This window comes from Rutidosis leptorrhynchoides, chromosome 3, assembly GCF_046630445.1.
Source record: "Rutidosis leptorrhynchoides isolate AG116_Rl617_1_P2 chromosome 3, CSIRO_AGI_Rlap_v1, whole genome shotgun sequence".
Classification (NCBI taxonomy): Eukaryota; Viridiplantae; Streptophyta; class Magnoliopsida; order Asterales; family Asteraceae; genus Rutidosis; species Rutidosis leptorrhynchoides.
The window spans coordinates 532052399-532124487 of NC_092335.1; the positions used below are offsets into that span (position 1 = coordinate 532052399).

General features: G+C 33.0%; 4 protein-coding genes across 4 annotated transcripts; 1 reads left to right on the forward strand and 3 right to left on the reverse strand.

Moving 5' to 3' along the window:
* Positions 1 to 10774: 10774 nt before the first annotated feature.
* Positions 10775 to 16540, reverse strand: LOC139901947 (glucan endo-1,3-beta-glucosidase 5-like). Its single transcript, XM_071884609.1, has 4 exons — positions 16490 to 16540; positions 16350 to 16370; positions 12131 to 12411; positions 10775 to 11924 (listed from the first exon to the last, which is right to left on the reverse strand). The coding sequence occupies exons 1-4, from the start codon at positions 16538 to 16540 to the stop codon at positions 10775 to 10777; spliced, it is 1503 nt and encodes a 500-aa protein (XP_071740710.1).
* LOC139898385 (EIN3-binding F-box protein 2-like) lies at positions 12922 to 16076 on the reverse strand. Its single transcript, XM_071881112.1, has 2 exons — positions 15775 to 16076; positions 12922 to 15119 (listed from the first exon to the last, which is right to left on the reverse strand). The coding sequence occupies exons 1-2, from the start codon at positions 15797 to 15799 to the stop codon at positions 13261 to 13263; spliced, it is 1884 nt and encodes a 627-aa protein (XP_071737213.1). The 5' UTR covers positions 15800 to 16076; the 3' UTR covers positions 12922 to 13260.
* Positions 16541 to 20281: 3741 nt separating the features above from the next.
* On the reverse strand, positions 20282 to 21750 carry LOC139901948 (serine/threonine-protein phosphatase 7 long form homolog). The gene is made up of 2 exons (XM_071884610.1): positions 21423 to 21750; positions 20282 to 20817 (listed from the first exon to the last, which is right to left on the reverse strand). The coding sequence occupies exons 1-2, from the start codon at positions 21748 to 21750 to the stop codon at positions 20282 to 20284; spliced, it is 864 nt and encodes a 287-aa protein (XP_071740711.1).
* Positions 21751 to 30208: 8458 nt separating this feature from the next.
* LOC139898386 (uncharacterized) lies at positions 30209 to 35168 on the forward strand. Its single transcript, XM_071881113.1, has 15 exons — positions 30209 to 30472; positions 30908 to 30992; positions 31084 to 31154; positions 31384 to 31498; positions 31628 to 31707; positions 31844 to 31928; positions 32016 to 32096; positions 32447 to 32541; positions 32751 to 32801; positions 32972 to 33052; positions 33516 to 33588; positions 33696 to 33773; positions 34388 to 34446; positions 34627 to 34702; positions 34809 to 35168. Exons 1-13 carry the CDS (start codon positions 30348 to 30350, stop codon positions 34424 to 34426), a joined length of 1059 nt encoding a protein of 352 aa, XP_071737214.1. The 5' UTR covers positions 30209 to 30347; the 3' UTR covers positions 34427 to 34446; positions 34627 to 34702; positions 34809 to 35168.
* Positions 35169 to 72089: the final 36921 nt, after the last annotated feature.

Consider the following 72089-nt stretch of genomic DNA (forward strand, 5'->3'; position numbering starts at 1 on the left):
TTCATTATTTATTTTTATTGATATTCCTCGGTGAAGGATGCTGGTGCTCGTGGAATTTTTGTGAACCTTACAAAGCACAGATGATGTTTTCTGGAAAGTTTCGAGTACATCGAAAATGAAAATGTAAAATCAATTATGTAATAGAATAATACACTTGGTTTATTAGGAAATGGAATTCATTGAGTTGAAACAGAGATTGTAGTTAACGATGGTTAAGTTGTTAATGAATGATGTACATCATAGCATTTTAGTAGTATGAATTAACCGAGTAGTACCTACCAGTTAAAGATTCACACGTAATAGCTTAGTACGGAAAGATATATTATGGTTTCAAAATTTATATTTACATATAAATTCTTCGAAAAGAATGAGTTATTATTTCACAACTCATTATTACAATATTCCCGTTGGTGATTGTGGTTTCAATATCGCCGGTGGTTATGGAGCTCGCGGTGCTGCAGGTGTTGCTGGTGATGTTAATGGTAACTACTGGTGGTGCTTGTATAACAAGTCTAGCTTGTAAATCACGCATCATTCCTGTTAGAGTTTCTATTCTCTCCTCTACCATCTCTACTCTATCTAATTTACGGTTAGAACTGGGATAAATAATCTCTAAGATTTTAGAGATTACATAATCGCCGTAGAATATTTCTTTGATGAAGTTATGAATCCATACTTCATCGTTTGTTGTTGCTGGTACTCCTTGGTACCTATGGTGCGTATGATGTTGATGCTCGTGAGAAAGATCGTGATGTTGAGGCGTGTGATGTGGATGCGGTTGTTGGTGGTGGTAATGGTACTGTTGGTGTTGTTGTCGGTGGTACTGTTGCCGCTGATGCTGGTGGTGCCTGTGATGCCTGCAAGTTGCGGATCATGTTCTCTAAAGTCAATACTCGAGCGCGAAGCTCGTTGACTTCTTCAATTACACCGGTATGATTGGCGGTTCGGACAAGGGGATGAATAAGATTCAGAATATTAGATATTATGTAATCGTTGCGAGCTATTCTGGAAATGAGGGTGAAAATGGTGTTTTGAACGGATTCGCCGGTAAGTGCTTCAGGTTCTTCGCCAAGTGGGAAATTTGGTGGATGGAAGGTATCACCTTCTTCTTGTCTCCAATGATTAAGTAGATTACGAACTCATCCCCAATTCATCAAGAATAGGTGATGGCTAATTGGTTGATCCATTCCGGTTACGCTGCTTTCGGAGCTCAGGTCGAATTCCATATCGGAATAGCTGTCGGAATCTGAGGAATTCGAACTAGATGCGGAATTCATCTTACACGGTTAGATAAAGGATTTTTGATATGAAATGATTTTTGGATATCTGATGATATTCTAATTACATAGAATACCTATATATAGTACAAGGGATCCCGCAAATTACGGAGGAACTTTCGAAAGCGGTCAGGCACAGTTTACAGCAACAGATATGCTAAGATATGAATTTTGTCTATACGCTATTCAAGCAATCAATGGAGTAGAATGTGTCTAGACTAAGAATGATAAGCAGGTAATTTCTGACAAGAAATGATAAGCAAAACTTTTGACATGCAGACACGGTCGAAGTCCAGACTTACTAATGCATCCTAACAACTATCAGTTAGAAACACTAATGCAAGACCTGGTTCGCTAGGACCAACGCTCTGATACCAACTGTGACGATCGCTCCAAATCCATATGGACGAATACGTCATTCATCGATTTCATTGCGAGGTATTTGACCTCTATGTGATACGTTTTGTAAACATTGTATTCTTTTGAAAAGGCACACCATAAATGAATATTTAAATCCAAGGTTTTTGACATCTGATAATTTCTACATATAGACAATCACCGTAAATAATAGTTTACAATAATACTTCCGTTGACAATGCAGTCAAAATAGATACATGGTGATGATTTTATGAATGCAACGTTTTCTCGAATAAATCAAGTATGACTTCATGTACATAGCTTGTATAACAGATAAGCAAACAGCGGAAGACTTCTAGGAACCTGAGAATAAACATGCTTGAAAGTGTCAACACAAAGGCTGGTGAGTTCATAGTTTTAATGTTTCGTATAATCTGTATATAAAGGTGGATCATAAGATTTCAGTTGTTTCATCCGAAACGTTTATCAAAAGATTCTACAAGATTGAGCACCCTGGTAACTAGACTTTAACGTTATAATAATTACCCCTGTTTTAACATACATGCAACCAACATGTACAATACACGCAATCCAATGTGTACTAACCTCAAATAGCATACGTCTTTTTTATAGTTCATGCTAGGGGTTTCTATACCTGGAACAGACGGGGATGTCCCTATGGATCCATATACAACTACTCGCGCCTACCGGTTCTTATAATCGGCAGTTACTAGTTACCAAAGCTAAGGGATTTTCGGTTTAAACTCAGTGTAGAATTTAGTATGTACTTGTATCCATTGCGTTTAAAGTAAAGTGCATGTATTCTCAGCCCAAAAATATAGATTGCAAAAGCAATTAAAAAGGGATCTATAAATTCACATTAGCAGCACATAAAGTCGTTCATCGAAATGTGACCGAAACTCGGAATACCAAATAACCTTAGATCTCAACCTATAGAACATATGTTGGTCAATAAATGTCTACCAAGCTAGGTCAAGTCATAGTGTATCACAATCCTAATGCTCGAGATCGACATACAAAAGTTATCAAAAGTCATTTCAAAAAGTCAATCTGACTCAATACTATAGTTGAATGATCATGGCAATCGAAACATTTTAACATTTCACATAGTTTCCCAATTCTTGTAAAATTAGACTATAGTTTTTATAAGGCTTTAAAATATGATAAAACAGTCAATTTTGACAATTGTTCAACAAAACGAGACGTGCCTTATATAAGGATTCATTTACTCGGCTGGTAATATTTAAAAATCCACTTTATCAATCTCTTAAACAAGTTGTTTAAATCTTAATTGCAGATTCAAAAACAATTTCAATTAACGTCAATCATAATTCAGTTGATTATATCTTTTAATTCGTTCATCGAAATTACGCGATTTCTAAATGAAAAGTTATTGATTTTTCGCCAGCTTTCCAATAACATGCATATCATATACCTTATATCAGTTGGATATGAATTAAATTCGTGATTCGTCATAAACTATCGGATGACGAAATTTAGCATACAAGCATGCATAAACATATATACTCGAGCACTAGACATGTATACACTATTAAAATATAAAAGATAAGATATGAATGCTCACATATCAATATTGTAATTCAATATTGCAGGAAAGTACGTAGACACAACAGAGATGATAAACACTAGGTTTGACTTGCAAACAATACCCACGAACATTACCCATAACCTCCATAGCTATAACCCATAATTTCCTTAGCTCTATCCCGTTTGAAAACCCATTTTGAAAGTGACACGCTCATGACCTCGTCGTAGTATTTTATGTATAATACTAATTAATAATACTACTAATATTAATAATAATAATCTTTAATAATAACAATAATAATAAAAATAATAATAATAATAATAATATAAATACGAAGGAAGTAATATATATGTGGATGTGTGTGATCAGAAAACTGAACTCGGTCGAATTTATAGATGTTTGCTGATTCTGATCCCCATGCGATCGCATGGGCTCCCAGTTCAAATGCCATGCGATCGCATGGCTTGTCTGGACAGCTCATTTTCTTTTGTTTTCTAGTTTATCGACATATTATTATATAATATATATAGTATATTTAATTTATATAATTATTTATATATTATATTAAATTCTCGTGCATAGTTAACCTGTAATTTTTGTTCCGATAAGTCGTACGTCGTCACTCGACTTATGTCCCGGTTCCGGTTTTTCGAACGTCCTTTCGTACACTGAGAAAACTTGTACTTTATGTTTCGTGGCTCGTACCTTTGTCAAAATATAGATTTAAATTATCCATAAACTATATCACTCGAAATATAACTTATACATTTGAGTGTTTTGGTCATTTACTTCTATAAATCATCTTCTCGTTATTTACAACAATAATATTATTATCAAACGTTATATAACCAAGTTAATATATATTCGATAAACACGTTTTAAATACACGTCGCAAGTTATTCATACAATTAATATTCCAACCTATCATAAATATTCAAATAGATATTTAAACCAATAAATTTAATGCACAGTATCATACAATTAATACATTATTACGCTTTCAAGTTATAGTATATATATATATATATATATATATATATATATATATATATATACATACATATAATTGTTAGCGAATCGTTGAGAACAATCGAAGGGTATTTGAATAGTTCAAGAATTTTGAGATTCAACTTTATAGACTTTGCTTATCGTGTCGGAAACATTAATCATACAAAGATTAAGTTTAAATTTGGTCAGAAATTTCCGGGTCATCACAACATGTATTCTCAGTCTAAAAATATAGATTGCAAAAACAATTAAAACGGGAGCAAATGAAACTCACCTTAGCAGCACATAAGGTCATTCACCGAAATGTGACCGAAACTCGGAATGCAAAATAACCGTAGATCTCAACCTAGAGAACATAAGTTGGTCAATACATGTCTAACAAGCTAGGTCTGGTCATAGTGTATAACAATCCTAATGCTCGAGACCGTCATACAAAAGTTAACAAAAGTCATCTCAAAAAGTCAACCTGACCTAATATGATCTTTAAATCTATACATGTTTATTATATTAACATAGTATAAGTCTTGATAGTTGAACGAATTATAGTTTATCAAATTCAAAACATTATTTATTTCAGGAGTTATATTATATTTGAATGATCATGGCAATTGAATATATTTTTACATTTCATATAGTTTTCCAATACTTGTAAAATCAAATTATAGTGTTTATAAAACTTTAAAACATGATAAGACAGTCAACTTTGACAATTGATCAACAAAACAAAACGTGCTTTATATAGAAATTCATTTACTCGATTAGTAATATCTAAAAATCTAATTTATCAATTTCATAGACAAGTTGTTTAAATATTAATTTACAGTTTCAAACACAATTTCAATTAACGTTAACTATAATTCAGTTGACCATATCTTTTAATCCGTTTATCGAAATCACGCGATTTCTAAATGAAAAGTTATTAATTTTTCAATAGCTTTCCAACGACATGCATATCATATACTTTATATCAGTAGCATATGCATTAAATTCGTGATTCATCATAAACAATCTATCGACAAAATTAAAGCATACTAGCATGCATAAACATATATACTCGAGCACTAGACAGGGATACACTATTAATATATAAAAGATAAGATATGAATGCTCACTTATCAATATTGTGATTCAATATTGCAGAAAAGTACGTAGACGCAACGGAGATGATAAACACTAGGTTTGACTTGCGAACAATACCCATGAACATTACTCATAACCTCCATAGCTATAATCCATAGTTTCCTTAGCTCTATCCTGCTTGAAAAGCTCGTTTGAAAATAATTCGCTCATGACCTCGTCGTAGTATTTTATGTATAATAATACTATTAATAATACTCCTAACTATAAGATTAATAATAATATTAATCTTAATAATAATAATAATAATAATAATATAAATAATAAATATAAAATATAATACAGAGTAATATAGATATTGATATGTGTGTGAGAACCAAACAGAATTCGATGGCGTTTTATAGACATTTCCTGAATCTGATGCCCATGTGATCACATGGGCTTTCAGTGCAAATGTCATGCGATCGCATGGCCTACCTGGACAGCTCACTTTCATTTATTTTCTTGCTTGTCGACATATTATTATATAATATATATATATATATATATATATATATATATATATATATATATATATATATATATATATATATATATATATATAATTTATATTAATTATATATATATTATATTATATTCATGTGCATAGTTGACTTGTAATTTTTGGTCCGATAACTTGTACGTTGACGCTCGACTTATGTCCCGGTTTCGGTTTTTTCGAACGTCCTTTCGTATGCTAAGAACACTTGTACTTTACGTCTCGCGACACGTACCTTTATTAATAATTAAACTTATTCGCCAATAATTTATATTACAAGGAATGTAACTTATACATTTGAGTGTTTTGAACATTTGCTTCATTAAATCATTGTCTCGTTATTAATACGTATATATTCAATATTCATAGACACATTTTAAATACACGTTGCGAGTTATTTATATATTTAATTATAATAATTAATATCATTTTGTATATATTCAAATTATGTTATTTAAATAAAACATTTTAATAATCAAATTCTATTGAATCGAAAAACGTTTCCGCACGTTTGAAACTAAACCGATTGAATATTATGAATATTCAATTCTCCACTAACTTTTGTCTAACCTTCGTTAGTTGACGCATTTGTTCTTACTTGTAAATCACTTTACCAATTTTTTCGAATATCGTTAAAAAGAATAGATTTCTTAAATCATAGTGGACCTCACAACAGAGACCCGAAATCATATCACAATGACTTTGATAGTTCAATCATTTGATATTATCTTATACTTCCGTCGATAAGTATTAAGCATATATTGAAACAAATATGTTCAAGTAAAGTATTATACATCTAATACTTTTGTTAATGTTTTCAATTAATATTTATATATATATATATATATATATATATATATATATATATATATATATTGTTCGTGAATCATCGAGCACAGTCAAAGGGTGATCGATTACATGAATGTAGTTCCAAAATTTTGAGGTTCAACCTTACAGACTTTGCTTATCGTGTCGGAAACATTTAAAGATTAAGTTTAAATTTGGTCGGAAATTTCCGGGTTGTCACACCCTACTTCATCCCTATATATGGTAAACCCTAGGTTACGAATTCTACACCTTTTCCATCAGTTTGAGAGCCAAAAACACACCAAAACACATCACAAATCATCATCAATCAAGGATTCAAGCTAGGATTCAAGTGGTGTTCATCATGCAACTTCAAGAAACAACCATGATCATCATCACCAACATGCTTGGCTAGTCTTCTTATCTTTATCTTTTCCATGAACAATTAAACATGTATTATTTCATTCAAGTTTATGTAGTTTATGATGTTTTAATACTTATGTCTTTTAGATTATGATATTGTAAAACCAATCAATTATTGATCAATGCAAGTTCAATGATTTTGTTATTGCAAGTTGAATTATTGTGATTTAACATTGTGTTCTTGATCCAACTTAGTGTTAATTAGATTAAGGATAAAGACATATTGTCTAGGTTTCATAGTTCAATCCCAAGATAGTAGAATTGATGAACTTAAGAAATCCTGTCTATGAGATTTGATCAATACTTGGTAAACATAATACTTGTTTGAATGAATGCATGCTAGATTGGGATTGTGAAAGGATAAAGACTTTTAATCTCATTGTTTACATTTCAATATTTTCAATTGCACTTCAGTTTAAGTTTTAAGCTTTAATTTAGTTGATTAATCTTGGTAGCTCTTAGTTAAACAAACAAACCAATCCTGAAATTGCTTGTCATTAACCACTATTTCCCGTGGAACGAATCCTGCTTACCCTATCTAAAGTAGAGTAATTAGGCTATTTTTGATCGGCCCTTCGACACCGATCATTGTCCCGGGAACATATGACAAGCCGTAGCATTGTCCCAGTGTTGGGTCTTGATTGCATGCTCAAACTGTTGCATGAAATCTTTTGGGTCGCTACTCTCGTCATACATGCCCAACGTGAGGGGCGTCGTGAGGACAGCGGGCAACGAATGCGTTGAAATTTCCCTGGTGAATTTCTCCGACGTCGCGGAAGGCTCAAGTGGTTTCTTCACCTTGTCACCGCCCATCATAGAATACCAATTGTCTAACATTCTGTCCGCCACGCCAGGCTGCTCGATTTGTGCAGTCATGGATGGCGGAGCGCCTAAGATGAGGGTTTGAATCAAATCTTGACGCGCCTCGTCTCTTGTCTTGACGGGCTGTTTTCCATTGATTGTTTTCAAACTGGAACTAACGATTTCAGGGCTGGTTGGGCCAAAACGTTGGGTCCAGTGTTGGTGTTATCTTTGAAGTCGAGCCTAGTTCGACGAATGTTCTCGTTCGGGGGTCACATAATCACTTTCGACATTGGGTCTCAAAGGATCATATTGTTCCCCAGTGCTTGAAAATGGTGGTAACTCCGAACCTCCTGACATTTTGTAAAGATTGATGTTCTTGTGGGTCCTACGGATGGCTCCTAATGATCAAACCAAAATTGTCAGGTTTGAATGCAGGTAAGTAAAAGAATGGGTTAAAGCCAAAAATAGGCTACAAACTTACACAAATGTACCGATGTCGCCCACAAACCATTTTCGTCCTACTGTCGCCTACAAACTTTCAAAAAATGTACCAATGTAAACAAAAACTTTTAAAAAGTGTACCAATGTAAACAAAAATGACTTGCTACTGGCTAAACTGGTTAAAATCAACACGTGTCGTTCGTGGATTGGATCTTAATTCTTAAATAAAAAAAATTTATCAGGTCAAAATTAGTATGTAACAGGTCAAAACTATAAAATGTTGATATTAGCACATTTTTTGAAAGTTTGTAGGCGACAGTAGGACGAAAATGGGTTTGTGGGCGACATCGGTACATTTGTGTAAGTTTGTAGCCTATTGTTGGCTTTAACCCTAAAATAATGGACTAACCTCCGGATGTGGTTCCTTCGGTTAGGTGGGATATGAAAGGTGTGGTGTTGTTTGTCTTTTGCCGAGCCTCCAAGGTAGGGATGAAAAGAAGATTAGAGTGTGTGTGGATTGATTAGCCTTTAGTAGAGGGTTAGAGCCACTATTTATAGATGTATAATTGACGGTTGTGTGCAATAACCGCTATAATCATGCCCATTCTTAATAACTGCCATTAGAATCTTCTAATCATGCCTACAACCTACTCCACGTTCTCCACGTTCCTGATATGTAGGATATTAGTCCAGCTCAGCAATGCCAGGTCAACCCTGTGAGGACGTCACGCTACCAGACACGTGGGGTTGACTTGAATATGCTGAAGCTCCTGACCAAGGGTTTTGTGTGTTGGACGTCACGCGTTGCACGTGACGCAGCGTGGCGTGATGTACGTCATTAATTACAGAGAAGAATTATTGACAACTATATAAAACAAATTAGATGACATATACATAGTAACACAATGTTGCAAACAATTAAAACTCAAATTACTCATGAAACCCAACGAATGATCAATGTCAAAAGAAACATAGCTAATGCAGAGAAGCTTAGATTTTGCAATATCCACCCTCTTGTCGCTGCAGATTTTTCAGGACTTCGACCAGTAACATGCTTCCCAAGCAGTGGCGGAACTTGAACCCGGATACAGATTGAGCAGGTGTATAAATTTAATACTGTAAATTTTTCATTGTCGGAGATAAACACTACAAAAAACCTCATTTTTTGGCCAAAAAAAAAAAAAAAAAAAAAATTAGTGTTAAATTTTTTTTTTTCGTTAAATACAGGTAGGGCGGATACCCCTTTGGATAACACTATGTTCCGCCTCTGTTCCCAAGGTGGCAAGGTCAATACTCGCAAGTGTGAAAATACTCGCAAGTCAAGGTTTCCTTAATTTTAATCAAAGTTTCATCCTAGGAATGCCGAGATCCGTGTAGTGGTTCCTCCTCTTCTTCCTCTAACCTCAATGGTGAAGTCTTAGAAGGAATGTTGGCCCAGATACAAAGATAATGTTTAAGTATGACACTCCACCTTTTTTTTTTTTTTTTTTTTTTTTTTTTTTTTTTTAAGGAAGAAGCTAGAAGTGAACTCATGACCTCCACTTTATGTTGCATGTCACATAAACATTAGACTACCTTCGGATAAAATGCAATAGAGATCTCATTTCAACATAACATCAGTTAAGAATTTTTTTAAAACAATCACATGAATGTCAATATCAACATCCGAAGAGCAGCATTCAGCTGCATTCATATCATTGACTAACAAAGGTGAGTTTAAAACGTTCGAATGTACATGGAGGACAACAATCACAGACCCTGTTATTATTGGGTAACATTTAGAGCTCAAATCATCAAAACTAAAAGGGCCCATTGATATGAGTAGGTGGCGTTTTGAGCATCTCTAAGGTACAAAATGCATACAAAAGTGTTTTTATCACATTGAATCTTCTATAACACACTCATTTTTTTGTACTTAAACAATGACTAAATTATATCTTCAGGAAGCAGCACCCTCAATCTTCTAAACATGTATTACAGTAAATCGCAACCGTCACTGTAATCTTGCTAGCATGGACAAGCATAAAACTGACATTACTATGTATTTGGAGAGTGTAGTAGATGTAAAGAGAATGGTCGATCTATGTCATAGTAACAATCTGTGATATGGTAAAAATTCTCTCTTTAGGAGTCCGTGGTTGTTTCTCTATTTTAGAGTTTTCACGTAATTCTTGTGTTGTTAATTTTCCTTATGTTTTGTCATTGGGTTGGTTGTTGGAAATTTAGTCGAGGCCGTGTTTTTTCCCCAACAACAACATCCAATAAGATTACAGAAATGATATATTATACCTACTAAATTACGTTTGATGATGGATTTTTATTTTTATGAAGGAAGATCCAGTGAAATATTACTCTAAATAACAATCAACAAAAGAAGAACCTACAGAAATCATTATTGACAGTTTCATAAAACGAATTATATGGTATATAAATTACAAACACAATGCTGCAAAGATTCAAAACTAAAATCAATCATGAAACCCAACCACTGATCAATGTCAAAAGAAACATAGCCAATAGAGAGCAGCTTAGATTCTGCAATCTCCACCCTGTTGCCGCATCTGACTTTCCCGGACTTCGACCCGTCACATGCTTCCCAAGGTCGATCATGATTTCGAACTTACAATTCGCCCTCCCCGTTGTTGGTTGTATTCTCGTGGTAACCGACAAATTATGAAAATTGCACGATCCCTTTTGTTGGTTAAACGTTTGAAAATACTTGTTAAAAGCGTAAGATGCATTATTTCTAGCATCTAAACCATTGCAAGATGACCCGTAACCTAAACTAGTACAATCGGAGTAAGTACAAGCGTAGTTAATGCTATCGGCAAGATTAGGGTCAGTTTCACTGGCGTCTGGTGCTAACACGCACCACTCTCTTGGTAAGTACCGGACCCCCTTAGCTGGAACCAGGGTCCGGTTATTTCCAAAGTCAAGTTTATATTTAACAGTACCATCATAATTGAAAATACCCCAATGCCTTTCAAAATTTCCGGGTTGTATGCTTTTCGCATCCTCATCAATGAGCCCGAAAAAGTAAACGTCGGGTGGTGTTTTTCGTTTAGGTGTACCTTGTCCTTGTATGATCCTACTTAGCAACCCTTGGTTAAACTTCCTAGCATATTGTATATTCGCATTCGTGTCCCCATCGGTGGGCCACCCGATCTCCCCGACAATAATGGGGACCGACGAAAATCCATTTTTCTCAAGTGTCCACACAAGGGTATCGTAATTAGCATCAAACACATTCATGTAGGAAACAGGGCCATCTACGACTGGAGCGTTTGTTCCATCAAAGAAAGCAAAGTCAACAGGAAAATGCGGGTCCGCGTAAAGGCTTAGAAAAGGGTAGATGTTGATGGTAATAGGCGCTGCATTGTCACTTAGGAATTGAACTATGGAAATCATGCGATCGTGGATATCGGAGCGGAAGTTGCCTTCTGATGGAACACCCGAATCACTTTGGTACACGTCAGCGTTTAATGGGACCGTTACTTTGACTTGGCTGCCTAAGCCAGCTTTAATCATTGCTGCTTGAATGTTTTGAAGTGCTGGTAGTGTTGCATTTGTGAACATGTCTTTGTATGTTTTTAGAAATGGTTCATTTCCAACTGCTACATACCTAACAAGAATCAACATTTCTTATATTATTCCTATATAGTTGATTCATATTCATATCAAAGAGCTTACTATAAATTTCAACTACTAGAGTCCATAACCGAATAAGAGAATCAGTTACTATATATTTGGGAGTTATTATCTACAAGCCAAAACATGAAGAAAAAAAAAAACCATATTCGTTTACCCGTTTCATGTGTATAAACTAACCTTATATCGACACCACGTGAAACATATGCAGAAACATTTCTTGTCACCCATTCCTCAGCAACCGTGACACCACTCGCCAACGGAGCTAATAAATCATTAGGGATCCCGACCATAACTTGAATACCCGAGTTTCGAAGTGCCTCCAAAACCCGAGGTTCCGCTTCAAACAACTTAACCTTATTGAACCCATTATCTTTCATTAACTTCACTACAATATTGGGCGATAATGGGTGTGTCGCCATAGTACCCCAGTTAACCCCAAGACCATGAACCAACAAAATCTTGATATTTACAATGAAAATAATTACTAGAATTCGAAAAAGTGATGAATTTTGAGATTTCATTTTGTGGGAATGAAATGTTGCAAAGGTTTTGGCATGATAAACATTGTAGATATAAGGTTAAAGAGGAACTTTGTGTAAAGGCAAGGAATTGGACAAAAGTTGAAAAAGGAATTGGATGCAATTTGGGGTACCTAAATGAATCAAACTTGAGTTAACTTGTTCTAGAGATTATTTGTTTCAGATTATTTGGAATAAAAGTTAGCTACTTGAGCTCTAAATGATTTTTATTTAACAGTAAAATTATTCAACAATGGTATTCTAATAATGTGTAGTATTTTACAAGATTCAATGAAAGTTGGTACTAATTATAGATGTTTTGTTATAAACCCAGTTTTTACCTTCTTTACAGGTGTGTATTTGTTCAATTCTTTGGGAAACAAGACAAGATATAATTATAACATCAAATAAAACAATAATTTCATAACTAAATAAATGTAAAACTTCATATAAAAGAATTGGTTACACATAATGGGTATACAAGACCAAAATCCCAATAAAAGAAACGAGGTTATGGCTGACCAGAATCAACCATAATGGTTTCATTGACTTTGACCACATCAAAAAGTCAACCATGAACCATTTGCCATGTAACAGTCTACATCTACACTACACCCCAAAACATGAACTCTTAAAGAACCAAGTTAAAGGCCCAAACAGTGTCTCTTACTTATGCAGAACAGAGTCACAAACAGACCAAGCAAGCCTGCAAAAACTAGACCATGATCCCAACTGGTTCACTAAGATTCACCGTATAAACTGAACGGTTAAGACAAATTGTTTCATTTTTTAAGAAAGTACATCACATCTCCAAAGATTGACTACAAGTGACTCAATTTCACTACTGATGATCAAATTGCAACCTTGAAGATTCAATCCCAAAAGGGTTTTTCCCAACTTTTTGATAGATAACATACTCTCGTTAGAAACAAGAGTGCAACCCGATAAGGAAAGAACCTGCAAGTTTATATGGACGACGTTAGACAAACAAGAAACACCAAAATCCGTGATGTGGCACTTTGAAACGTCGAGATCTTTGAGCGATAAACAATTTTCTGCAATAGCAGCCAAGCTTTTGTCACTGATCTTCCTGCATCCATTAAAATTGAGAACTTCTAGGGTTCTGCCATGGATTTTAGCCATATTCACAACCACTTCATCGGTTAAGTTTAAGCAATCGCTAAAGTTGACTTTCACGAGTCCAACCGTGCAAGTGTTGAGAAGTTTGATTAGGCCTTTATCGTTTATCCCACACAGCCCGGTTAGATCAAGATTATGCAGATGTGGACATAACTTCGTGATCATCGCCAAATTTACGTTTCCAAACCCTGTGCAGCTCTTGACTGTTAAAGATCGTAAAGATTGACTTCCGAAAAAGTCAACAGTTTCTTGGTCCACATCTTTGATCCCTATACACTTTACAAGTGATAAAGATTTCAACATTGAGTTTTGATTCGATAAAGTTCCTAATATTCCGTATTGGCTGATCCTGTTACACTCTTCCAACTGCAAACTTTCAAGAAAACATGCAGCTTCTGTAAAGGATATTAACCCTTTATCAGATAAAAAGCAACACTTTTTAAGAATCATATGCTTCAACACTTGACAACCGTTCCCAATAGCTTCAAGACTCAAATCTGTGACACCATAGCATGAAATTAGCGTTAACGACGTCAAAGATTCAAGACCTTTTGCATTACCCATCGCCCAAAACCCTTTTTGACTTACGTTGCGTAGGCTTGTTAAAGAAAGATTAGTAATTGACTTCCCGTAACGACCGATAACCGCTAATGACAAGTCGGTTATGTCTAAAGATTGAAGCTTTAACTTTGTAAGATTCAAAGATGATGATAATAATGTAGCAATTCCTTGGTCTTTTATAAGTGGACAGTCTTTAACTAAGATTGATTGTAGATTCGGGCAGTTACGGGCAACAGCTTGTAGGCTCTCATTTCCAACATTTTTACAAGATTCGATTGTTAAAGAACACATATTCGGGCAGTTTTTTGCAATTGAAGCTAAACCCATGTTGGAAATCGAAGGACAATGGCAAAGATCAAGACTTTCTAACAAGTGGCATTCTTTCGAGATCTCGATTAAAGATTCATCCCCAATTAAAGGAACATTCCATAAAGAAAGAGACTTTAAAGAAGGGCAGCCTCGGGCAATAGCCAAGAATCCAATACTTGTAACTTTATTACTCCCCCTGACCGAAAGCTTGCCCAACCCACCTCGGGCAGACGTACCGACTGCAATGGCGGCAAGTCTAGTATCGGTTGCTTTCTTTCCATCTAAAGACCTCGTAAGATACCCATCGTTGTCTTGTTCATCATCTTTTGATGACAAGTTGTTAACTTTCTTTGACTCAATTTCTGAGTTTCTGACATTACTTAAGATCATAAGCCAATGCTTTGAAACACAAGAGGCGGCACTTCTTGATTGGCCACTGGATAAATGCCTAAAGATCTCGTAGAGACATTCATCTGGGAGGATTTCAATTGATGGATTATTTTCCTCAACAGAAAAGGGACTGTATGGGTCACTGATTTGTACCCGTTTGCAAGGTCGGTTGTAAACATCAAGACCATAAAACAAATGGGTTGGATCCATTGAGCATAAAGATCCTCTTCTATGATGTCCATCACCCCCTATACATCCAATAATCAAATCATTAGTAAAGGATATTTGCCGTGTACTTTGCCTATTCTGTCACAAACTATAAACTTGAACAAACAATGATTTTCAAAATGCAAAAAGTCTTCAAAAACCAATCATTTATGCAAAATGTTAGTGTTCTGTTGTATTTTTGCAAGAACTATAACTTTCTTTGCAACAAAGACTACAACTTTATCCTAAAGCGGTTCTTAAGTTTTAGTTTTACTTACACTTGATCCTCATAACAATGCTCAATGTACAAAGTTTCATAGTCAAAGTTTATACTAGTACAATCTAGGGTTTCAAAGTGATCATAATTAAGCTCTTAAATTAATTCAATTGACCACCTTTAGTGTTAAAGTTTCAAATATATATCCCAAAGTCACTTAACTTATACTACAAAAGTCAAGTTCATCATGTCAATTCCCTATTCCTATCAGCATCCAACTTACAGGTAATCAAGACTCTTAAATGCCTAAATCATCCATTAATGAAAAGCAAACAATAAGCAAGAATTCAAGAAATATAAAAGTTGAAACTACCCCAATTGAAAATTCCAACAAGATCCAAGAAATAAAATTCAATTTTGACCTACAAATAATACCCAATTTGAAAAAACAGCAATGAAGAAAGATAGAACAAGCTTACCGCTGTAATTAACCAAAGTAGGCATCTTTGTAACTCTTGAAAAGAACCCACCAAAAAGAACAAATCTTTCACCAAAAAGCACAAACAGATTATCAAAAAAGAGCAGTTGTTGATTGAGTCCTTATCTAAAATTGATTGCATTTAATTGTTTTTCTGTTGATGGGTTTTTGGGATATATATACATGGTATGTACATAGGTAGGGGTGCATGTATGTTGAGTATGTGAGGTTTTAGTCTTCAGATTGACAGATTCTTTCCCCCAAAACCAATCAACTAATTTGTTAGATGCATGTTGCAAAACATTCATTGAATCTTTTTAAAAAACAATTTTAATTTGAATTTTGTTATAGTTGGGTGTTTCTACACTAGTACCACTTGTACCAAACCACCAGCAATAGGAGCCCATTAACATATTTATTTTAAATTTTAAATCATTTCCCATGACATGATTAGGTTGAATCCATGACACTAGTAGATATTATAAAAATGTAAACACAAAAGTGAGAAGGTTTGTCTATTCGAGACATTCGAGATTTCGAGTTTATGACTTCTTGTAAACCCACTTGACCACTTACTAACGTAACCAAAGTTGTTACCTGTTGTCACTTTGACGTAGAGTTAAATATGATGTTTTTTAAGGAGAGGGAATATTTTATTTGTGACGTCAATGTTAAATTTTGAACTCCCAATATGGCGCTAGTACACGCTAAAGCACAAGCCAACCATTGGCGCCAATAACACCAAGAAGACAATGTAATTGCGCCATGCTCTCCTCGAGTGCATATTTCTTTAGCGGGGAATTGGCATATATATGCTAGTACAATATGTGTTATCAATTGTACATTGATTTAATTAAATAAATAAGGTGAGTCAATGTGATGGTAAATTGATGTGTGATAGATGGTACTGAAATGTGATGAGTGGGTGATGATAATAAAATGTTGAGGTGACGTTGATGTAGCAAGAAGTGATTGAAAGTAAATAAGTGAAGGTTGAGAGTGATCTTATGGTGAATGTCAAATTTGAGTGTTGAAATTGAGCGAAAATATTTTGGGTGATTTGTTAAAATATGATATAAAGTTAAGTGAAAAATAAATATACAAACGTATAAAGTTTAAAGGACGTGTCGAGGTTTTATTGGCTAAAAGAAATATGACACCTCCTTTTTGCCTGTTGGGAACAAAATTGAAGGTCACCATCGTCACTTTTGACGTCCCATAACAGAAGTTAGGAGTGTCAAAAAATGTCAACTCAGAAATTGATACCCGTTTGACGCCCCGTAGTGGGTGGTCTAAAAAGAAATGTCTGTTCACCGATACATGTCAGTCAAAAATGCCCGTAGTGGAGCAACAACAACAACATTCAATCTCACATAAGTGGGGTATGGGAAGGTAAGACGTAGACAATCATTCCCCTATCCTAAAATAAAGAGAAGTAATTTCTCCACCTGAACTTGCGGGCATAGCCCAACGGTTCCCCCCATATACTTTGTGTCATGGGATAGGGAGAGGTCATGAGTTCGATCCTTAGGGATGACATGATTTTCTTTAAATCAATTGAACACCAACCAATAATGGTGGTATATATTGACCTATAGGGAGATTTTACCGGATTCGTTCACGGACCTCTATCCCGGAACACTGTCCGAATGGATGTGTTCCCTGGTACCGTCGATCGGGTTCGGGTTTCCACCCGAACGTGTGTGTTAGGTGCAAATGATGAGGGTCGTTGAAATAAATGATCTACCGATGTCAAAAAATCGTCGTTATAAAAAATTTCCCCACCCAACACATAAGTCCAAGAGTCCATCCTTTTCTAAAACCAATTGGTGATAGAGGGACTTCCCCTTTGACTTATATGTATACATTTGTTTTTGTCCATGACCGATGTGGGATATTTTCCCAACACGCCCCCTCACATCGAGGCGTGGAACGGTTGTAGAGATGGCGGCAAGAAGAATGCCTGGCCCAATCTCTTTGTAGCGACGGCGGCACACTAATGGGGGTCTGACTCGGACTCGCTGTAGAACAAACCGTCCACCTAAGCTCTGATACCATGACAGAATTGATAAATCGTATAGTATAACAACATGCACAACACATAAGTCCAAGAGTCCATCCCTTTCTAAAACCAATTGGTGATAGAGGGACTTCCCCTTTGACTTATATGTATACATTTGTTTTTGTCCATAACCGATGTGGGATATTTTTCCAACAACCTTCGACCAATAAATAGGTTGAAAAGGAAAATATGAGACGTCATGAAAATGGTAGAATCAAATTTTAGTGAGTTTTAAACCTACTCGAAGTTCAATTTAGGCTTTAAGCGGCAGTAAAGTCACCAAGTAGAACGTTTTCATGAAATTCTAAGAGGCGTTTTTCATTTTTGAACAAAGCAATCCATATGTTCTTATCCACTTTTACAATATCAATCTATACTTTTTCACTCAGACCCACAATCGAATTATGTCATCTCATTCAAACTTACTCGCAAATCTTTTCCATCACATTCATTTATGTCACATCGTCACGTTAGTCATCTCATACATATAATGAAATAATTCTCATAACCACTAAACGTCACCATATCAAATGGTCTAAAGAAAAATGGTGTTATACTACTATGTTCTTATGGTGATGATTTACAAATTATTATTACTATAAATATTCAATAATGTATTTAATCAACTCTTTTCTTTCTCTTTATTTATATACATTGGTTGAATTTGATGCTATTTCTTTTTAGGTGAAAAACATAAATTAGAATTGAACTGACCCAACGATCTTCTAGACAAACTTACAACAATTAAAAACAAAATGTAAACAACATTGATTTAATAAACAATCATCCAAACTAGGTCTAGTGAAGCCACCAAAAATTTGAGTCTTCAAAAAATTAGACTATCAAGGCATCGAAAATAGTTGATGTAGCAACCAATTGAAAGCGAAGCCAAATAAAACGTTCGAAATTTCTTTAGACAACATGAACACACTCAGAGGTGTCTTCGAGCATAGGCAAGATAGGCAACCGACTAGGGTCCAAAAATTTAGAAGGGCTCAAAATTTTGAATATGTAAATATTTTTCTCAATATATTTAATTAAATCAATCAAAAAATTATCAATTAAGGTTAAAATACTCTGTTTTTAATAGTTAAATACAATGTCAGTAAATAAATAGATAAATTGGAGTATTATTTTTTTATGCTAAAAAAATATAACGTATATGTGGGCTCATTTTTATTTTCGTCTAGGGCTTTAATTGTTGAGACTGCTCTGAACGGAATTTTTTTTCAAAATAGTAACCTTTTTTACATACTTTACAGAACTAGAAATTAGAAACTGGAGTTTACATATCTAGTATAACCGGTGTTTTAAACACCGGGTTTCCATGTGTCACTTCCAAGCCGGTGTTTCAAACACCGGTTTCTACCTTTTTCTGCCACATCTTCACATGACCGAGCACTAGTAGCCACCCGTGCCCTAAACCGGTGTTTGAAACACCGGTTTGCAGGGAATCTTCACCTTTTCTGAAACCGGTCTTTGAAAGGCCGGTGTCGCTTTTTCTGTATATTTTCCCTTATCACTTTGATGTATCACTGTATGCTTACTATATCCTTACTGTATCACATTGAAGTATCAAGCAAAAGTAGGATTTATTTCTTTCTCTATTTATACTATCATAATCTTCAATCAAATAACATCACAAAAACAACACAACTGCAATTCAAAAACAACAAAATGTCTAATTCCGAAAATGATGGATGGGAATACCTTCTTGATATCGATGATTCCGACATAACCTATATTGGTTCGCAACGAACTCAACCTGTACCCCTTACTAGTCGCGCTCAAACCACTTTGGTGTCGACCCCGTTGCCGACTGGTTCGGCGACCCGGTCGCCACCTTCACCCCAACCTACTCGTAAAAAACAAAAGCAACCAGAACCTTTTACACCACCACGACCTATGTTGCGCGGTTCTGGGTCTAACAAAACGAACCAACTATCGTACCGTATTCCCGGACCCGCTGGTGTTTTCCAAGATGCGTACGAACTTCGCAATAATGAGAATAACGTTGTGGATGAGAAGTCCACGCAAGATTTTATAAGAGAAGTGATAAACAAAGCTGAATTTGATGATTCCTTTACAAAAGCTCCGTGGATTAACGCCATGGAGTTTGCATATCCATACGGAGGTAAACACTAATATTGTGTTTTGTTATATAAAAAACCTAGAAAAATATGTGACATTTTATTTAATTTTTGTGACTGAAGGGAGGTCTAATATAGCAGACATTCTGTCACAACGTAAGTGTTACTGGGTCGATCAGGTTGTTGGTGTTATCAAGACTTGTGCTCCAAATGTTGTAGGCGATCTATCTATAACGCTAAAAGTGAGTTTAAACGATCCATTTATATTTTTTCAAAAATTGTATGGGTTTCACTAGAATGTACTAATGTAAGCGTTTATCATTTATTAATAGGACACTACTGGTACAATCAAGGCATCAATTAGTAGCAAGATCATTGATGGTGTGCAAGGAAAGTATGAAGGTGTTAAAGGCATACGCCCAATGTTGTAGTAAAAGCTTCGCACCATTGATGCCCTTTGCATCTTCAGATTGAGCGGCACGACACAAATTTCTATAAAGGTGGGCTAGAACCGCACTACCCCAACTCAAACGCGGCTTGGGACTCAAGTCTATGATGTTCCAAATATAGTTCAACGGGACATCGTGGGCATTAGCGTCAGAGAATAGAACGCCACCCATTAGTGCCAACATGTAGACTCTAGCCCGTTGTTGGATACGTTCCTCAATCTCTACAACTTCTCTATTCAATTCATTGATTAAACAAGATATTTTGATCTTTCCTGTCTGTATATCCGCTTCAGCAATATGGTTATCGGCAATCCCTAAATATTGAGTAACTAAATGTCGCCATTGGGCATCTTCCATAGAATGCCATATTCCGGTAACAGGGGGGCCGTCTATGGGTAAACCCCATAGAATTTGAACATCTTGCAACGTTATAGTTGCTTCTCCTACGTAAGTTAAATAAATAATACGTATACATTTATGTAATATATAACTGATTATTATCTAACTTTTTATCTAATACATAACATTTTATCTAACTTTTTATTTAACAATATAAAATCCAAATGATTATTATCTAACATTTTATCAATAACATTTTATCTAACAATTATATATCCAAAGGTAGATTATTATATAACAAATATATTCAACATTTTATCAATAACATTTTATCTAACAATTATGTATCCAAATGATTATTATCTAACAATTATATTCAACATTTTATCAATAACATTTTATCTAACAATATTATATCCAAATGATTATTATCTAACAATTATATTCAACATTTTATCAATAACAATATTATAATGCTTAACGATTTATAATCACAATTTATCTAACAATAATATATTCAAATGATTTATCTAACAATTATATTCATATGATTTTTCTAACAATTATATCCATAATTTATCTAGCAATATTATATCTTACAATTTATCTAACATTATAATCATAATTATATCTAACAAAATATATGAAACATATTATATCTATAATTAACTCTAACAATATAAACATAATTAAAAACCTCAAAAAATACCTATCGGGAAATGGAAAGTATGCGTCTCCGGGCGCCATCTTTCAACCAAAGCTGTAATTAGAGCGTGATCCAATCTTTGTTTACCGAGTTTGCACACTAAACCCAAACCCTTTGCATTAAGATAACCTTCAACCCGTGCATTTATTCGTTCATTTGGAAGATCACTAATATGTTGCCAAAATGTTAAATCACATCTTCTTGGCTTTATAAGTGCATCACTAGGAATTTTTTCGGTAAATATCGAAAACGATCTATGTGAGTTTAGTGATTGTAAAAATAATAGATCCGGATTAAGAGGGATAGATCTACCACGCACTTGATTATCCATATTTAGGTGTATTTAGGAACACAAATTTTAACGAAATTGAACAGAAAATCGTTTGAAAATCATTTAAGTGGAGTAGTTTATGCAGACCGATGGTTGATTGATCGGGTATTTAAAATCTTCGAAGCCGGTGTTTCAAACACCGGCTTTCTACGTATCGTTAAACCAATACGCATGTAAAAAGTTGGCAGGTCGTTCAAGTTAATGGAGCATTTACTGTTTTTTATTGAAACCGGTGTTTCAAACACCGGTTTGTTTGGTATATGTTTTTTTTTTTTTCTTATATATACTTATTTGCTATTTTTCCCTATAAATATTAGTAAGTGTATGATCATCATTCATTATAAACTACAAATCTATCATGACTTCAAATATGGTGTCAATTGAAGTTCATCACGGGTGTAATCTTGATTACGAAAATGATGAAATTCGTTTAACAGAAGGGGAGATATCTACGTTTGAAAACGTAGATATATGTGGCTTTGGTATGGAGAAGTTGAAAGAGTTTCTTCGAAGTAAGTTACCGGAAGATGAACGTTCGATGGATATCTACTATTATAAAGAAGGAATTACAGAACCCGAGGCAATGATGTATGATGAAGAATGGTATACAATAGAGGGGAAAGCATGTATACGGCGTGAAAAAATTGTTTTGTATATTGTATTTGGAGTTTTTGAAGACGCCATTGAATTCGACACGCTCTATGATCGTGATGGTGAATACTATCACGCACCTAGGCCTTATTGCACTTTAAGATAATTGTTTTATATAAGTAGTTCGTGTGGTGTTCATTAACAAATGTTGTATTGTTAATAAATGTGTCTTGTTTATTAATAATATTATTGTAAAACTAAAAATGTCTAAATGGTATCAGTTGGTACGACTTGCTTAAGTCGATTTAGGTTCTAAATATTTTTGTGTACTATCATTGTGGTAACTACTAACACTTGTCTTTGGTAGTTTGTTAAACAGACACTCACATATTTTTCTATAGAATGGCGAAGTGGACAGTTTAGTCATTTAATAAATGTTGTATTAGTTTTGTTTATTATTTCCTAGATTTATAATAAATAATACTTAAGTTGAATAGTAATTTTTGAACAACACTTTTATTCATAGACATAAACACGGTTACATTTTTTTTGTAACAAAATACATAATTAAAAACGTAATCAAATCACACATAACATAAAATAAACTAAACAAACCATTACGTGAAATAACTATGGAAACCTAGTAGGACATGTATTTCTGTTGTGGCCTTCTTCTCTGCAGATACCACACTTTGGTTTCTGCTTTTCACGTTCATCCATCTGGCCCGAAAAACATTTCGATTTCTTCCTTCCCCTGTGCTTGATCAATCTTGTTGGATCAGCCTTAATTTTCCTGTCAACCGTTGCCCAATAACTCATGTCTCTGAGTGGATTAAAGAAATGGCTATATTGTTGTCTCCATACAGTAGTTGTGTACTTTTTACTACCCAACACGGTTGTATCTTCATGTAGATGGCTACAAACAGAAATGGCATGAGAGCAAGGTAATCTGTGGTGTTGCCATCTTCCACATGAACACTTTCTAGCAGCAAACCTTACGGTGTAATCGGTGCCACCTTCACCGCTTCTTTGATAAGTTGACTGGACCTTGTACACACATCTCTGGTAATCGTAACATGTTGTTTTGTATGTTTGGGATCTTATTTCTCGTTCGCGATAGATTTTCCAAATGTTCTTGGAAAGTGGTGAATTCCATTGAAAAGCTTCTCGATATTGATCGTAAAAGTGTTGCCTAGTGTAGTCAAACGTATATTCAATACACGCTCTAATCGACATCATTTGGGCATGACGCAACACGTTGTTGAGGGATTCAGCAATGTTTGTCGTTGTGTTACCCCAACGACTCTTTTCACTATCCCTATAGACAGTCCACGTTCCTAAATCCGCATCTACCAATTAATCCCAAGCCTCTTGACTAACCCCTCTAAGTGCTGATACAACATTCTTGAACAGTATCTGATTGGCTGTCGAACCGACTGTCCAACACAACTTTTTGATCGCTTGAATTTTATAGTGTTTCATTACGTTGCTACGAATATGGCGCAAACAATACCTATGTTCCCAACCATATGTCTGTAAACTCATGGCATGTAGGATACCCTGGTGGCGATCAGATATAACACACAGCTTCCTATTGCCAACAACATGGAGTTGCAACAAACCCAAAAACCAAGTCCAACTCTCGTTACTTTCATTGTCAACAATTGCGAAAGCAACTGGCAGAATTTGATTGTTAGTATTTTTGCCAACTGCGGTAAGCACCTTACCATTGTAAGCCCCTTCCAAATGGGTTCCGTCAATGCAAATTATCGGAATACACTGGCTATATGCTCTAATAGCTGGACCAAAGGCCCAAAATACATACTTGAATGTGTCTACACCGTTCTCAACTCGAGGGCTATATAAGAATTCTACAATTGTATCGGGATTGGTATGTTGTAATTCATTTACATACCTTGGCAGATCTGCAAAATTACTTTCCCAAGTTCCATACATTCGTTCAATGGCAATACGCCTAGCATTACATGCCTTAGCGTAATTAACATCCACCCGCCATATGTGTTTTATGTATGCTTGGATGTTCTGAACCGAAAAAACAATGTCTTTACTCACTTGATGAGCAATGTCAGTAGCAATCAAGCTAGATGTTAAACAACGATTGTTGTTTTCCTGGACATTTCCATAGCAATTATGTTGATCTTTCCATTTAACAATTCTCCATACCTTGTATCTATTATGAACTGAACCACTTACAGACCACGAACAATGTCTTCTTTCTTGTGGACCCTTGTAATTTGAGCTAGTTGTATAGCAATTTGCTTTGAAATAACCCGGTCTACTATCTTGAATAATGAGCTCCCTATTATTTCGTATATTCCATCTACGAACAGCATACAAAAGTTCAGCTTTGTTCTTGAACATCATTCCTTTTGTAATAACATCGGGTTGATCACAATTCCAAACAACCCATGATTCCTCGTCGTCATCATCGAATGCAATAGGATTACTAGCCTCACCTTCATTAACACAATGGAAACGTGAAACAGGTGCAATTTGTTGAACTTGCACTTCATCCTCTCTACCGGAGTCATCTGAAACATTTTCTTCAACACTATAGTGATCAACTGTATTGTCAGTGTCGGTTGACATACCATCACCAGCGTCTTCATGTTCTTCTTGAACTTCATCATCAATTACTGATGGACCAGCTTCCATTTCTGCAATCAGATTCATAAAACCTGAATCTTGTGCGTTTGAAAAGACTTGCTCATACTGAATTTCAATTTGAGCCTGATATTCCGGATCATTCTGAGAGAAAAAATAAATACTTTCCAAAGTATGATCGTCAGTGAGTTCATTTCTACAAACATTTCCATTGAAAACAAACCACAAGAACATTCTCAACGAATGTGTTCTTTGATCGGCCCCTACATAGTTGTATGCCATTTGGTTTAACTGCACACAGTTAATCTTCTTAGACAACACAAAAGTCCTTCTAACTATTGCTTGATCACCGCTTAGCCAACTATTTTTGAAAGTAAGTTGGCCACCCCAAACAAAATGAATCATAAACGGACGAATTGTAGTCATTTTTTGGTGTGAGATAAGCTTTTTTAGTAGTTTTCAAGCTGTCATTTTATGATGAAAAAAAGCTCATTTTGATGTGTTTGGTTTTGTATTCACTAGTTTGTGATGTTGTTAATAAATTGCAGATGATGGTAATTTAAATAAACATACAAAGCTCTGAATACTAATCACGAAAAGATAGGGTTTCATGGTGATACAGTAAAAGGGAAACACGAAAAGATAGTGTTTGCTGGAGTTACAGTAAAAGTGATAAGGGAAAAAAATCATACTTTTGCTTGATACTTCAATGTGATACAGTAAGGATATAGTAAGCATACAGTGATACATCAAAGTGATAAGGGAAAATATACAGAAAAAGCGAAACCGGCCTTTCAAAGACCGGTTTCAGAAATGGTGAAGATTCCCTGCAAACCGGTGTTTCAAACACCGGTTTAGGGCACGGGTGGCTACTAGTGCTCGGTCATGTGAAGATGTGGCAGAAAAAGGTAGAAACCGGTGTTTGAAACACCGGCTTGGAAGTGACACATGGAAACCCGGTGTTTAAAACACCGGTTATACTAGATATGTAAACTCCAGTTTCTAATTTCTAGTTCTGTAAAGTATGTAAAAAAGGTTGCTATTTTGAAAAAAAATTCCTCTGAACGCTAGGGAATATATGATAAACATATGATCGGTAATACAAATTCATTGAACACTAAAGTCCACCAAACATCACCCTCCATCAACTACCAAAAAAGGAATCCAATGTCGAGACGGATAGAACGGACATAGTAAAAAGAAAGCAACGACCGAAAGAAGTGAGTGAAAGAGTAGAGAACAAGATGTATCGGTGAAAAAAAGGAAAAAATGTGAAGTAAGATATTATGGTATAAGTTAAAAAACACATCCTAATAAAAAAAACGTAATGTGAATTACAAGACTAGGTGTGCGTTTAGTTAAAATCAGCAGTTCAATGAACTTGGTAATTTTCCAGATAAAGAACATGAAATTTCAAAATACGACTATCGCAAGTGGAATGTGGATTACACCGTCCTTCAATGAACTTGGTAATCTAATTCACTGTTTTCTAATGAAATATCACATAGTGTGACTTATGCATAATTACGGTTTGTAAATGAAGGCAAAATGAAACCAGATTACGTACATTGAATACATGATGAGTCCTATGACTCATCAATATTAAGTTGTCAATTACCCTAATACATGTTTTCACTCGTTTTCAAATCAAACTCAAATTAGCCACGACATACATTATCACCAACTTATCCATAAATCTGACTCGCCAAAAATAGAAATCTAAACAATATAAGGGTGACAAGATCGTCATTTGGATAGGATTAAGATGATGCACTTTTTGTCTCTAGGCTAATGATTTAAACTCATTCAATCAATTATGATGTTTTTCGTTGATTTTGACTCTTAAACGCACTTTGACCGAACATAAATTATTGTTTTCGTGTAATTTTAGTCAACATGTCAAAGTGCATTCAAAAGCCCAAATAAAAAAAACGTTAAAACTGAAGGTCTTGGAAGCCTAATTTCAAAAAAATATTAGGACAAACTGTCTACGGTTGTTTACCAACTGATATATCTCAAAAAAATGCATGATTTAAAAAGAAACGGTGACTAAATCAGAACTACGATTCAAAAAATACAACCATTCAAAGTTCAGTTCGTGTGCAACTCCTACCACGCACCAAGCACCACACACAGTGCATGGTGTTCGATGCGTGATGCACCAGAAATTAGGTTGTCTTGATGAAAATCTCGGTAACACACTGATTTACATGCACCGTGCGTGGTGCATGATGCGTGATCAAATAACATTTTTGCAATTACGATTTTTTTAAGGGTATATTGTTAAACATTTTTTAAAAATAGGGAATTTCATAAAACTTTCTTTTATCATAAAATTTTCTTTTAACTACTTATAAATTTTCTTTTATCTTAAACTAGTTTCATGGGCGAATTCAACTAATTTAATAACATTGCTTGATTAATATGATTAGAAATAAATAGCACTTATGTGGGCCTTGGGGTGGATTGGAATAGGGATTATCACCAAAATGTTCAAATATTTTGGTCCCTTTGCACCAGAGCAAAAAAAAAAAAAAAATTGGCAAAATGCCCTCGCAAGGCGCAAGGTACCTTGCGTATAGACAGGCGCAAGTACGCAAGCTTCCTTGCGTCATTGCGTCATTGCGCCTTTATCTTATCAGGATAGGATTTTCAGGATAAGATTTCATTAGATTTTCTAGATTTTCATGGATAGAATTTCGATCCTATATAAAGAATGTCCCTGGAACTTGTAATTTATCATTTCCTCACAACTCATTCCCAAAGAATTTCAGTGATTATTGGCTACACAAGGTACATTTTCAAGCATTTTTTTGCACTACCTAAGTATTTATGAATTGTGTTAATGAAGATAAATTTGTTGTTCATATATGTTGTGGGGGTTCTTTTGAGTTTATTAACAACATTCCCATGTATTTACCCCTAGATTGTTTTAGAATTCGGCTAAAACTACCTGTTGCACCTATAAAACCAATGAATCAGAGAATATTATTAAAAATGTTCTTAAAAAAATACAAATGCCACCCAATTCATCTGTTTCAATGAGATACATTTATAATAACCATGTTTTTGATATTACGGATGATTATGAAGACTTTCAAGAGTTCTTACAATATGCAATTGTAAATGCTCCGATTGATATTTATGTTGTTGAGAAAGTACGAATGAATCTACCACAACGAAACCCAGAAACACACGTACCACAACGAAACCAAGAAACACACCAACCAAAACGAAACCCAGAAACACTCCAACTACAACCAGACCCAGAAACGCACTCAACACAAGTCACTGAACCAAACCTTCTTAATTTAGAAGCGGAAGAGCCTGAAATGCCACCTCCAAACACTGAAGAGTTTGATATGTTTAACTATGGTGTTGAAAACGTATGTAAAATTAAAGAAGGAGACCACCCGTTTGAGATATCTGTTGTCGCATCTAGTGATTCAGATGGAGAAAAAGACGGAGACGGAGACGAAGAAGATCAATATGAAGAAGAAAAGCAAGATTTATTCTGGAATATGCCACCTCTATTGAGTCAGCAAGAGCAAGAGCCTGAATTTACGACTCAAACACCTACCACGTATAGGGTATCAGATTTAATTAATGTTCGTCAAACTTTTTTGAACAAGGCCGAGTTCATAAACACTCTATTTACAAAATGTCTTGAAGAAAACTTCCAAATTAAGCCTGTAAAGATGGACAAATCTCGATACACCGCTGATTGTGTGTTGCCAAACTGTGAATGGAAAATTAGTGCTTACACAATACGGAACACTGAAAACTTTATGGTAAAGAAATTGCATGATGTACACACATGCTCACGCACACTAATTATGGAAAACAATAAACATGCTACCAAAAAGGTGTTGGGTAGTATGCTTGTGGATTCTTTCAAGTCTGCAAACCGAGAATACAAAGCAAATGATATACGTGCGGATATAGGACACCGGTTCAGTGTCAGCATATCTTACAATCAAGCATGGAGGGCAAAATGTCATACATTACAGATGCTTCGTGGCAGTGCTGAAGACTCGTTCCGAATGCTTCCCCTTTACCTATATAACATTAGGATCCATAACCCGGGAAGCGTAAGTAATTTGGTCACCGACAAAGAAGATAGATTTTTGATGTGTTACTATTCCCTTGGCATAGTTGTAAGTATCGATAATCTCTCTCAATTTTTAACTTATAATTGACCTTGTTATAATTGAACACTTTTAATCTGCTAAAATCTATGTAGGTTCGATCATTTGTTCAACATTGTCGACCGGTAATCATCGTCGATGGTGCGCATTTGAAGGCAGGGTATTCGGGGACAAATTTAGTTGCCGTTGCAATGGATGGCAATAATGGAATTCTGCCATTGGCTTATGGAATTGGTGGCGGTGAGACAAACGAGGTTTGGTCATGGTTCTTAGGCAACCTAAGAGATCATTTAATGAGTTGTGGTATGAGTGATCGTATTTCAGAGCTTACTTTTGTTTCTGATCGTGCTGCTTCAATAGCACATGGTGTTTCAACTGTGTTTCCTGAAGCGTTTCACTGTTTTTGCGCACGTCATTTGTTTGGAAGCATCAAAACTAAATCTAACAAATTCAAATATTTTGAATGGCATTATTGGAAAATGGTGAAAGCTTACCGTGCCTCGGATTTTGAGGATCATCTTAGTGTATTTCGAAGAAGATTGAGAGCGTCTTACAATTATTTAGAATAAGTTGGTTTTCACAAATGGTCCAGAAGTAGAGCTGAACATGTTAGGTATTCATACCTTACTAGCAACAGTGTAGAGTCTGTTAACGCACTATCCAAACATGCTCGAAAACTACCTGTTTGCATGTTGTTTGAGTTTTTGCTTCAGTACAAGATTGGTATTTCAAACATCGCAACCAGTCGGTTAGTCTTACTTCAACGGTTACCCCATATGCTGAACGTAAACTAGGCAAGAGGACGAGAAAATCTAGAAGATGGCAAGCAATTCCATCGACAAACAATCTAATAGAAGTGCGAGATGGCAGAAAAAATGGAATGGTTAATCTCGACGATAAAGTATGTTCATGTGGGCAGTGGCAGTTATCGGGGATAACTTGCGGACATGTTATTGCAGCAGCACGACTTTTCGGAGTGGAGGATGTTACTAAATTTGTATCACCCTGGTTCACAAATCAAACTTATATAAATACGTATTTTAATGGGCTTACTTAACAAAACAGGCCCAAAGTCTTGTCGATCCCCATCTTTTTCAGGTTACGTAACTCCGACGCCAAAATTAACCAAACTGTTAATGATTGACGGCGATTGAGTTACCAGTTCATCAACACAATCACACCTCCTCCCTAGTTAATAAACGATCGTTAAACGCCGTTAAGTTGTTATTAGATATGGAATCGAAATCATCGCTAGCACCCCTTCCTGAAGAAAATCAAAATGAAGATCAGCAATTTGATGACCCTAAACCTTCTTCTGCTTCTGCTTTCTCCTCAAAACCTATTCGTCCTCCTACCAAGTCAGTTCATAAATCCTAATTCTCCATTTTTGTTTTTGTTTTATTTCTTCTTAGGGTTCAAAATTACTCATAGTTTGCAACCAAATTCAACAGTTCAAGTTAAAATTGACATACATTTATGTGAAATATCATCAACAACGGGAATTTGTATGCTTGATTGTACTTTTTTATGCCAAATTTTATATTTTATGCATTGATTTTTATTTCTGCTATATTTGTTTACTTTGTGCGATATTTTTCAGTATATGCTAATTTTTTTCATCATTTTTTTTTTTTTTTTATGTAAACTTGTCACATACTATTGCTCACATAAGTGCTACTGATGTGTTAGCTTATAGCTCCTACATTTTCATTAAAATCATATCATTATTTAATACTATGCTATCTTTGTATTATTTTGATCATTACATTTCGGTATTATTTTCGTCCTTGTAGGACATCTTCACAGATGTACTCCCCATTAGATTGGAAAGGCTATTTTGACCAAGAAGATGATGTTTGTATCCCTGACTCAAACGATGTTCGTCGCATACTTCTTATGCTCAACAAACTTTTTCAATTTCTAATGCAAAATGTAGTTGTTCATCTGTTGACTTACCGTGTCATTTTAGGTCTTTCACGTATATACTGCAGGGAAAGAAGGACCGGTTGTATTTTGTTTACACGGTGGTGGTTATTCTGGGTACGTTTGATTACTGCTAAACCAGATGTATTTCTATCATTTTATCTTATTGTATGGTGGAACGATGATAAGTAAATCTGTTTGTATTAATGTACAAAGTGCAAACTGGTTTTCACCATGCCTAGGGTTTCATTTATTGTTTTTAGTCTTATTTTTTTTGTAGTGTGCGTTAAAATTATTTTGAATTTTAGTACTTTGGTCTGAATGGTCTTTTGGAATGTAATTTCAGGCTCTCGTTTGCAATATCAACACGTGTAATCAAGGAGAAAGCAAGAGTGGTAGCAATGGACTTGAGAGGACATGGAAAATCAGCTACGGAAAATGAAATAGATATGTCCATTGAGGTACATAGGTGGAGTTTGTCAATTCATTATTGGTATTTTTGCTACTATAAAATTGTGCTATCCATTGCAATATCCCAAATTTTCACATGATCTATTATTTTAGTGGGAACTGTAACTTGTGCTTTGCAGACTCTATGTAGTGATGTTCAAGCGGTCGTGAAGACAATGTATGGAGATGATCCACCAGCCATCGTGCTTGTTGGCCACAGGTTTGTTGTTCTCTAAAAAAAAGTAATGTGAAGTTTAATTTGTGCCCACGGATTGATTTAGTGTATGAAAAAAAAAGAGAAAATTAAGGACTAAAACATTGATATACTTCAAATTGAATCAATTAATTGCATGCAGTATGGGTGGATCCATGGCAGTGCATGTTGCAGCGAAGAAAATGTTACCTAGTCTTGCTGGACTTGTGGTCGTAGATGTTGTTGAGGTGCTCTCATATACTCTAGATCCATAAGTTTTCAACCACTTTTATACTAAATTTATTTATGATTGATTAATTTCATTGCAAATTCAGGGAACAGCTATGGCTTCACTAATTCATATGCAGAAAATTTTATCAAATAGGATGCAGTATTTTCCTACGCTTGAGAAAGCGGTAATCACACCTTTCAACTTATTCACTTTCTCTATACCGGAGCCAGTTTGTGATTTCTTTTTGTGTCGCTTTAACAGTGTACGATTTTTATTTGGTAACTTGAAACCATATGTTTAATTTTGCTTTCTAGTTTTATATATGAAACATGCAACTTAAACGAGGTCATCTGTACCTATTGTACATAACAGCTATATTATTTTTTGTTTCATGTCTCTTCCTTTTTTCATTAATGTGTTCAATAATGTTTATTACTCGCACTTGTCAAAATTGTTAAAATCTTCTTGTTATTTGTGTTGTGCTCATAGAGTAAGTTTATGTGTCATACTGACATGAAATATAAATGCTTGCAGATTGAGTGGAATGTAAGAAGTGGTAATTTGAGAAACATCGAGTCTGCTCGAATATCAATTCCCGGGACTGTGAAGTATGATGATGCACAACAGTGGTAAGGTTTAGAGATGTCTTAACATTTCTGTTTTTTGTCATTTCTAATTTTTTAATACAAAACTTCAAATCAAGCAGGCTTATTCCTTCAACACACTTCCTTTTTTTTCGTTAACTTAATCAAGTATTAGTCATTTGAATATGTTAACCTAACTATATTTGGTTTCTAATATTGCCTTAGATCAAGTGATCTAGCTTTTGTATGTGCAGTTATCGTCACAGAGCACGATTGGCGGAAACAGAACAATATTGGAAAGGATGGTACACATTAATTTTTATGATATATCAAGCTTTGGTTATTTTATATATATATATTTTTTCCATTTTCAACTTCACTGAAAACCCGCCAAATATAAATCCAATTCTTCAAATACAAATCCAATTCTTCATTCTCTCTTTTACAATTTTAACTAATATTTCTGCATATACAGGTATGAAGGACTCTCTGACAAGTTTCTGTCATCTCCTGTCCCGAAGCTCTTGCTGTTAGCGGGAACCGATCGACTTGACAGGTGCCTTTAAGTTCATCTCATTATTTATCAGTGTTGCAAAACTCGGGATTACTCGGAAAATCGGTCAAAAATTGGTCAATGTCAAACTTGGTCAACATCGAGTACTCCCGTGTTTCCGAGTACTCCCAAAAAGTTGCGATCGATATGAACTAGTTGGTGTTAAGAACCTTAAGGTCTTGATAATGCTTTGTGGTTTTGAAGTACTCGTACAATTTAAATAATTTGGGACAGAGTAATAACATATCATAAGGCATGGTATGTTTCTTTTTATCTAAAATAATTATAGGCTACAAGTTGAAAAGCATGATCTGGCTAAATTATGTTCCTCTTATATTATTATAAATATAAATAAAAAATAAAGAATTCAGTGGACGCGTTAGCGTTTGTCCTTCATTGTTTGAGTGACGTCAATTTTAAGAATTATATTCTATATCACGCTAACATATAAGCTTTGGTGTAACAGGGCTCTCACAATTGGACAAATGCAGGGTAAGTTTCAAATGATTGTTGTCCGACATACTGGCCATGCAATACAGGTTTTGATTTAGTCTTTCGTTAAATTCATATATTCTTTATTCCTTATGCTTTTATATTTAGATGAAAGCGCTCTATTTTCTAACTATCCTACTTTTGCCCGTTACAGGAAGATGTACCTGATGAGTTTGCGATGCTTATACTCAATTTCATCTCACGCAATCGCATAGGTCCTCGTGGAGTTGAGGTTGGTGATGTTTTAATCTAATACGACAGTTTTCCTTTCTCTACAATTTATAAAAGCAAGATTATGGATATCATGTACTCCGTATCTCTTTTCATCATCTTTTATACATCAAAAAAGTGAATTTTTATTTGTTTTTGTATTCATCGAAACTTGGTTTGTCTTGATATCTGAGGGTATTAAAAATTGCAGCTTGACCAAGGTTTAGAAGGGGATATGCAACCATCTTTTTAATATATTCCAGGCTGCAGTAGTAGTTGAAGTTGAGGTGGCATAACGAGCGGGCTGGTCGGGTGGGTAATGGGTCAAAACGACAATATTGTTTGAAAATATCAACTTAAGAGGTCAAAAACATTTGAATCTTCAGAATTCGAACTCATTTAACCTGCTAGACATGTTTTACCTTTACGTAAGTTCGACCTGTTTGAGCTTAAATTTTAACCCAAATTGACCCATTTTAAGTAACTGGGTTGAAATTGCCACGTCTATGGCTCTACCTTGAATGTAAAAGCAAATTTGAATATGGCATATATCTAACAAAAGTTGGTCATACAATTCTCTTGCGTAATTTAGCATCCATGGATTTTTTTATTATTATTATGAGTTTTTTGTCGCAGATCCCAGGAATCCGCAGGCCGTCACAGCCTCAAGCATGACCAAATGGAAAAATATGGAGGTGAGTTTTTTTTTTTTTTTTTCGTGCGGAATAAAGTTACCTATTCTCATCATTATTACATGAGATGTATTTACGATAAGAAATGTAATATAGAACAATTAGCGTATGCTAGATCTTTGAATTAATCATGTGTCCAACAATTAATTATCTGATAAAACATCTCCGAACCATCTTGAGCAGGTCGACGCATGTCTTGACCCAAGTCACGAGCAGATAATATAGAGGGCTTGTGGAATTTTCACTTTCACATGCAAAGGTATTGATTTTATACTTCATTTTAATTTTAAAAATGAAACTGAAACCAATTTATAGCTTATAAGCTTAGTTGTTCCTAACATTATTTGTTTTTGTGTTGCTCGCAGTTTATTTGTTTCGGCAAGGAATGGACAGATACTGATCGACACAGACTTCCACTGTTGTACAAGCAATAACTCAGATATATCTATCTTATGAAATTTCTCGATAACTAGTGCGTGTTGTGCTTTGTTTGACTTATGTATGATCTTCGAAACATAATATCGTTAAATATGTTAGTAATCTTTGTTAAATATGTTAGTCGAAATCTTTTTTCATGTTGGGTGGTTCCATAAAAGGTCGTCGTTTCCACTCTAAATCTATAAACCCACTTGGACTGAAGGAGTCCCCGTGTTGGGGTGTCGTGCCGGGCCGACCACAGGAAAAAGTAGTCGAAATGTGATCGTGATCAGTAATCCATTGTGGTCGATTCAATGTAATGCGACTTTGATAAACACGCAACTTTCTTCACAAAACTTTCTACACAATAAAGCTGTTATCAACGTTTTAGAATGTGCCGGATGTTGTTTATCTGATTCGTTTTGTGAAAAAGGTTTTGTAGAAAAAGTTTTGTGACATTTGTTTATCTGATTGGTTTTGTAGAAAAAGGTTTTGTAGAAAAAGTTTTGTGAATAATGCTGTTATCAACGTTTTAGAATGTGCCGGATTTTGTTTATCTGATTCGTTTTGTGAAAAAGGTTTTGTGAAAAAAGTTTTGTAGATAAGTTTTGTGAAAAAAGTTTTGTGAAAAAGGTTTTGTAGATTAAGTTTTGGGTCATTTTCATTTTTATTTTTATTTTTATTTTCTTTTTTATTTTTATTTTTATCCTCTTTTTTCCCCTACTATTTCTTAGTTTTTATTTAAAAAAAAACAAATTTCCTACTTTTTGGCCGGAGGTCCACTCGGAAGCAATTTCTTTATCCGTCGAAGAAAGACAGGGATGACTTTCTCTACTTTTCTGGGTGGTGAAATGACCTGTTTTTATTCTCGGGTAGGGGAAGGATTGTCTACATCTCACCTCCCCCATACACTACTCAGGTGGTATTGAGTTTTTTTGTTGTTGTTGTGTAGATTCAGGGAAATTTTTTTTTTTTTTTTTTTAAATTTTTGAAAACAACTTATCATACATCTGATGTATGTTAACCTGTTTTGAGATTCTTTTAAAAAAATTTAGCCCGATTTAGAGTTTAGGGTTTTAGGTTTAGTACTTAAACCTAAAATCTTAAACCATAAATTCTAAACCGTTCATATTAAAAAACTCATTCTAAACCCTAATATTTCAGGCTGAGCATCTATTTCTCGTATATCGCTTCACACCGAGAAGAGGGTTACTAAACCTTAAACACTGTTTTTTATTAATCAAAAGTTTTTTTTTTTTTTTTTTTTTTTTTTTTTTTTTTTGTATGAACAGCTGTTAACATACATCAAATGTATATTAACAAGCAAGTTAAAAAAAATAGTTTTTTTCTTCTAAATCTACGCAATGAAAATTGATACCAGAATTTTTCTTTCTTTTAAATCAGAGCTGTAGAACTAAATATATAAAAATCACAAAATCACTTATCCCCTTATTCCCAAGACGCCCCCTAGCTCTGGATCTTCTCCCTATAAAAATTTAACATTTCCACGTATGTAATCATGTTAAAAACAAAAGAGTTGGTGTAGTGGTGGTGTGACGCCCCGTACTAAACCAACATGTACGGACCATCAACAATAAGATCATTACAAGGTTAAACACTATATGCTGTTTTAAAATAAGTTTGCATTCATAAAAAGAGTGATGTCTTAACCAACATTAAATGTTTAACAACCGAAAGTAGGCTTCTATGAATAGAAGCAAATAATAGTACGTGACCCAAAGGTCGTTACAAATTCATTGTTTCAAAAGTAACATAGTTTGAATGCAAAATAAACGTTTCATGCGAAGACATCTCTAATAAACGCAGCGGGTGTCTACACAGCATGGCAACTACAGCGGAAGCAATCAAACCTTAAGCACCTGAGAAAAACATGCTTAAAAACGTCAACACAAAGGTTTGTGAGCTATAGTTTAAATGTAACAGTAATGTACGGTAGGCCACGAGATTTCGTATTTCAAAACAGTATGAAAAGTATATGTTCAACCGTGGGCACTTGGTAACTAACTTAACGTTTATAACACCCCCTAAAAGTACACTTGGCGAGTGCGTAAGTTTACGAAGTATTAAACACCCGTTAAATGCTAGCGCTACTAGCCCTAGTGGGGATGTCAAACCCTATTGTCACACCCCCAAATTAGGGCCTAGGGTATTTGTGACTAATTATATCAAATCACAGTTGTATAAACGAGAACGACTCTATATGAGACGTTTTGAATAAAACATTTATTAATAAAACAGCGGAAGCATTATAAGTTTTACATCAAATTTAAACTGAAATAATAATAATAGTCTTAATGCAAAGTAAATGTAATGAAATGAAGACTCCATGTAGCAGCATTCAATTCATCATGTAGCAATCATGGCAATCATCTTATTCGTCACCTGAGACAAAACATGCTTAAAGTGTCAACCAAAAAGGTTGGTGAGTTCATTAGTTTATCAAAATCAATCATTTCCGTTATAATAATAGGCCACAAGATTTCAGTTTCATAAATATCCGTACACTAGCAAGTGTATAAAAGCATTCTATAAGTTGTAGGCACCCGGTAACAAGCCTTAACGTTCATGTTTTACCCTCTGAAGTACACCAGATCAGGTGTGTTTAAAATAACCTCGAAGTACTAAAGCATCCCATAGTCAGGATGGGGTTTGTCAGACCCAATAGATCTATCTTTAGGATTCGCGCCTACCGTACATAGACAAGCAGTTTAATGTTACCAAGCTAAGGGTATATTTCTGGTTTAAACCCACATAGAATTAGTTTTAGTACTTGTGCCTATTTCGTAAAACATTTATAAATCAGCGCATGTATTCTCAGCCCAAAAATATATATAAAAAGGGAGCAAATGAAACTCACCTTAAATAGCAGTTGAAGTATTCCACGCAAGAAAGGAAAGTAAAGCAAGTAAGTGACCGAGATATCAACTAGAAGTAGTTCTTTAAGAGAGAAATGAGAGATTAAGGTGTAAGTTTGAAATGAGAAATGTATGTGGTATTTATAGTTGAAAATGTTAGGTAAAAAAAAAATTAAAATAAAATAAGTAAATCTTAAAAGTTAAAATAAGAAAAATTATTTTGTATTTTTATTAAAAGTAAATCTTAAAAATTAAAATAAGAAAAAGTAGTTTGTATTTTTATTAAAAGTAAAATCTTAAAAGTTAAAATAAAAAAAAAGTAGTTTGTATTTTTATTAAAAGTAAAATCTTAAAAGTTAAAATAAGAAAAAGTAGTTTGTATTTTTATTAAAAGTAAAATCTTAAAATAAAAGTAGTTTGTATTTTTATTAAAAGTAAATCTTAAAAGAAAAAGTAGTTTGTATTTTTGTATTTATTTATTAAAAGTAGATATAGTTTTGAATTTTTTTTTTTGTATAAAATTCTAAAAAAAAAATTTGTTTAATATATTTCTAAGAACATTTAACATTTTATTTCTATATTTATTTAATTATTAAATACGAATTTTATATAAAAATTATTATTATATTTAGTTTTTATAAAAATTAAAATTTATGATTATTAATTTATAGTTTTTATTAGTTTTATAAATGTTATAATATTATGTATTATTTAGTTAATTATATATTCTATTAACTAAATAACAAAAGTAATATAAATATTATATATATATTCATTGATGTAATTATGTTATATTATATATCATAATCTTATTTATAATATTTATAATTATATTATTTATTTTAAGCGTACGTTTATTCGGTCAACGTTAAATTTATTCGTATATAACAACTCTAGGTATTTTAGTAAAATCGGAAGTCGAAAAGTGAGGGTTGTTATAGTACCTACCCGTTAAAAGAAATTTCGTCCCGAAATTTAGTTTTTGCCATCAATCAGCGTTGTTCGTACCTAAACGAGGATATTTACGTTTTATCTGGTCTTCACGTTCCCAGGTAGGTTCAGGGCCTTTCGTGAATTTCAACGGATAGAATATTGTTCTGTTTCATGCATTTAAATAATACGAACCCTAATTTCTTACAGGTTCTTCTATAAAGTGCATTTTATCATTAATGCGGAGGTTATCTAAAGGATTAATAAGAGTGTCATTTGACTAGGTTATCCTCAAAAGGGATGATGGTGTTATACGAGCATTTTAGTAAACTGAACACATGAAATGTGTTATGAATAGTATTGAGCTTATTTAAAACTTTGAGTGTTTATGTCACAATATTAGGGTAGACAAAACAGAGAGTAGTTCATGAAAATTATAGTCATGAAGTTTGATAGAGATCATCATTGTTTACAACAAGAATATTGTAATGATGAATATAAGTTGAAAAAATAAAGTTTTATCACTACTGAATAATATGGATAAAACGATTTGATTATAGGAAGCGTATAAACGAAGCTATTGTAAAAGAGTGAATGAGAAATTAAATGTTCGCCTTAACTTTTGACGTAGTCACGATTGATTTTTGGAATTCAAGGGATTAAAGGAAATCTTCGTAATCCATAAGATTTGATTCTCCGGTAATTAAGGAATTTGAAATTTTCTTTGATTAAATGAGGTGAATTGCTTCAATTGCTGTGTTTGGAATTTTGCTATAAATTAGCTTCTTCCGTTTCATTATCTTCACCACTTCTCTACTTTCTTCCTCAATTAATACTTCCAAAGATTGTGAGAATGCTCCATCCAGTTCTTATCCTGGATATTTTTCTGACTATCATTTCAGTCATTCTTCTTTTTCATTTACCACTAGAGGAATTTGTTTTCTTCTACTATTACCTTGGGGTTATAGTGTTTTTAATTCTCCCATGTCTTTACGTTGCAATACGTATTGATATACACGGTTTGTAATTTCGGTGTCGTTATCGGGCTACATATTTTCCCTTATATGTCGGAGCTCTTTGCCTTTTTATTCTCCTCTCGACTCTAAGTAAAGCGAGTAATGGTCCAGAATTTGTAGGTATGAAGTTTCGAATGGACCTACTGTTCTAAGCGTAATATCGCGATTTGATTTGGTAAATTACCAGAATTACTGAGGATAGAACTATCAAGAATATATTTGCTTGATATGTTCAGAGATTAAGTAGAATGTAAGAGTCGTGTAACATGGCAAATGATGATTATAAAGTCTATGAATCATCATCTTCCATTAAAAATTTAGCATGACTTACTGTAATATAATCATGTTGGCCTGACGTCATTATATTATACTAACTCATGCTTCAATTCTCAACACTACTTCAAATCATTCAAAATTTGAATTTAAATTTTACGGAATATAGAAACTTAAACAGTTTTCCTTTATGATGTAATAAAGATATTGCAAAGAGATAATTAATTGCGGACAAGAATCGTTATGAAGATATCTTTAGAAATATCGAGGATATTTATAACGAAAGATATGATGATATTTTAGAATTTCTAAAATCGATGGATAATGAAGAAATTCTTCTGTAAGGATTTAGAATGCGTAAAAAGATCTTCTGTGATTTCCTTCAGAGATCGAATCATCTAGATTCTTTGGTTATAGGTTTAGTCCTTGGGATTTGTCCTTGGTCTCCTTCATGTTTTGCTCAATCCGTCTTTCAATACCAGATATTCTTTTGAGCTTTTCCAACACACAATTCTTTATTATCAAGCTTCTGGTCATTAAGGCCATCTACAGCTTTTGCTGCTTCATCAGCATTCTCAAGGTTAACTGATCTGAATCATTGATTATCAATCTGATATGTTTTCAAGGATTTTGAAGAATGTACAATATAATATATTAATGTGAATGTTAGATATTTCTTGGGTATTACCTACCCGTTAAAATATTTTCACAATTAACAGTTTGTACAAAAGAATTTTTAAATACAATCTTTATGAAAATATACATACATATATATTTTCTTCAGATGTAATTATGGATTTAATAAGTTAATATAATATTAAACTCATTTGATTTACGGTTGAAACGAGAATAAATAATCTCAAAAACTTTAGAGATTACATAATCGTCGCGGAATATTTCTTTAATGAAGTTATGAATCAATACTTCATCGTTCATTGTTATTAATATACCTCAGTAAATGATGTTGATGCTCGTGGATTTCTTGTGAAATTCATAAGGCACAAATGATGTTTTCGAGAAATTTTCGAGTACATCGAAAAATAGGAGTGTAAAATCACACATGCATTTGAATAATACACTTAGTTTATTATGAAATGGAGTTTATTGTACTGAAGCAGTGATTAATGATTGTTAAGTCATTAACGAAGGATGTACATCATAGCGTATTAGTGATATGAATTAACCAAGTAGTACATACTAGTTAAGATTCACACGTAATAGTTTAGTACGAAAAGATTTATTATTGTTCCAAACCATATATATATAAAGTATACATATATAATTCTTCAGGAAGAATGAGTCAATACATCTTAACTCATTATTACTAATATTCCTTAGTATCTATGGGCGTATGATGTCGATGTTTGAGGTACCGATTATGATGTTGAGACGTGGGATGCTGATGTTGTTGTTGGTGAAGCTGATGCTGTTGGTGGTGATGATGATAGTACTGGTGGTGCTGGTGCTGGTGCTGCTGTTGGTGCTGCTTGTGGTACTTGGTTAGTAAGTGTGAGCCTAGCTACCAAATCGCGCACTATTTCCTCCAGGGTTTCTACTTTACGCTCGAGTCTATGGATTTGTTCTACCCATTCCTCTGTAAGGTTTGTCAATTCTTGATATTTAGTTCGAAGTCTTCTAACTTCTTCTAATAACCCTTTCTGGTTAGAATTCGAGAGTAGAGGACGAATATTGTCGTTGGTTACATCGAGTCGACCTTCGAGGCGGAAAATCCTTGCGAAAAGAGTGAAAACGGTATTGCGAACAGGTTCGCCAGTAAGAGGATCGAGTACTCCAACGTTTGGTGGTAAGTTTGGCTCGTGATAAGGAGTACCTTCTTCATTTCTCCATAGGGTGAGTATTTCGCGAACCCATCCCCATTTTCTAAAGAAATCACGGTAATTGATCGGTGGGTGTGCTCCTGTCACGCTATCTTTGGAGCTAGAAGAACTTGAGGAATTAGGTGAGAAATCCATATTATGTGTTTGGAATAGGGTTTGATATGAAATGGGTGTTGAATATTGAATGATATATTCATCTCCTTGAATACGTATATATAGCAGAAAGATTTCCGTAATTTACGGAGGAAATTTAGGAAAAGTGTTAGACAAGGTCTATTGGGAATAGATATGCTAAGATATGATTTGTCTATACTCTAATAATGGCAGTATGACGTGTCGAGATTATAAAATGATAAGTATGTAATCTAATAATCTTTCGATTAAAGACTTTCAATTCGTATACTGTGATAACCCAATGACATTTCCCGGTTCGCAAACCGATGCATAAAGGCATAAGGCATATAGGTTCGTGATATAACAGGGAGTTATATACGTTTGAGTATGAATTATAGGAGTTTCAAAAATCTTGGATAATATTTCATGTAATACATATGTAATACACAAAACTAGGATAGATGACTAGGTGAGTTGTTCTTAATAAGTTCACCACTTATTAAGTGCGTAAGTGACTAAGTGTTGTATGATCACTATAGTCAGGTTTGATATTGTGCACCATACCCAAACATCTATGCCACCGCCGAGTCACTTGAATGATCAATTGTTACCGGTTGGCCCAGGAATTCTCGACCAAAATCTAAGTTTGGCATTCGAAATCCACAAGCGTCCCATAGTGGTACCAAGGATCACCCTAGGCCTTAAGTAGCGTTGACGTTCGAGTAATTTCACATTATCGTGTATGTTATAATCTTAAGATTTAAGTATAGTTTCTAAGGTATAGTGTAGCATTTATCAATTAAAGGCAACAATTAAAGGCACTATGGTCAAGGAAAGTTGTAGTCCTACATTGCTAAGGTACCTAATTGTATAAGGCACACATAAAATGCAATCCTGGTTCTCTACAACAACCTGCTCTGATACCAATCTGTCACACCCCCAAATTAGGGCCTAGGGTATTTGTGACTAATTATATCAAATCACAGTTGTATAAATGAGAACGACTCTATATGAGACGTTTTGAATAAAACATTTATTAATAAAACAGCGGAAGCATTATAAGTTTTACATCAAATTTAAACTGAAATAATAATAATAGTCTTAATGCAAAGTAAATGTAATGAAATGAAGACTCCATGTAGCAGCATTCAATTCATCATGTAGCAATCATGGCAATCATCTTATTCGTCACCTGAGACAAAACATGCTTAAAGTGTCAACCAAAAAGGTTGGTGAGTTCATTAGTTTATCAAAATCAATCATTTCCGTTATAATAATAGGCCACAAGATTTCAGTTTCATAAATATCCGTACACTAGCAAGTGTATAAAAGCATTCTATAAGTTGTAGGCACCCGGTAACAAGCCTTAACGTTCATGTTTTACCCTCTGAAGTACACCAGATCAGGTGTGTTTAAAATAACCTCGAAGTACTAAAGCATCCCATAGTCAGGATGGGGTTTGTCAGACCCAATAGATCTATCTTTAGGATTCGCGCCTACCGTACATAGACAAGTAGTTTAATGTTACCAAGCTAAGGGTATATTTCTGGTTTAAACCCACATAGAATTAGTTTTAGTACTTGTGCCTATTTCGTAAAACATTTATAAATCAGCGCATGTATTCTCAGCCCAAAAATATATATAAAAAGGGAGCAAATGAAACTCACCTTAAATAGCAGTTGAAGTATTCCACGCAAGAAAGGAAAGTAAAGCAAGTAAGTGACCGAGATATCAACTAGAAGTAGTTCTTTAAGAGAGAAATGAGAGATTAAGGTGTAAGTTTGAAATGAGAAATGTATGTGGTATTTATAGTTGAAAATGTTAGGTAAAAAAAAAATTAAAATAAAATAAGTAAATCTTAAAAGTTAAAATAAGAAAAATTATTTTGTATTTTTATTAAAAGTAAATCTTAAAAGTTAAAATAAGAAAAAGTAGTTTGTATTTTTATTAAAAGTAAAATCTTAAAAGTTAAAATAAAAAAAAAGTAGTTTGTATTTTTATTAAAAGTAAAATCTTAAAAGTTAAAATAAGAAAAAGTAGTTTGTATTTTTATTAAAAGTAAAATCTTAAAATAAAAGTAGTTTGTATTTTTATTAAAAGTAAATCTTAAAAGAAAAAGTAGTTTGTATTTTTGTATTTATTTATTAAAAGTAGATATAGTTTTGAATTTTTTTTTTGTATAAAATTCTAAAAAAAAAATTTGTTTAATATATTTCTAAGAACATTTAACATTTTATTTCTATATTTGTTTAATTATTAAATACGAATTTTATATAAAAATTATTATTATATTTAGTTTTTATAAAAATTAAAATTTATGATTATTAATTTATAGTTTTTATTAGTTTTATAAATGTTATAATATTATGTATTATTTAGTTAATTATATATTCTATTAACTAAATAACAAAAGTAATATAAATATTATATATATATTCATTGATGTAATTATGTTATATTATATATCATAATCTTATTTATAATATTTATAATTATATTATTTATTTTAAGCGTACGTTTATTCGGTCAACGTTAAATTTATTCGTATATAACAACTCTAGGTATTTTAGTAAAATCAGAAGTCGAAAAGTGAGGGTTGTTATACCTATGGATCCATATCTAAGATTCACGTTCACCGGTTCAAAGACCAATGACTAAACGTTACCGAGCTAAGGGGAAAGTTTATGCCGTTGTATAACCCACACATATATAAAGTTTAAGTACTCGTGCCTAGTATGTAAAACGTAAAATGCGCATGTATTCTCAGTTCCCAAAATAGTTAAAGTAAAAAGGGATGCTATAACTCACAGTGGAAAGTAGTAAAAGTCGATATGCTGGAAAAGTAAGCAAGTGGTTGGTCCGGAAGGTCCTCAACCTAAGTCAAAAGTTACTAAGTCAGTAATTCGTTCCCAAAGGTTTAAAAGTATGTAAATTAGGTCTTAAGTATCATCATCATTCATCATTAAACAAAAAGTGTAAAGTAAGTTTTAAGTCAAGACTGGGGTTTGAAACAAGGGTTGACTTCGTTCAGTCGCCACGACCTCTATACCAACTGATATGAGGTGAGACCAGTGGCCATGGCTCCGTATATGAGTCCCCTAGAGGCTGACCAATTTCCAGAATCAAAATCGTCTTCGTTTGACCGTGGTGACGGTTTAAGTGCGAGTAGGTCAGAAATTTCAGCACAACGTTAATAGGGTGTAGTGACTTTCGAGAGGCCATAGATCCTAAACCGTAACTCGGATTAAGACGAGGTCTAAACGAAAAATCATCTAATCGAACCGAACTAACTGAAAATCAACTTTCCAGTAGCCCAGGTTACTGATCAGACCCTGAAAAACAGTAGGTAATGTGTTCCGGTGGGTTCTTGGTGCTTGATGCTCATCACGGTTCTCATCCTTGATGCTTATAGCTTCAAGTGTACAACTCGTTGATGTGTTTGCATCATCTTAACCAAAGTTTGACCATCATAACACTAGTTTAAGTCTAAGATATGTAGCACAACTCATTTAAGGGTTGTAAGTAGTTTGATGAACCAAAGTTACATCAAGATCTTAGATCCGACACATACATGAGTTATAAAAGTAATATTAAGCTACAAACTTGAAAGTAAACTAAGTAATCAAGATCTTAAGTTGAAGAACTTAGTTCTTAGTTAGATCTTGAAGATCCTAGACCCAAAAGTCTAGATCTAACGTTCTTAAGTTAAACCCTAAGTTATAAAACTTGGATATTAACTTTAATGAAACCATAAGTCATGAAACTTTGGTTTTAATCTTGTAATATGTATGTAAGCTTATAAGCTCTTGTTTACAACAAAATTAGAAGACCATAAGCTATAGAAACTTAGATCCAACACAAGTGTATGAAGTTATAACTAGAAAGTTATACTTCCATGTTCTTGAACTTACAAAGTTAACTTTTAGTTTCAAGAAATATGAGATCAAGATTAACTAGTAATACTTGACCAAATTAACAACATCACAACTTTAAAGTACTTACAAAAGAATGAATTAAACTAAAGTACAAGTATTATGTTCATGTTTGTTTCATACTTAGGAAGATTCAAATCAAAGTTTGGATCTTAGGATTTAAGTCTACAAAACATGAACACAAGTATGATTATGAAATTTATGAACTTTAAATCTTGAAAACATTTAAATGTAGAACCATAAACTAACAAGTTTAGGTTCTTGTTCTTGGTTCTTCATGAAACAAAAGATTGAAGAAAGCAAGATTCATGGAGATGCAAACTAGGAAGTTTGATCTTTAACAACAACAAACAATAATCAAGTAACAAAACAAGTAAGAAGTAAATTGATGATGATGATGTATGTTTCGGTTTTTAAAGGAAAAGAAGAAGAAGAATAAAGCTTGTTTACTTACAAAGTAGAGAGAAAATGTGAGAGAAAGAAAATGCAAGTAGTGAAGTGTGTGAAATGAAGATAGAAACTAGTTAATAAGTAGCAGGTAAAAATGAAAAAAAAGAACTCCCTCCTAGCTTGAAGGCTCATGGTTTTGGCTGAAAAAATGGTGGTCAACTAGCTTCTTTCATGTATGGGTGATGGTGTACGCTAGGATGGGTAACAAGTTAAAAGTATGGGAAGTTGATACACATGCATGCTTGTATACTTTGTCTCCTATTTAGCTTAATTAATCCATGTTTTAACATTAATGATTTACTAGTAATAAGTTGGGCTCACTAGTCCATTAAGAAGGTAGGGTGGGCTTTCAAGTCCATTAAAATAAAGTCCAAGTCCAAGTCCAAGTAACCAACAAATAAATAAAAAGCCCAATTGATTAACTACTAACACTAGTTAATTAAAAATGATTAATAATAATTAATCATGAATGTAAATAATATTCAAAATATTATTCGTGAAAAGTACGCGTGTCACAAAGACAAGTCGGGCCATGAAAAGTCAAATACGGTAACAAGTAAATGTACAAAAATACATTTATTAATGTGCAAGTATTAATAATAAATATTAATAAATATACGTTGGAAAATCCAGGGTCGTTACATTAACCACCTGTTAAAGAAAATTTCGTCCCGAAATTTTAAGCTGAGGTAGATGGAGGAGTTGGAAAAAGGTGAGGATACTTCTGCATCATTTGATCCTCTCGTTCCCAGGTAAACTTGGGTCCTCGTTTGGCATTCCATCGAACTCGGACGATCAGAATCTTGTTGCGTTTCAAAGTTTTGACCTCGCGGTCCATAATTTCGACAGGTTCCTCCACGAAGTAGAGTTTGTCATCAATCGTAAGTTCTTCCAGTGGTATGAAAAGTTCCGGTTCAGCAAGACACTTCTTCAAATTCGATATGTGAAAAGTAGGATGAACGGAGCTCAATTGAGTCGGAAGATCCAGATGGTAAGCAACGGGTTCAACACGCTCCAAGATTTTAAAAGGACCAATGTATCGCGGGCTTACCTTTCCGCGCTTTACAAAATGGATCACACCTTTCCAAGGTGCGACCTTCAACATTACACGGTCACTCACGTTGAATTTGAAGTCTTACGTTTAAGATCGGCATAACTCTTTTGGCGATCACGGGCCGTCTTGAGTCTCACTTGAATTTAGACAATCTTCTCAGTTGTTTCATGGACTATCTCGGGTCCGGTGATTTGCGTTTCGCCTACTTCGGCCCAACAAATAGGAGATCAGCACTTGCGGCCATACAACGCTTCAAAAGGTGCGGCATTAATACTCGAATGATAACTGTTGTTGTAAGAGAATTCGGCTAGTGGCAAATGCCTTTCCCAAGCCTTTCCGAAATCAATAACACAAGCACGCAACATGTCCTCCAAAGTCTGAATCGTGCGTTCGCTTTGTCCGTCGGTCTGTGGGTGATACGCAGTACTCATGTCGAGACGAGTCCCCAAGGCTTCTTGCAATGAACGCCAAAATCTGGAAGCAAAACGGGGATCGCGATCTGAGATGATCGATAAGGGCACACCATGACGAGATACAACCTCTTTTATGTATAGTTGAGCGAGTATCTCCATCGTATCCATTTCCTTCATGGCTAAGAAGTGTGCAGATTTAGTAAGACGGTCAACAATAACCCAGATGGTATCGTATCCGCCCACCGTCTTTGGTAGCTTCGTAATGAAATCCATTGTTATCCTCTCCCACTTCCATTGCGGGATTTCCGGTTGTTGAAGTAACCCAGAGGGCCTCTGATGTTCGGCCTTAACTTTCGAGCAAGTTAAACACTTCCCAACATAAGTTGCAACGTCCTTCTTAAGATTAGGCCACCAATACTGTTCCTTGAGATCGTGGTACATTTTACTGGCTCCTGGATGAATGAATATCTTGAATTGTGGGCTTCATCTAATATAAGACTCCGTAGGTCTCCGTAATGAGGTACCCACATCCTTCCGGCATAGCATCGGAGTCCAGTTTCCTTAACTTCAAGTCGAAAAATGAGAATGTTCAAGCATTCATGAGATATATTCTCCTCCTTGAGAGCCTCATCTTGGGCTACTCGGATCTGGCTATTGAGGTTCGAATGAATGGTGATGTTTAGTGCCCGAACACGAAGAGGTGCCATCCTCTCCTTTCGGCTCAAAGCATCAGCTACAACATTGGCCTTGCCAGGGTGATAAGGAAGTTCACAATCATAGCCGTTCAGCATCTCGATCCATCGACGCTGTCTCATATTCAGTTGCTTCTGATCGAAGATGTGTTGGAGGCTTTTATGATCGGTGAAAATAGTGCTCTTTGTTCCATAAAGGTAGTGTCTCCATAGCTTTAATGCAAAGACAACGACTCCAAGCTCGAGATCGTACGTTGTGTAATTTCGCTTGTGAATCTTCAGTTTTCGGGAGGCGTAAGCGATAACCTTTGTGCGTTGCATCAGTACACAACCAAAACCACTTTTTGAAGCATCGCAATAAACGACGAAATCATCACTGCCTTCAGAAAGTGATAAGATAGGTGCGGTGGTTAACTTCTTTTTCAAGGTTTGAAATGAAAGGACCCGTCCTAATCCATCTGGACGAAGTCACCAACAACTGGTTCAATTGCGATGATCGACTCCAAAAAAACTGTCTTTAAAATGAGCAAATGCACAGCGGAATGTTTCTTTCATACCTGAGAATAAACATGCTTTAAAGTGTCAACCAAAAGGTTGGTGAGTTCATTAGTTTAACATAAATAATCATTTCATAATTTTAATAGACCACAAGATTTCATATTTCCATTTCTCATAAACATACATCCCATGCATAGAGACAAAAATATCATTCATATGGATTGAACACCTGGTAACCGACATTCACAATATACATTCAAGAATATCCCCATCATTCCGGGATCCTCCTTCGGACATGATATAAATTTCGAAGTACTAAAGCATCCGGTACTTTAGATGGGGCTTGTTGGGCCCGATAGATCTATCTTTAGGATTCGCGTCAATTAGGGTGTCTGTTCCCTAATTCTTAGATTACCAGACTAAAAAGGGGCATATTCGATTTCGATCATTCAACCATATAATGTAGTTTCAATTACTTGTGTCTATTTCGTAAAACAGTTATAAAAGTTGCGCATGTATTCTCAGCCCAAAGATATAAAGGGTAAAAAGGCAAATGAAACTCACCATACTGTATTTTGTAGTAAAAATACATATTACGATATTGAACAATGCAGGGTTGGCCTCGAATTCACGAACCTATAACATTTGTATATATATTAATACACATAATCGTAATCGAACAAGTTTATTTATTATATCTTAAGTTATATATTATATATTTAATTTTTATGTATAAATTCATAATGGTTAATATTTATATAGTTATATTAATATATCCATATTTGTATATATAATTGTTTAATGTTATATTTAAAAATCGATGGTTTGTTATTTGTATATATATTTATATAAGTAATATTAATAGGTTTGATAGATATAGTTTTGTGAAATTTTAATATAATTATAGTATATGTAACTAATATATTTTATGTACAAAATATTTATCTGCTTAAAAATGATAGTTTTGATATTAATGATTTTACTAATGATAATAAGAATAGTTATAATAGTAAAGAAAATCTTATTATAAATGATAATTTTAATACAAATGCTAATTTTAATACTTTAATAATAAGGATGATAATAATAATAATAGTAATAATAATAACTATGATATCTATATAAAAAAAATACTTTTACTAATAATGATATTAATAATGATAATAATAGTGATACTTGAGTTATATACATATATTTATATTTTTATCTTTGTCACTTGTAACATAATTAAAATTTTTAGTCATTTTTAATATAATATTCGCTTTCATGAACTATCTTTTACTATACTTATTTTTTATTTCATACAATAAATTTAGTCATACATTTGTTAAATTTACTTTCTTATAGTCACAAGGATATATCCCTAATGCTTCAATATTTAATTCATAATCATACTCATAGTCAAAATAATAATGTTTAAGGATAATACTATTAATTCTAAAAATAATAACAATAATCATGATAATAACAACTACAATAATAATAATAATAACCATAATAATAATAACAATCCTAATGATAATAATATTAATATTTATAATCATAATAATCATAACACTAATAATAATAATTATAGTAATTTACTAGTAATAATAATAGTAATAGAAATAAAGTTAAGAGGATATACCCTTAAGAGCTTTAAGTAAAAAGAAATATTCCCGACAGGACTCGAACCCATGACCTCTCGAACACCCTCATCATACCAATCCACTGGACCAATTCGTTTCTCTGGTTAAACTCCCATATCATTTATTTTTAACTCCTTATTAGTCTGTTTCTTTCACTCTTCTTATTCAAAAAAAGAAAAATGACATGGACGAGGATTGAACCCGCGACCACTCGCTACTCTGACACCCTTATAAACCATTCTGCTGCTCCTTACTTCTCTGAATTATTCTAACAATTAAATTATATAACCCGAAATCACTGCTCTTCTTCTTCATAAAATTTTTAATCGACCAGAGGCTAGTTTCCAATCATCATATCCATTTTTTTTAAACTACAATTAATTATAACAGTTAACATTGGTTACATGTATTACTTTAGAAAACAAAAAAAAAATAAAAAAATGAAGATAATATCGTTGTTGTTCGTGACTGTCACAAAAAAAAAATATTTGCATTATTGATTTTTATTAAGTAAACGTATATGGTCATAATATGAATTAGTTCCTAAATTATTAATAGGAACTATTGAAATCAAACATGTAAATCGATTCATCCCCAAAACTTTTTAATTTGAACTTAGAACAAATTTTGACTTTTAATTTTTAAAAGTTTGACTCCTAAATTCGAAATCGCTTTGAGGAATTAAAAGCTGAAACTTTTCAGAAAGATTCACTAAGAGATTCCTAACACATTTGTATTTTTAGAATTTGAAAATTTATTCAAAACTGAGCAATTGATTTTTCTTAGTTCAAGAACACAAACTCGATTATTGATTAAGAAATTTGAAATGTTTTAGACTAAAATTATAACATGAATTACATAGTAAATACTTCCTAGAAACTATATGAATCGTTAATTGATCCAAAAACTTCAACTAGAACTTAAATTTCCTAATGAACAAAACCTTTGACTTTTTGAATTTAAGCTTTGACTTTAAAATTCGAAGTAAATAGAAAGGATTGGAGCATGAAAACTTACAGTTAGATTACTTGGATCATTCCTAACCACTCTGCATTTCTAGATTTTGTTAGTTCATTTGAAATTAAAGTTTTGTGAAATGGGGTTCACGAGCAGAGGAAGAACGAGCACTCTTCAGTATTTTTTTTTAACGATATTTGCAGTAATCAGTATATGGCCAATGATTTCATATTTAAATTGTGAATGAAAAAGACTTGTAACTAATCCCGAAAATTCCAAAAATTAATCACAGTCCATAGATTTGCATATCAAATGCGTACCTTTTTTTTTTTTATAAGTTATATAATTAACATTGATAATTAATAAATATTTTAGTAATTATAATAATACTGATTAATAATATTTATATTAACACTAGTAATAATATTGCTAAAGATACTAATAATAATAATTGATAATGTTATAAAGATATGAATAATAATAGTAATAATAATAATAAGTATTATGATAAAAGTATTAATAATATACCAGTATAATAATAATTTTAGTGACATTGCCAGTAATAAGATTATTAATGATATTTATAGTACTAGTTATTGATAATAATCCTAGTAAAATTAATGTATCACTTTATATATCACAAATTTCATATCTAATACTACTAGTAGTGATATTAGTATTGAAAGAAATAACAATATTATTTTTATAACAACTATATATTTTACTTGTAATTACATTTAGTAATTTACAATGTACTAATTCTTAATAACATTCCGATATATATATATATATATTTACACGTAACTGTTCGTGAATCGTCGAGAGCAGTCGAAAGTCAAATGAATATATGAATTAGTTCAAAATTTTTGAGACCCAATTAAATAGACTTTGCTTATCGTGTCAGAACTATATAAAGAATAAGTTTAAATTTGGTCAGAAATTCCCGGGTCATCACAGTACCTACCCGTTAAAGAAATTTCGTCCCGAAATTTGAGTAAGGTCGTCATGGCTAGCAATAAATATGTTTTCCTGACGAATATGAGCTGATAAATAGAGTTTTATCATTATTGAATAATACAGATAAAATAATTCGATTATTCGAAGAGCACGAATGAAGCTAACACAAAAGAGTGAAATGAATAAATGAAGTTTCATTTTAACTTTTGACGTTGTCTTGGTTGAATTTAGAAAATAGGGTGCGTCTTAACCTTTGACGTGGTCACGTTTGAATTTAGGGAAACAAGGTTCGTATTAACTTTTGACGTTGTCTCAATTGAATTCCGGAATTCAAGGGATTTAAAAGAAAATCTTGAAGATCTATAAGATCTGATTCTTCGGGATTTAGGAAAATTAAGATCTCTTTAATTAAATACGGTGATCTTCCTCGATTTCTCCGTCTGATATTTCCATTATAAATTAAACTCTTCCCGTTCCATAATTTTCATCATTCTTATACTTTCCTTCTTGTTTCATACATCCATAATATTGTGAAATGCTTAATCTCGTTCTAATCCTTGTTCTCATTCTGACTATCGTAATGTTCGTTCTTCTTTCCAACTTCCACCAGAAGAATCTGTTTATTTCTACTATGCTCTAGTGATTATTGTATTTATAATCCTCCGGTGTCTTTATATTGCTATACGCACTGATATTCATGGTTTGTAATTTATGTGTTGTTATTGGGCTTTATATCTTCCCTGATATTTCGAAGGCCCTTTTTCTATCTTCTATAATCATTGTCATCCCCAGTTAATACTTCCCCCTAATTGCTGCGATCTATACTCCAATTTCTACTTTGGAGCTTTGTCCCTTCATTTCTTCTTCTTCTTGCGATTGGGCATCTCTTGTAATGGTCCAGAATTCGCAGATATAAGTTTCAGAATGAACATTGTCAATGTCCTGAGAAAGAAACGGTAATAGCACAATTTAACTTGTCAAATTACCAGAATCACTGAGAATAGAACTATCAAGAATATATTTTCTTGATATATTCAGAAGTTAATCAGAATGAAAGAGTTATGTAACATGACACATGATGACGTTATAATCTGTGAATCATCATGTTCCATTTAAAAACTCAGCATGTCTTACTGTAATATAATCACGTTGATCAAGTGTCATTATATTATACTAACTCATGCATCAGTTCCCAACATTACTTCAATAACATTCATATTTTTAAGCTCGAAAGTTTACAGAATATAGAAACTAACAGTTTCTATATGATGTAACACTGATAGCACGATGAGATTAATGATTTCAGATAAGAACAGTTATGAAAATATCTTCAGAAATATGGAGGATATTTATAATGAAAGATACGATAATATCTCAGAATATCTAAGATCAGAGGATGATAGAAACTATTGTCTGCAAGGGTTTAGAGTAAGGAGCAAGATATTCACTAAAGACTTTAGCAGACATTAAATCATTTGGATTCTTTGAAGTCTAACTTATTCTTTGTGATTTGTCCACGGCTTTCTTCATAGTTTCGCATAATCTGCTTTTCGGTACTAAATTTTCTATTGAATGTTTCCAATGATATACAGGAAGCACGAGGAGGTATATAATTTCGGACGAGAATATTTATGAAAATATCCTCAGAAATATCGAAGATATTGATGATGATATTTTGGAATTTCTAAGTTCGATGGTTGATGGAGAAAGATTTTTCCGCAAGATTTTAACATGACTTCGGGGCAAGATATTCTTTAAAGATTTCAACGGATCCAGAATTATCTGGATTCCTTGAATATAGGGTATGGTCCTTGTATTTATCCTTGGTTTCCTTCATGGTTAACTCTATCCGTTTTCCAGTTTCAACGTTTCTGAGCTTTTACAACATATTATTCTTTATCATTAAAATTTCGACGACTAAGGTCGTTTACAGTTGCTTACAGTTTCTGCTGCTTCATTCAGCTTTTTCAACATTCAGAGTATCGATTCGTAAACTGGGTGCCTTTTCAAAATTTCAGAATTGAAGGTCGTAATTCTAGGAGATAATTGTTATATGTATACATATAACTATTGATGTAGAAATGCTATGAGATTCGAAATACTGATTGCTGATTCCCAGTAGTTGGTATGGCAATTATTGTTACATGGTATAGATGAATACAAGATGGGGTTTCAATGAATATAATGATTTTTTCGAAAAGTCTAAATTCATTGAAGTTGCTGGTAATTTTACTGCTAATGTGGTGAAATATAAACGGTTCTCCGGTAATGATGACGACAGGCAAATTTATATATCGAGGTTATAATAAGGCTAATTCGAATTAAAATTGAAGTTGATTTGTTGGAGCTGTGACAAAATTGGCTAATTTGGAAAGGAATTGTAAAATTATTTTGGGTAATAATAATGCTAAAGGAGCTAACACATATACGTGTTAAACGTTTGCTCAGGTTCCGGGTGTTTTCAAGTGCATAACTATATGCATCAATCTTTTCTTCCGTAGATGAAATGCGGTTGGTTCCTCCTCTCAATTGAGATGTTTTCAAAATCATGAAAGGTTTGAACGCAGAATGTAATTGTGAAGTTCAAATGAGGTTTAAGATGAAGTCAAGTGGCAAACTTGAAGAATTGTTTAGTTTCATATGTTATAATTAATATTTTAATTCATTTTTAATTATCCAATCTTATTAGTCCACAGTCGATAGTCCACAGTTGACAGTCCAATAATTCATATATATAGTTTTATATATATAATATTCGAATTAATTAATACGTGTCGTGACCCGTATACGTCTCAGACTCGATCACAACTCAAAGTATATATATTATTATAGAATCCACCTCAACCCTGTATAGAAAACTCGATCATTACTGCATATAGAGTGTCTATGGTGATTCCAAATAATATATATAGATGTGTCGATATGATATGTCAAAACTTTGTATACGTGTCCCGATATTTAAAGTGCGTAAAATAAATAACAGAAATTAAATGACGATAAATAAAGTGCGTAAAGTAAATAACAGAAATTAAATGACAATAAATAAAATTGCGGGAATATAAATTGCGATAAAATAAATTGCGATAAATAAAATGTAATACGGAATTAACAGTTAGCTAGGAACAGTTAGCTAGGATTTTGTTAGCGTGGTTTCTTAACAAAATTTAATATTGCTAATTAGTCTGTTTCTAATCAATTTTTATTGTGTCTATTATTTCTTCATTATGCCACTTGTTGGATTCTGATAGATCAAAATCCAAATATGAAATTGAATGAAAATGGTTATTCTGCGGTGGACGAATTTGTATATTGGTGGATGTAAGTAGGATAGTATATGACTGTTGAACAGATTCGAAGAACGTACAATGTAACTTATTAATGTGAAATTTAAATATTCCTCAGGTATTACCTACCCGTTAAAATATTTTCACCATTAACAGTTTGTACAAGAGAATTTTTAATTACAATCTTTATGAAAACATATATACATATATATTTTCTTCAGATGTATTCATGGATTTAATGAGTTAATATAATATTAAACTCATTTGCTTTTCGGTTGGAACTAGAATAAATAATCTCTAAAACTTTAGAGATTACATATTCGCCATGTCGAACGAAGATAAATGAGGTAGAACGATACGTAGAACGAAGATTATACTCAAAGTACAGATGATGATATTGAAGCATGGATTGTTGATGGTACTGGTGCTGTTATTGGTTGTACTGTTGGTGCCGGTGATGTTGCTGAAGCTGGTACATTTTGCACCACATTCTCCGAATTGATTATTCGGGCGCGAAGTTTGTTGATTTATTACTCCAGGATGATTTTCGGTCGGAATGAGCGGATGAATAAGGTTCAGAATTGTGGATAGAATATAATCTTGTCGAGTTACCCTGGAAATGAGACTGAAAATGATGTCTCGAACAGGTTCGCCGGTAAACGCTTCAGGTTCATTGTCAAGAGGTGACTTCGGTTGGTGGAAGGGATTGCCTTCTGCGCGTTTCCATTAATTAAGTCAACTACAAACCCATCAGATGAATTGATAATGGCTGATTGGTTAATTCATGCCGATGACGCTGTTTTCAGAGCTTAGGTGAACATCTATGTCGGAATAGCTGTCGGAATAACTATCGGAATAGCTATCGGAATCTGAGGGACTTGAACTAGTTGCAGGATTCATCTCGTACGATCAGATGAAGGATTTTCGATAAGAATTAGATTATAGGATGTAGATTAGTATTCTGCAATACATAATTTACATATGCATATGTAATACTAAAATCTCATAAGTTACGGAGGAATCTACGAAAGCTGTCAGGTAAAGATAACAATAACAGATACGCTAAGATATGAATTTTGTCTATACACTATTCATGCAGTCAATGCAATAAGATGTGTCTAGACTAAGAATAATAAGCAGGTAATTTACTAAAGATGATAAACAAATGATTTCTGACAAAAATGATAAGCAAAACTTTTTTCATGCAGACACGGTCGAAGTCCAGACTCACTAATGCATCCTAACGACTTATCAGTTAGACACACTAATGTAGACCCGGTTCACTAAGACCACCGCTCTGATAATCCATCTGGACGAAGTCACCAACAACTGGTTCCATTGCGATGATCGACTCCAAAAAAACTGTCTTTAAAATGAGCAAATGCACAGCGGAATGTTTCTTTCATACCTGAGAATAAACATGCTTTAAAGTGTCAACCAAAAGGTTGGTGAGTTCATTAGTTTAACATAAATAATCATTTCATAATTTTAATAGACCATAAGATTTCATATTTCCATTTCTCATAAACATACGTCCCATGCATAGAGACAAAAATATCATTCATATGGATTGAACACCTGGTAACCGACATTCACAATATACATTCAAGAATATCCCCATCATTCCGGGATCCTCCTTCGGACATGATATAAATTTCGAAGTACTAAAGCATCCGGTACTTTGGATGGGGCTTGTTGGGCCCGATAGATCTATCTTTAGGATTCGCATCAATTAGGGTGTCTGTTCCCTAATTCTTAGATTACCAGACTAAAAAGGGGCATATTCGATTTCGATCATTCAACCATATAATGTAGTTTCAATTACTTGTGTCTATTTCATAAAACAGTTATAAAAGTTGCGCATGTATTCTCAGCCCAAAGATATAAAGGGTAAAAAGGCAAATGAAACTCACCATACTGTATTTTGTAGTAAAAATACATATTACGATATTGAACAATGTAGGGTTGGCCTCGAATTCACGAACCTATAACATTTGTATATATATTAATACACATAATCGTAATCGAACAAGTTTATTTATTATATCTTAAGTTATATATTATATATTTAATTTTTATGTATAAATTCATAATGGTTAATATTTATATAGTTATATTAATATATCCATATTTGTATATATAATTGTTTAATGTTATATTTAAAAATCGATGGTTTGTTATTTGTATATATATTTATATAAGTAATATTAATAGGTTTGATAGATATAGTTTTGTGAAATTTTAATATAATTATAGTATATGTAACTAATATATTTTATGTACAAAATATTTATCTGCTTAAAAATGATAGTTTTGATATTAATGATTTTACTAATGATAATAAGAATAGTTATAATAGTAAAGAAAATCTTATTATAAATGATAATTTTAATACAAATGCTAATTTTAATACTTTAATAATAAGGATGATAATAATAATAATAGTAATAATAATAACTATGATATCTATATAAAAAAATACTTTTACTAATAATGATATTAATAATGATAATAATAGTGATACTTGAGTTATATACATATATTTATATTTTTATCTTTGTCACTTGTAACATAATTAAAATTTTTAGTCATTTTTAATATAATATTCGCTTTCATGAACTATCTTTTACTATACTTATTTTTTATTTCATACAATAAATTTAGTCATACATTTGTTAAATTTACTTTCTTATAGTCACAAGGATATATCCCTAATGCTTCAATATTTAATTCATAATCATACTCATAGTCAAAATAATAATGTTTAAGGATAATACTATTAATTCTAAAAATAATAACAATAATCATGATAATAACAACTACAACAATAATAATAATAACCATAATAATAATAACAATCCTAATGATAATAATATTAATATTTATAATCATAATAATCATAACACTAATAATAATAATTATAGTAATTTACTAGTAATAATAATAGTAATAGAAATAAAGTTAAGAGGATATACCCTTAAGAGCTTTAAGTAAAAAGAAATGTTCCCGACAGGACTCGAACCCATGACCTCTCGAACACCCTCATCATACCAATCCACTGGACCAATTCATTTCTCTGGTTAAACTCCCATATCATTTATTTTTAACTCCTTATTAGTCTGTTTCTTGCACTCTTCTTATTCAAAAAAAGAAAAATGACATGGACGAGGATTGAACCCGCGACCACTCGCTACTCTGACACCCTCATAAACCATTCTGCTGCTCCTTACTTCTCTGAATTATTCTAACAATTAAATTATATAACCCGAAATCACTGCTCTTCTTCTTCATAAAATTTTTAATCGACCAGAGGCTAGTTTCCAATCATCATATCCATTTTTTTTAAACTACAATTAATTATAACAGTTAACATTGGTTACATGTATTACTTTAGAAAACAAAAAAAAAATAAAAAAAAATGAAGATAATATCGCTGTTGTTCGTGACTGTCACAAAAAAATATATTTGCATTATTGATTTTTGTTAAGTAAACGTATATGGTCATAATAGGAATTAGTTCCTAAATTATTAATAGGAACTATTGAAATCAAACATGTAAATCGATTCATCCCCAAAACTTTTTAATTTGAACTTAGAACAAATTTTGACTTTTAATTTTTAAAAGTTTGACTCCTAAATTCGAAATCGCTTTGAGGAATTAAAAGCTGAAACTTTTCAGAAAGATTCACTAAGAGATTCCTAACACATTTGTATTTTTAGAATTTGAAAATTTATTCAAAACTGAGCAATTGATTTTTCTTAGTTCAAGAACACAAACTCGATTATTGATTAAGAAATTTGAAATGTTTTAGACTAAAATTATAACATGAATTACATAGTAAATACTTCCTAGAAACTATATGAATCGTTAATTGATCCAAAAACTTCAACTAGAACTTAAATTTCCTAATGAACAAAACCTTTGACTTTTTGAATTTAAGCTTTGACTTTAAAATTCGAAGTAAATAGAAAGGATTGGAGCATGAAAACTTACAGTTAGATTACTTGGATCATTCCTAACCACTCTGCATTTCTAGATTTTGTTAGTTCATTTGAAATTAAAGTTTTGTGAAATGGGGTTCACGAGCAGAGGAAGAACGAGCACTCTTCAGTATTTTTTTTTTTTAACGATATTTGCAGTAATCAGTATATGGCCAATGATTTCATATTTAAATTGTGAATGAAAAAGACTTGTAACTAATCCCGACAATTCCAAAAATTAATCACAGTCCATAGATTTGCATATCAAATGCGTACCTTTTTTTTTTTTTTTTTTTTATATGTTATATAATTAACATTGATAATTAATAAATATTTTAGTAATTATAATAATACTGATTAATAATATTTATATTAACACTAGTAATAATATTGCTAAAGATACTAATAATAATAATTGATAATGTTATAAAGATATGAATAATAATAGTAATAATAATAATAAGTATTATGATAAAAGTATTAATAATATACCAGTATAATAATAATTTTAGTGACATTGCCAGTAATAAGATTATTAATGATATTTATAGTACTAGTTATTGATAATAATCCTAGTAAAATTAATGTATCACTTTATATATCACAAATTTCATATCTAATACTACTAGTAGTGATATTAGTATTGAAAGAAATAACAATATTATTTTTATAACAACTATATATTTTACTTGTAATTACATTTAGTAATTTACAATGTACTAATTCTTAATAACATTCCGATATATATATATATTTACACGTAACTGTTCGTGAATCGTCGAGAGCAGTCGAAAGTCAAATGAATATATGAATTAGTTCAAAATTTTTGAGACTCAATTAAATAGACTTTGCTTATCGTGTCAGAACTATATAAAGAATAAGTTTAAATTTGGTCGGAAATTCCCGGGTCATCACAGTACCTACCCGTTAAAGAAATTTCGTCCCGAAATTTGAGTAAGGTCGTCGTGGCTAGCAATAAATATGTTTTCCTGACGAATATGAGCTGATAAATAGAGTTTTATCATTATTGAATAATACAGATAAAATAATTCGATTATTCAAAGAGCACGAATGAAGCTAACACAAAAGAGTGAAATGAATAAATGAAGTTTCATTTTAACTTTTGACGTTGTCTTGGTTGAATTTAGAAAATAGGGTGCGTCTTAACCTTTGACGTGGTCACGTTTGAATTTAGGAAAACAAGGTTCGTATTAACTTTTGACGTTGTCTCAATTGAATTCCGGAATTCAAGGGATTTAAAAGAAAATCTTGAAGATCTATAAGATCTGATTCTTCGGGATTTAGGAAAATTAAGATCTCTTTAATTAAATACGGTGATCTTCCTCGATTTCTCCGTCTGATATTTCCATTATAAATTAAACTCTTCCCGTTCCATAATTTTCATCATTCTTATACTTTCCTTCTTGTTTCATACATCCATAATATTGTGAAATGCTTAATCTCGTTCTAATCCTTGTTCTCATTCTGACTATCGTAATGTTCGTTCTTCTTTCCAACTTCCACCAGAAGAATCTGTTTATTTCTACTATGCTCTAGTGATTATTGTATTTATAATCCTCCGGTGTCTTTATATTGCTATACGCACTGATATTCATGGTTTGTAATTTATGTGTTGTTATTGGGCTTTATATCTTCCCTGATATTTCGAAGGCCCTTTTTCTATCTTCTATAATCATTGTCATCCCCAGTTAATACTTCCCCCTAATTGCTGCGATCTATACTCCAATTTCTACTTTGGAGCTTTGTCCCTTCATTTCTTCTTCTTCTTGCGATTGGGCATCTCTTGTAATGGTCCAGAATTCGCAGATATAAGTTTCAGAATGAACATTGTCAATGTCCTGAGAAAGAAACGGTAATAGCACAATTTAACTTGTCAAATTACCAGAATCGCTGAGAATAGAACTATCAAGAATATATTTTCTTGATATATTCAGAAGTTAATCAGAATGAAAGAGTTATGTAACATGACACATGATGACGTTATAATCTATGAATCATCATGTTCCATTTAAAAACTCAGCATGTCTTACTGTAATATAATCACGTTGATCACGTGTCATTATATTATACTAACTCATGCATCAGTTCCCAACATTACTTCAATAACATTCATATTTTTAAGCTCGAAAGTTTACAGAATATAGAAACTAACAGTTTCTATATGATGTAACACTGATAGCACGATGAGATTAATGATTTCAGATAAGAACAGTTATGAAAATATCTTCAGAAATATGGAGGATATTTATAATGAAAGATACGATAATATCTCGGAATATCTAAGATCAGAGGATGATAGAAACTATTGTCTGCAAGGGTTTAGAGTAAGGAGCAAGATATTCACTAAAGACTTTAGCAGACATTGAATCATTTGGATTCTTTGAAGTCTAACTTATTCTTTGTGATTTGTCCACGGCTTTCTTCATAGTTTCGCATAATCTGCTTTTCGGTACTAAATTTTCTATTGAATGTTTCCAATGATATACAGGAAGCACGAGGAGGTATATAATTTCGGACGAGAATATTTATGAAAATATCCTCAGAAATATCGAAGATATTGATGATGATATTTTGGAATTTCTAAGTTCGATGGTTGATGGAGAAAGATTTTTCCGCAAGATTTTAACATGACTTCGGGGCAAGATATTCTTTAAAGATTTCAACGGATCCAGAATTATCTGGATTCCTTGAATATAGGGTATGGTCCTTGTATTTATCCTTGGTTTCCTTCATGGTTAACTCTATCCGTTTTCCAGTTCCAACATTTCTGAGCTTTTACAACATATTATTCTTTATCATTAAAATTCCGACGACTAAGGTCATTTACAGTTGCCTACAGTTTCTGCTGCTTCATTCAGCTTTTTCAACATTCAGAGTATCGATTCGTAAACTGGGTGCCTTTTCAAAATTTCAGAATTGAAGGTCGTAATTCTAGGAGATAATTGTTATATGTATACATATAACTATTGATGTAGAAATGCTATGAGATTCGAAATACTGATTGCTGATTCCCAGTAGTTGGTATGGCAATTATTGTTACATGGTATAGATGAATACAAGATGGGGTTTCAATGAATATAATGATTTTTTCGAAAAGTCTAAATTCATTGAAGTTGCTGGTAATTTTACTGCTAATGTGGTGAAATATAAACGGTTCTCCGGTAATGATGACGACAGGCAAATTTATATATCGAGGTTATAATAAGGCTAATTCGAATTAAAATTGAAGTTGATTTGTTGGAGCTGTGACAAAATTGGCTAATTTGGAAAGGAATTGTAAAATTATTTTGGGTAATAATAATGCTAAAGGAGCTAACACATATACGTGTTAAACGTTTGCTCAGGTTCCGGGTGTTTTCAAGTGCATAACTATATGCATCAATCTTTTCTTCCGTAGATGAAATGCGGTTGGTTCCTCCTCTCAATTGAGATGTTTTCAAAATCATGAAAGGTTTGAACGCAGAATGTAATTGTGAAGTTCAAATGAGGTTTAAGATGAAGTCAAGTGGCAAACTTGAAGAATTGTTTAGTTTCATATGTTATAATTAATATTTTAATTCATTTTTAATTATCCAATCTTATTAGTCCACAGTCGATAGTCCACAGTTGACAGTCCAATAATTCATATATATAGTTTTATATATATAATATTCGAATTAATTAATACGTGTCGTGACCCGTATACGTCTCAGACTCGATCACAACTCAAAGTATATATATTATTATAGAATCCACCTCAACCCTGTATAGAAAACTCGATCATTACTGCATATAGAGTGTCTATGGTGATTCCAAATAATATATATAGATGTGTCGATATGATATGTCAAAACTTTGTATACGTGTCCCGATATTTAAAGTGCGTAAAATAAATAACAGAAATTAAATGACGATAAATAAAGTGCGTAAAGTAAATAACAGAAATTAAATGACAATAAATAAAATTGCGGGAATATAAATTGCGATAAAATAAATTGCGATAAATAAAATGTAATACGGAATTAACAGTTAGCTAGGAACAGTTAGCTAGGATTTTGTTAGCGTGGTTTCTTAACAAAATTTAATATTGCTAATTAGTCTGTTTCTAATCAATTTTTATTGTGTCTATTATTTCTTCATTATGCCACTTGTTGGATTCTGATAGATCAAAATCCAAATATGAAATTGAATGAAAATGGTTATTCTGCGGTGGACGAATTTGTATATTGGTGGATGTAAGTAGGATAGTATATGACTGTTGAACAGATTCGAAGAACGTACAATGTAACTTATTAATGTGAAATTTAAATATTCCTCAGGTATTACCTACCCGTTAAAATATTTTCACCATTAACAGTTTGTACAAGAGAATTTTTAATTACAATCTTTATGAAAACATATATACATATATATTTTCTTCAGATGTATTCATGGATTTAATGAGTTAATATAATATTAAACTCATTTGCTTTTCGGTTGGAACTAGAATAAATAATCTCTAAAACTTTAGAGATTACATATTCGCCATGTCGAACGAAGATAAATGAGGTAGAACGATACGTAGAACGAAGATTATACTCAAAGTACAGATGATGATATTGAAGCATGGATTGTTGATGGTACTGGTGCTGTTATTGGTTGTACTGTTGGTGCCGGTGATGTTGCTGAAGCTGGTACATTTTACACCATATTCTCCGAATTGATTATTCGGGCGCGAAGTTTGTTGATTTATTACTCCAGGATGATTTTCGGTCGGAATGAGCGGATGAATAAGGTTCAGAATTGTGGATAGAATATAATCTTGTCGAGTTACCCTGGAAATGAGACTGAAAATGGTGTCTCGAACAGGTTCGCCGGTAAACGCTTCAGGTTCATTGTCAAGAGGTGACTTCGGTTGGTGGAAGGGATTGCCTTCTGCGCGTTTCCATTAATTAAGTCAACTACAAACCCATCAGATGAATTGATAATGGCTGATTGGTTAATTCATGCCGATGACGCTATTTTCAGAGCTTAGGTGAATATCTATGTCGGAATAGCTGTCGGAATAACTATCGGAATAGCTATCGGAATCTGAGGGACTCGAACTAGTTGCAGGATTCATCTCGTACGATCAGATGAAGGATTTTCGATAAGAATTAGATTATAGGATGTAGATTAGTATTCTGCAATACATAATTTACATATGCATATGTAATACTAAAATCTCATAAGTTACGGAGGAATCTACGAAAGCTGTCAGGTAAAGATAACAATAACAGATACGCTAAGATATGAATTTTGTTTATACACTATTCATGCAGTCAATGCAATAAGATGTGTCTAGACTAAGAATAATAAGCAGGTAATTTACTAAAGATGATAAACAAATGATTTCTGACAAAAATGATAAGCAAAACTTTTGTCATGCAGACACGGTCGAAGTCCAGACTCACTAATGCATCCTAACGACTTATCAGTTAGACACACTAATGCAGACCCGGCTCACTAAGACCACCGCTCTGATACCAACTGAAAGGACCCGTCCTAATCCATCTGGACGAAGTCACCAACAACTGGTTCCATTGCGATGATCGACTCCAAAAAAACTGTCTTTAAAATGAGCAAATGCACAGCGGAATGTTTCTTTCATACCTGAGAATAAACATGCTTTAAAGTGTCAACCAAAAGGTTGGTGAGTTCATTAGTTTAATATAAATAATCATTTCATAATTTTAATAGACCACAAGATTTCATATTTCCATTTCTCATAAACATACGTCCCATGCATAGAGACAAAAATATCATTCATATGGATTGAACACCTGGTAACCGACATTCACAATATACATTCAAGAATATCCCCATCATTCCGGGATCCTCCTTCGGACATGATATAAATTTCGAAGTACTAAAGCATCCGGTACTTTGGATGGGGCTTGTTGGGCCCGATAGACCTATCTTTAGGATTCGCGTCAATTAGGGTGTCTGTTCCCTAATTCTTAGATTACCAGACTAAAAAGGGGCATATTCGATTTCGATCATTCAACCATATAATGTAGTTTCAATTACTTGTGTCTATTTCATAAAACAGTTATAAAAGTTGCGCATGTATTCTCAGCCCAAAGATATAAAGGGTAAAAAGGCAAATGAAACTCACCATACTGTATTTTGTAGTAAAAATACATATTACGATATTGAACAATGCAGGGTTGGCCTCGAATTCACGAACCTATAACATTTGTATATATATTAATACACATAATCGAAATCGAACAAGTTTATTTATTATATCTTAAGTTATATATTATATATTTAATTTTTATGTATAAATTCATAATGGTTAATATTTATATAGTTATATTAATATATCCATATTTGTATATATAATTGTTTAATGTTATATTTAAAAATCGATGGTTTGTTATTTGTATATATATTTATATAAGTAATATTAATAGGTTTGATAGATATAGTTTTGTGAAATTTTAATATAATTATAGTATATGTAACTAATATATTTTATGTACAAAATATTTATCTGCTTAAAAATGATAGTTTTGATATTAATGATTTTACTAATAATAATAAGAATAGTTATAATAGTAAAGAAAATCTTATTATAAATGATAATTTTAATACAAATGCTAATTTTAATACTTTAATAATAAGGATGATAATAATAATAATAGTAATAATAATAACTATGATATCTATATAAAAAAAATACTTTTACTAATAATGATATTAATAATGATAATAATAGTGATACTTGAGTTATATACATATATTTATATTTTTATCTTTGTCACTTGTAACATAATTAAAATTTTTAGTCATTTTTAATATAATATTCGCTTTCATGAACTATCTTTTACTATACTTATTTTTTATTTCATACAATAAATTTAGTCACACATTTGTTAAATTTACTTTCTTATAGTTACAAGGATATATCCCTAATGCTTCAATATTTAATTCATAATCATACTCATAGTCAAAATAATAATGTTTAAGGATAATACTATTAATTCTAAAAATAATAACAATAATCATGATAAATAATAACAATAATCATGATAATAACAACTACAACAATAATAATAATAACCATAATAATAATAACAATCCTAATGATAATAATATTAATATTTATAATCATAATAATCATAACACTAATAATAATAATTATAGTAATTTACTAGTAATAATAATAGTAATAGAAATAAAGTTAAGAGGATATACCCTTAAGAGCTTTAAGTAAAAAGAAATGTTCCCGACAGGACTCGAACCCATGACCTCTCGAACACCCTCATCATACCAATCCACTGGACCAATTCATTTCTCTGGTTAAACTCCCATATCATTTATTTTTAACTCCTTATTAGTCTGTTTCTTTCACTCTTCTTATTCAAAAAAAGAAAAATGACATGGACGAGGATTGAACCCGCGACCACTCGCTACTCTGACACCCTCATAAACCATTCTGCTGCTCCTTACTTCTCTGAATTATTCTAACAATTAAATTATATAACCCGAAATCACTGCTCTTCTTCTTCATAAAATTTTTAATCGACCAGAGGCTAGTTTCCAATCATCATATCCATTTTTTTTAAACTACAATTAATTATAACAGTTAACATTGGTTACATGTATTACTTTAGAAAACAAAAAAAAATAAAAAAAAATGAAGATAATATCGCTGTTGTTCGTGACTGTCACAAAAAAAAAATTTGCATTATTGATTTTTATTAAGTAAACGTATATGGTCATAATAGGAATTAGTTCCTAAATTATTAATAGGAACTATTGAAATCAAACATGTAAATCGATTCATCCCCAAAACTTTTTAATTTGAACTTAGAACAAATTTTGACTTTTAATTTTTAAAAGTTTGACTCCTAAATTCGAAATCGCTTTGAGGAATTAAAAGCTGAAACTTTTCAGAAAGATTCACTAAGAGATTCCTAACACATTTGTATTTTTAGAATTTGAAAATTTATTCAAAACTGAGCAATTGATTTTTCTTAGTTCAAGAACACAAACTCGATTATTGATTAAGAAATTTGAAATGTTTTAGACTAAAATTATAACATGAATTAATTAGTAAATACTTCCTAGAAACTATATGAATCGTTAATTGATCCAAAAACTTCAACTAGAACTTAAATTTCCTAATGAACAAAACCTTTGACTTTTTGAATTTAAGCTTTGACTTTAAAATTCGAAGTAAATAGAAAGGATTGGAGCATGAAAACTTACAGTTAGATTACTTGGATCATTCCTAACCACTCTGCATTTCTAGATTTTGTTAGTTCATTTGAAATTAAAGTTTTGTGAAATGGGGTTCACGAGCAGAGGAAGAACGAGCACTCTTCAGTATTTTTTTTTTTTTAACGATATTTGCAGTAATCAGTATATGGCCAATGATTTCATATTTAAATTGTGAATGAAAAAGACTTGTAACTAATCCCGACAATTCCAAAAATTAATCACAGTCCATAGATTTGCATATCAAATGCGTACCTTTTATTATTTTTTTTTTTTATAAGTTATATAATTAACATTGATAATTAATAAATATTTTAGTAATTATAATAATACTGATTAATAATATTTATATTAACACTAGTAATAATATTGCTAAAGATACTAATAATAATAATTGATAATGTTATAAAGATATGAATAATAATAGTAATAATAATAATAAGTATTATGATAAAAGTATTAATAATATACCAGTATAATAATAATTTTAGTGACATTGCCAGTAATAAGATTATTAATGATATTTATAGTACTAGTTATTGATAATAATCCTAGTAAAAATAATGTATCACTTTATATATCACAAATTTCATATCTAATACTACTAGTAGTGATATTAGTATTGAAAGAAATAACAATATTATTTTTATAACAACTATATATTTTACTTGTAATTACATTTAGTAATTTACAATGTACTAATTCTTAATAACATTCCGATATATATATTTACACGTAACTGTTCGTGAATCGTCGAGAGCAGTCGAAAGTCAAATGAATATACGAATTAGTTCAAAATTTTTGAGACTCAATTAAATAGACTTTGCTTATCGTGTCAGAACTATACAAAGAATAAGTTTAAATTTGGTCGGAAATTCCCGAGTCATCACATGAAATGCTGATTCCTGTTCGGGTTCCCAAATGAACTTCTTCCCTTTGTGAGTCTGCGCGGTCAAAGGACGCGCAATCAGAGAGAAACCTTCAATAAATCTTTGGTAGTAACCGGCGAGACCTAAAAATTGACGGATATGAGTCGGAGTAGTGGGGGTTTCCCACTTGCTAATAGCTTCGATCTTTGCGGGATCAACTTTGATACCTTGATCACTCACAACGTGACCCAGAAATTGGACTTCCTTCAACCAAAACTCACACTTGGAGAATTTTGCATAAAGTTGCTCTTGTCTCAAGAGTTCAAGCACTAGTCAAAGATGTTGCTCATGTTCTTCTTCGCTTTTGGAGTAGATGAGGATATCATCTATGAAGACGATAACGAACTTATCTGAAACAACCCAACCAGTATTCCATACGATAATTTTTTTTTTAAAATAATACACATTTATGCGTCAATTAAACGTGTAAACCATTCCACAAAGTTCATTTAAACGTACAGCAATTTAAATGTTTACAAAAGGCACGAAGGCCATTAATTAAGTTCAATACAAGTTTCACCCACTACAAATGATAGTTTATAATCCAAACGACACTTGAGCATGGTTTGGGACTAAACTACCCAAAACGTTAGGCCAACTTCCAAGCTGCAACAAAACATCATCAAGGGCCACCTAATGCCCGATAACCCCTTTGCCCTTATCCGCACCTGCGACTAAAAAGATAAATAACGAGAGGGGTAAGCTAACGCTTAGTGAATGCAATAATTATACATGCTCATATATAACCTACTTACTTGCATCACTTACACAATACCGTACACAAGCTAGCAATTCGACAACTATGCAAACATTAAGCATAAACCAAGATCCGCAATTCACAAGAAGCTAGCGTCAATAGTAGCGTATAGTTCACAATGTAATATGCTAAATACACATTCACACAACCCTGGTTATCCAATCATACAAGGGAACGGTACATGAAAGCCCGTTGGAGTTCATAACATCCATTAGTGTTACTTAAACACCGCGTATTCACTAATCCCCCGGGTGATGTCTTGAACACCGCGACTAACTCACCCTAATGACAATGTGGCGTCTTGAACACCGCGACGATTTCACATGTCAATCAAAACAATGAGTGGTGTCTTGAACACCACGACAATTCCACTCCCATGACAATGTGGTGTCTTAAACACCACGACAATACCACATGTCAATCAAACCAATGAGTGGTGTCTTAAACACCGCGACAATACCACTTGTTACTTAGAATGTGGTGTCTTAAACACCGCGACAATGCCACATTCATACTACACAAATAAATACATTATATACGTACATGCATAATTATTCCACTCACCTTGACACAAGGATGGTGATTACGCACTTCCGACTTCAAAGCAATGTACCTAATACATTAAATACAATTTCAATACACAAACTAGTGGAATTAACCACATTACACCTACTTGAGCATTTAATGACCCAACTCGCATAAATGGCTCAACCACACCACCACCGCCCCTTAAATGGCTAAGACTCGACTTTAATCATTAAAGCTAGTGAATTAAAGTCTACCAATTTCAACTAACACAAACTTAGGGTAATTCATACCCATTTCACCCAAACTAGGTCAACGTTACTCTATTTTACCCATTTTGACACTTACACTTTCAAACTTGTCAAACATGACCTATTTACCATTTCATCATCATTTTAACAAGTTTTTAATGCTTAACAACACCATCAACACTTACAATCCCATTTCCATTAGACCAAACCCTAGATTATGGCTATTAGGGTTTCATTACCACTACATAACCCAAATTTACCCATTTTACCCCCAAAAGGGTCATACATGTCTCTAGTAACCAAAACCCTAGCCATTAACCAAATTAAAACTCAAAACTTAGAGTTAGAACTTACCGAGACTATCAACGCGTAGCTAGAGACACAAGGAACAACTTTAATCCTTGTTCCAAAGATTAACCCTCAATCCTTCACTCTCAAATCTCACTTTTAATTCAAATGGGTTTTAAGTTTTGGGAGAGAAAATGAAAGAAAATAGAAAAAGGAAATGAATTAAATGAACAAGTGGTGCAGATTTAATGCTCCAATCTGATCTAGACGTCAAATTACCAAATTGCCCCTCAAAATCTCTCAAAAAGAGCTAAGTCCAGATTCTGTCCAGCAGGACTGCCGCGGCGCGGCCCAATTCGTCACGGCGCGACACATAAAAGGAAATTCTAACCTTCTTAACCCACTTTCTGATCCAGGTTTACTTGTTATGCCGCGGCGCGGACCCATTTGTAGCGGCGCGGCTTAAAGCTGCATCTGGACAGCTCGACCATTTTAAGCAATTTTTGATTTTATTTAATTTGTACCTTCCAAACCCGATTCCTATTTTTACCTAGCCTTCAATGATAGTCTCACAAGACTTAACGCTAACAAAACCCATGTTTAAACTTATATATGCACACATTATCAAGTATACATATATGTATATATATATATCTACACATATATTCATACATTTATGCATAAGCTAACGAGTTATAAACGTACAAATGATTAAGTATGTACCTTTCGATACGTACGGGAAAACGGGATGTTACATTATCCAAGTATGGCTTGCATACACGATTCATGAGATCCATGAACACGGCAGGTGCGTTGGTTAGACCGAATGGCATCACGAGAAACTCATAATGGCCATAACGAGTTCTGAACGCAGTTTTCATCACATCACTCTCCTTCACCCTCAACTGGTGATAACCGGATCACAAATCGATTTTAGAGTAAACGCTCGATCCTTGTAGTTGATCAAAAAGATCGTCAATTCGGGGAAGAGGATACCGATTCTTGATCGTCAATTTGTTGAGTTTCACGGTAGTCGATTGATGTGTGCGAAGCGTACTAGGAAATAGTGTATATTTTACTAGGAAAAGCTATTAAATACGATATAATTTTACACAAGATATTTATTTATTTATAGAATGGATATACCTAAACCTTGCTACAACACTTATAGGCAGTGTACCTAATCGTACAATAGTGTAGCTTTTAGTAAGTCCGGTTCGTTCTACAGGGAAATCTTTAAACAAAGCTTAACGCTATATTAGTTTTAATTTATAAAAATACAAATATATATTTAAGTAATATTATTATTATAAAAGGGGGTTTTTACCGTTTAATGACC

Coding starts and splice junctions, on each gene's coding strand:
- LOC139898385 (XM_071881112.1), bottom strand. CDS start 15,799: ATGCCTACTTTGGTTAATTACAGCG. Junction 15,120..15,774: donor TACTTTGGTTAATTACAGCG/GTAAGCTTGTTC, acceptor TTGGATGTATAG/GGGGTGATGGACATCATAGA.
- LOC139901947 (XM_071884609.1), bottom strand. CDS start 16,540: ATGGCGCAATTACATTGTCTTCTTGGTGTTATTGGCGCCAATGGTTGG. Junction 16,371..16,489: donor TTGGCGCCAATGGTTGGCTT/GTGCTTTAGCGT, acceptor AAGTGACAACAG/GTAACAACTTTGGTTACGTT. Junction 12,412..16,349: donor TAACAACTTTGGTTACGTTA/GTAAGTGGTCAA, acceptor GTAAATATCAAG/ATTTTGTTGGTTCATGGTCT.
- LOC139901948 (XM_071884610.1), bottom strand. CDS start 21,750: ATGGATAATCAAGTGCGTGGTAGATCTATCCCTCTTAATCCGGATCTA. Junction 20,818..21,422: donor TACTTTCCATTTCCCGATAG/GTATTTTTTGAG, acceptor TAACTTACGTAG/GAGAAGCAACTATAACGTTG.
- LOC139898386 (XM_071881113.1), top strand. CDS start 30,348: ATGGAATCGAAATCATCGCTAGCACCCCTTCCTGAAGAAAATCAAAAT. Junction 31,929..32,015: donor TGGTCGTAGATGTTGTTGAG/GTGCTCTCATAT, acceptor TTGCAAATTCAG/GGAACAGCTATGGCTTCACT. Junction 33,774..34,387: donor TAGGTCCTCGTGGAGTTGAG/GTTGGTGATGTT, acceptor TTTTTGTCGCAG/ATCCCAGGAATCCGCAGGCC.